General features: G+C 39.2%; 4 protein-coding genes and 1 long non-coding RNA gene across 8 annotated transcripts; 3 read left to right on the top strand and 2 right to left on the bottom strand.

The window, feature by feature from the left end:
• Positions 1–18,771: 18,771 nt before the first annotated feature.
• Positions 18,772–19,391, bottom strand: LOC107304907. Its single transcript, XR_001550956.1, has 2 exons — positions 19,289–19,391; positions 18,772–19,180 (listed from the first exon to the last, which is right to left on the bottom strand). It is a non-coding gene; the product is annotated as an uncharacterized LOC107304907 (long non-coding RNA).
• Positions 19,392–22,593: 3,202 nt separating this feature from the next.
• Positions 22,594–25,823, top strand: LOC102701665 (UPF0481 protein At3g47200-like). Its single transcript, XM_006644045.3, has 2 exons — positions 22,594–23,959; positions 25,134–25,823. Exons 1-2 carry the CDS (start codon positions 22,703–22,705, stop codon positions 25,395–25,397), a joined length of 1,521 nt encoding a protein of 506 aa, XP_006644108.2. The 5' UTR covers positions 22,594–22,702; the 3' UTR covers positions 25,398–25,823.
• An 8,868-nt stretch (positions 25,824–34,691) lies between these two features.
• Positions 34,692–38,839, top strand: LOC102701388 (pentatricopeptide repeat-containing protein At4g01990, mitochondrial-like). Its single transcript, XM_006644044.3, has 2 exons — positions 34,692–34,996; positions 37,228–38,839. Exons 1-2 carry the CDS (start codon positions 34,721–34,723, stop codon positions 38,473–38,475), a joined length of 1,524 nt encoding a protein of 507 aa, XP_006644107.1. The 5' UTR covers positions 34,692–34,720; the 3' UTR covers positions 38,476–38,839.
• A 7,884-nt stretch (positions 38,840–46,723) lies between these two features.
• Positions 46,724–51,177, top strand: LOC102701114 (pentatricopeptide repeat-containing protein At4g01990, mitochondrial-like). The gene is made up of 2 exons (XM_006644043.3): positions 46,724–47,100; positions 49,084–51,177. The coding sequence occupies exons 1-2, from the start codon at positions 46,774–46,776 to the stop codon at positions 50,323–50,325; spliced, it is 1,569 nt and encodes a 522-aa protein (XP_006644106.2). The 5' UTR covers positions 46,724–46,773; the 3' UTR covers positions 50,326–51,177.
• A 993-nt stretch (positions 51,178–52,170) lies between these two features.
• On the bottom strand, positions 52,171–56,728 carry LOC102700839 (rab9 effector protein with kelch motifs-like). 4 transcript variants are annotated; one of them, XM_015832744.2, is made up of 10 exons: positions 56,195–56,265; positions 55,148–55,950; positions 54,516–55,049; positions 53,972–54,037; positions 53,715–53,881; positions 53,498–53,645; positions 53,326–53,416; positions 52,900–53,249; positions 52,695–52,799; positions 52,171–52,598 (listed from the first exon to the last, which is right to left on the bottom strand). In XM_015832744.2, exons 2-10 carry the CDS (start codon positions 55,175–55,177, stop codon positions 52,314–52,316), a joined length of 1,776 nt encoding a protein of 591 aa, XP_015688230.1. In that variant the 5' UTR covers positions 55,178–55,950; positions 56,195–56,265; the 3' UTR covers positions 52,171–52,313. The 4 variants fall into 4 exon arrangements, with proteins under 4 accessions (XP_015688230.1, XP_015688231.1, XP_006644105.1 ...); XM_015832745.2 differs by having other exon boundaries at positions 55,148–55,945; positions 56,195–56,236; XM_006644042.3 differs by lacking the exon at positions 55,148–55,950 and having other exon boundaries at positions 56,195–56,728.
• Positions 56,729–72,089: the final 15,361 nt, after the last annotated feature.

Genomic DNA, 72,089 nt, shown 5'->3' with positions numbered 1-72,089 from the left:
GCGTGGTTGGACTATTGTGTGAGCTGGTGATTTTTTATCTTTTGTCTGAAGGTAGCTGGTGACATTTGGAGGTATGCAGATCTAGAAGGATGGAGTTGATCATCGCCTGAATTTAATATGGTTTTCTCCATGTGTTATGCTTACAGCAGCCCAATTTTATAGGCCAATAATTAGTTTTTAACCATAAAGTTATCAGCTACTACTGGAGATGTGATCTATCCCATGCCTAACTATAGACTTTGCCTTATATAGCTATAGGCTATAGAATTGTTTTTTAAGAGAATTATTGTTTGGCAGCACAGTTGCTGATCAAAGATTATTTGGACCCTCGCTGTTCTGATTCTGCTTATATTTATAAACCAAAATTTAAATCCTTGACCATAAATTTTGGGTTGATGTTAAGGTTCTTTATCTAAATTTATTTTTTAGTCTTTGTTTATATATCGCTAAGAAACTTTTATAAAAATTTTACTACCAAGGTCGTTTGGCTTTTTTTAAAAAAAACAGAAAGATGACCCCTTGATTTATTAGCAATTTAATGGTGTAAATAATGAAATTAACGGGTTGTAAACTTGAAAATCTATTCAAAAGATGATGACCCGTAAAAGACGAGAAAATTTTTTTAAAAATCTTAACAGAAGTTAGTACTAGTACAGAAAGAGGAAATTGCATGATTGCACTAGCAATGGATTAAATATTTGGGTTTTGTTGAGAATAGTATGGTCCACCTTGTTAAAAAAACAAATCAGTGTCATCACCACAAGTACGGGACAATGAGCAAAAGTTTTTGGTGGGTAGGTCACATCGAACGTTTGACCGGATGTTGGAAGGAGTTTTTGGACACGAATGAAAAAACGAATTTTAGAGATTAGCTAGAAACCACGAGACGAATTTTTTGAGCCTAATTAAGCCATCATTAGCACATGTTGGTTAATGTAACACTTATGGCTAATCATGGACTAATTAGGCTCTGAAGATTTGTCTCAAGATTTCTTATATAACTGTGCAATTAGTTTTTTGTTTTATCTATGTTTAATGCTCTATTTAAATATTCAAATATTTAATGTGATGTATTTGGGAAAAAATTTTGAGAACTAAACACCCTTATGAATGAAAAGGACCATCTGGTGATAGCATGCAGGCCGTACGTTTTGCTAAAAAAAATAATTGGTCTAACTCGGGAAATATATAGCGTACCCATCTCAAGTTCATGCTCAGCATATGCGCTGAGAAAAATGTAACGCAGTAAGAAGTTTAGCTCTAATTTATCTATAGCCAATTTAATAGCCAATTCATATAATAGTTATCTAAAAAACGTATAGTATTATATCTCATTTGTCATACACATATTTTGTCTTAGAGTGCATGTTGTAATCTGTAGCCCACTGCTCTTCTCTCTTTCCTTTTATCTTATTAAAATATATTTACGATCAGCTTATAGTCTGCTATTATACCTGCTGTAAGTGCGGTTAAAAAAAGCAAGAGGTTTATGAGCTGCTTAAACTTAGTTCGTCGTAGACTTCAACCAGAGTCATGATCGGTATGTTTAGAGCTCATGTTTAATTAAGCAGTTCGTATGCAACATCGCAGTAGGGTTCAAAAAGCTCCTATGAACGCAAGAGGTTTATAGCCACAAATCGGAATTCCCAATAAAAAAACCCTAAGCTTATTGGGTGGCGACAGAGCCCTTTGAGGAGGAGCTAGGCTAGCCGGTGGTAGTAGTTACAAATTGCGTGACAGGCTAATATTAGGGCTAAAAGTTCTATTATATATCTATACTCGTTTTAAAAAAAAATAGTGATAGCGCCAGTAAATCTATCACGTCATCTATCTATTATTTATATTGTGAATTCTACAAAATTAACTTTTGGAGCCTTTTTCGTATTAAAAAATGTTTAAATCTAATTGATAACCACATATAGAATAAAATGAAGGTGAATGTTGCCTGTAGCACTAGAATATTCACTGGCAATATTGTGAATACTCCCAATAGCAAACAAATATTTGCACCTTCCTCCTAGGTCCAGAACCTACTCTGAAAACACTATTTTTTCACTAATTATATGGAATTAGTCCTCTACCCTTAATAAAAGCTGGTGATGACTTAAAACATTCGATGCAACGCTGCAACGAATCCGATGGAGATAACATGTAACATCATTAACAGACTAGCTGACTGGTCAATGGTCTGTTTGGCTTATGCATATATCGGTAAATTTGTTATGTTTGATTTTCATTATTATATCCGCTCCAAAATATAACTACTACCTACACACATCGATAGTATACTAGAATAGCTACAACTAGCTATAATCTACCACAAATGTAGTACTTCCTCAGTTTCGAAACAAAAGTATTTTCAGGATTTAAATTTTACTAGCTAAATACATGGGTTGCAATAGGTTATATATATTAAAATAACAAAATTAAATATGGTTGAATATATATATATATATATATATATATATATATAGTTGAACAAGACCGCATAAGCATTATACTGCCTTAAAAAAATACAAAAACTCATCCGAGAAAACAAAAACAAAAATAACATGCTTAAAAATTTGAGTGTTGGTACAAAGAGCAACTAGAGCATTCATATATATTATGCTGATATAATAGCACACTTGATATATTGTGATGGTGCCACCACCACCAATGCTTAGAACAGACTATGTACGCTCCAAAATATAACTACTAGCTACACATGGATAGCATACTAGAATAGCCAGAAGTAATTATAATTTGTGGTCAATGTAATACTCCATCTATTCCAAAACATAAGTATTTTGATGATTTAAATTTTACTAGCTAAATGCACGTGTGCTGCAACTTGTTATTTAATTAAGTCTTGTTGAAAAAATATTTTTAGCTAGTTGAAAGCAAGATTGCATGTATATTGTACTCTTTGAAAATAAATTTCTATTAGTATGATTCGGTTCATGAAAATAAAATAAAGTATATAAAACTAATGGGAAAAAGAATCTTTTTCCTACAAGTTGTAAAAAACATATAAAAAATTGCATCTACTTAAACCATTTGGACTTCCATGCTTTCTATTCTTTTGCATTTTTATTCCTATAGTTTTTCTTAAGCAAATTGAGGCAAAACACGCCTCAGATAGCTATACTGAAGCTCGCTAGTAGTACAGCGAGACATGCAGAGAGATCCTTGACAGATACGAAAATTACAATGAAGTCCTACATCCTTATCTTTTTATTCCTGGTCATGCTTATAAACAAAATATTTGAATTTTTAACTTTTGATTTGGATTTAATTGTAGAGTTTTTTATTTTAGTTATTTTCAGCATTTATTTTAATATCACTAAAGCCATATATATAAATAATTTTATTCACAAATTATTTTTATTTGCAAATGCGTTGCTTCGCTTTTTCACTTCAAAAGTTTTTACCACCACACTGAAAATAAGGTGTGTTTAGTTGCCAAAATTTTTTGGCAAAAACATCATATCAAACGTTTGACCGGATGTTGGAACGAGTTTTCGGACACGAATGAAAAAACAAATTTCAGATTCCGGCCATAAACCGCGAGACGAATTTTTTGAGCCTAACTAATCCATCATTAGCACAAGTTGGTACTGTAACACTTATGGTTAATCATGTCCTAATTAGGCTTAAAAGAATTCATCTCAAGATTTTTTTCATAACTGTGTAATTAGTTTTTTTTATTCATCTATATTTAATACTATATTTAAATGTTCAAAAGTTTGATGTGATGTTTTTAGAAAAAAAAAATTTAACAAAACAACGCCTACGCAAAGAGAGACCCCAGAAAAACCCAAGAGGCCCTACACCTGCTTCCGTTTTCTGCTCCATCGTTCTCTACTCCTATGATGGGATGGGTAGCTGTAGAAGATGATGCCTTGCCGCAAACCCAAGAGGGGTCTCCCATGTTTGGATGTTGAAGCGAACAGAGAAACATCAGCCAAATTAACCTTGCAAATCCATGTGATCGGAGACTGGAACTGGCACCAGAGCTTGGGCAAAGACTTCGCAGGAGTTGATTGGCCACCGCAACCTCCTCTAGCCGAAACCAGAAGAAGGAATCCACATATATAGCAGATCTGTTATGCTCCCGCGTGCAGATGTCGGTGACGAATCTTAGCACCGCCATCCGGATGATAGATGATGTCGAACAAGTTCCAAACACATACGTACAAGGATGAGAATGTTTGAGACCGGGGTTTACCTTACAGCGGAGAGTTCCGAAGTAACCGTTCGGGTGGAGCACAATTATCACGGTTCTGGATAATTTTTCGCTGGTTGGAACAAAGAAACCAGACACCTACAATTCATTTGTTCTTCACAAGAAAAAGAAAATGAGCAAACAACAGGATTTACCCAATGACATGATGCACCGGACTGGTCCTCGGACCCCCATCTCTTCAGCGGTGGCTGAAGCCCACCCGAGACAGATATGTAAGGGGACCGGCAAGCCACACACGAGAGAGTTGTAGTCGCCTCTAGTTAGGGTAGGCATTAGGTCATCTTGGTTAATTTGGTTTCGGTCTTCGATCTTCAACCAAATTTCAGTTATTAAAACTCACTACCGATCGTTCTTGAGAAAAATAAGAACCGAACAATTCGGTTTCGATCATGACTGAAATTTAGCAACTGCTTCATATATGTAAAGAAACCTTAAAAAAATTAATACAAAAGTCATAAAAAGGCTAGCACGCCTAAGTAAAGACTCCTATTGGAAAATGAGTAGAGATGCATACAAATTAGAGTTTAATCATATTAAACTTGGTGGATCATAGGTTGTATCTGGACATTTATTTTAGTTTGGTCTTTTTGGGTTAACTGAGGAAACTAACCGAATAAATTTTAGTAATTCGCTACCTAGGACATAATTTTCTAGTATCGATCTTTTTGGTTTAGTCTTTTTTTTTTGCCCACCCCTATATTTAGTGTTGTCTTTTAGTCTTTCATATAAACATGGACTAATCCCCTACTAGTACACCCGTATTTTTTACAGGCATTCATATTACTACGTGTTTAAATTTGTCTAAACTCCCCTAACTATATTGAGATTACAGCCATATCTTAAGGTGGGTGATTGCAACTTTAATTGCCTCTAGAGTTTGTTAAGCTATTCGCTAGAAATTAAACTCTAGTAGTAGGGTCTCGTACTAAGGATCAGTTCGGAATGGACGAAAGAAACAAAAACACATTTTGTTTTCCGAAAGCATGTTTTCAAAATTACTAAATGGTACTTTTTGAAAAAAAAAAGAGTTATATCTAAAACTTGCTTTAAAACACGGTATTAATCTATTTTTTAGATTTACAATAGCTAGCATCTAATTTATCATTTACTAATAAGATATCTTATTGTGTGTGATTTTTTTTCTCATGTTTCGCTCCCTCTTAAACTCAGCATAAGCTAGCCAAAACTCTGATTTTCTGATGGTAGTTCTTCACCTGGTCCAAACTAAGGGGTTGTTTAGATGGGCTAAACTTTTTAGTCCCATATAACGTCAGATGTTTGGACACTAATTTAAAGTATTAAACATAGACTAATAAAAAAACTAATTTCATAAATGAGCGGTAATCCACGGGACAAATTTTTTAAGCCTAATTAATCCATAATTAGAGCATGTTTACTGTAGTATCACATAAGCTAATGGATTAATTAGGCTTATTAGATTCATCTTGCGAATTAATCTAAGATTATAAATGGATTTTATTAATAGCCTACGTTTACTATTTATAATAAACATCTGAGCATTCGATAAGACAGTAAACTAAAAATAAATCTCTGTTCCAAACCCCGTCTAAAGTGTGCAACACCGCGACGCGCCGCGCGGCGCACGTACGGGAGGAAGAGGAAGATGTGGGCAAAGCACTTGCACAGTGCATCGTCCCTGGACCTCCCAAACGGGGTGATGGGACCCCCGGCACACGACGTGACAGCGGGCCACGTGTCTGATCTTACCTGGCTTTGGCTGCTACACGGCTACACCGTTGAATTTTCGACGGGAGTAGCCTCGTCTGATACATACTCCCTCGGATCCTTTTAACCTCCTCTTTTATACTCCCTCTCATCTTTTCGGTTTAACGTGACTAGGGTAAAAATGGACCAAAACTCATGGTTTATTTTACAATTCTATTTAACTTTTTTAAAAAATTTAACTCAAAACTCTACATAATTTTATTTTCAACCTGTTTTGAGCCCAGCCATTAAATTTTATAAGCAAAATAGTTAAACTCATTACCACCCCTAAACGTAACTAACAAACGTTAAACATTTGCATGTAGAGAGAGCACGAAACAAAGTAGAAAAAACAGACATGGCATAGAATGAAGACATTTAGGGGCTGTTTGTATGACATACTTAATTTGCCTAAGTTTACCACAATATTTTAGCTAACTTGTCTAAGGTTTGGTTAATAAAAATAGAGTCACACTTTAGCTAGCATGTGACAAGTTTACTACACTTTTTTGTGTCATTAACATGTGGGTCTTATATATTAAAAATAGAATCTTGTCACAAGTGTGGCACAAACCAAACACCCATCTAATTTGGTCAAATTTGGCTAACTTGAGATGTAACAAGCTTAGGCAAGCTGTGGTAATCAACCAAACAACCTCTTAGAGCTCATTTGAAAAACATGATTGAAAAACCAAATAACAGAAAAAAATAATGAAAAAAATTTAAGATAGTAAGTCATGGAAAATATACATGAATGGTTGAACAAACAATAGAAAAACACAAAAGTCAGGACGAGAAAAATAGACTTAAAGAAAACTCAACAAAAGGTTTGAGATCTTGCTAACTTTCTTCCAAAACCTACCTACATTTCTTAGGAATTTTGTGGAATTTGGGAAACTCTTGTTCTTGGTTTCAAATGGTTATATATAAATAAATTATATAAGATTTGAATTCTACGGAATTTCTACTAGTACACAAATCCATTGATTCAAATGTGCCCTTGCAAATGTCATGATGTCTTATATGGTTTTAATACACCAGCATCAATGAATCGCTCGAACTTAGATATGAGTGTGCCTACGTGAGTGCGCTCGTGCTTTGTACATGCACAAGTGCCCCTATTGTGTCAAACCATCTTGAGCTCATTTCCTTGCCTCCCCCTCGTTGAGGCCAAAGCCTAATCCATGCTGTCACCTTATCTATCATGGTCGCCACCGAGCACCTCCACCAAGCTCCTTCCCCACCCACTCGTGCCACTGTGTTGAGCTCGTCACCTGATCTAACAACAAGGAGGGGACACTGGTAGAGAGGGCGGAGAGGGGGCCTCATCGGTGTGTGGGAGGGAGGAGAGGCCTCACTGTCATGAGAGCAAAGGGAATAGTGAATGATAGGAGGGAGAGGGTTGAGGGTTTTATATTGTTTTCTCCACTTTAGGATGTTTAGTGTAGAATTTAGAATTTGGATTTTCACATAGAATAAAATATACAAGGGTTGAAATATAAAGTGACAGAACTTGTCATAAAAAAAATAAAGCCACGTGCATCCTGGAAAAACCAAAAATTTGGAGATGTGTCATTAGCCTATGCAGCACCTCTCCGGCGTAAATGCGCTAAGAATGCTTCTCATCTTGAAACACATGTTTATTTTGTGGGATCGTGATTATTAACACAACTAAACACTATATACAATATTTATATTAAATATTGTGTCGCATAAAAAATATAGTACAGTCATCTATATTACTATAAAGAGAAGTAGTGATAGTGGTGAGTGGTGGTGAATCTGCCACATACCTCACCACCAACTCTTTATTTTTCTAAAACGAAAATAACCGAGACCTATATATCAAACCATTTTTATTAACTCTACTTTAATAACATACTCATGATAATTTTTAATAGCTTTTCGTTGTAACACATGAGTAATATGCTAGTAAAATTACTGCACAAAAGATCAATACCTTCATATTGTAGTTGTTCTTGAGTCTTCGACCCAACATCAACGGTCTCTTCAACTACTTCCTCTCCTCTAGAATCATCATCATTATGTCCATGGCTATGGTCAGTTAGACTTTGCCTATAGGAACACGTGCTCACACTTCTTCCATTTTTCTCAAAAAAGCTGCCCCTATCTACAAAATCAAAATTCCAATGAGAGAATAACCAATTACACTTATTGCTCCTCATTGGCTCATTTGTCAATCAAAAAATTTCATTACAAGTCTACAGTACCTTATACTTCTTGTCGATGACACTTTTTCTTTTATAGTGTTTAGACTCTAACATGATGGCCTTCCTCATTGTTGGCTGTTCTCATTCGTAGACTCCGTCGTTGAATGTTAACTAGAACCATGACAATAGCCATGTCATATCCAACCACAACACCGGTTCCTTCAACTTTGGGCTATCCCTCTATCTCTATAGCTAGTGACTAGTTGTGACATTCTGTTGCACATACATGGGCCACGGTGTAAAGGGTAAAGTTAAAAAAATTTGAGACGGGTCACTCTCCCCAATTTCGTTACAACCATTAGGCTACTTGGTGGCATGCGCCAAGCAGGATGCCAACCTTTTGAGGCTAGGGTTCTAGCTTAGCCCTAGTTGGCGCCGGTTGTTGGTGCTAAGTAGGATATCAGAGGTGTACTAGAGAGAGCAAAGTCACTGAACACCGCAATGGAAGTAAGTTCATCATAAAAAAGATCAGATAATTCGAATTGAGTATTAAAAAACCTTCATCATTTTATACCAATAGTCATGTATCTTTATGGGAAAAATGATTATACTCCATCCTTTAAAAAATAACATCGTTTTAGAATTATCAAAATCAACAATACGATAGAATTTTCAAAAACAAGAGTATATTATCATTAATTATGTGATGCTTCCTCTATCCTAAAGTCTCCATTTCTTGCTTTTATATTCAAATTAATACGGAGGAAAAAATATGTCCCACTAATATGAAAATAGTATCGGTAGGTAGATATGTAAGGGGTATGAGTAAGGGATTAATTCTTTTGCATCAATAGAAGAAAGTTAGCCAAGTATGATAGTGGAATTATATTTTGTTAGGGCAAATTTGGCTATATAATCTACATTCCAAATACTTCCACATTTAGACAGTAATTATAGTAAAAATCAAATTTTTGTTGACTTATCCTATGACGACATTCTTGTGTAATGAGAAATATTTTAGCTGCAGGCATGGTCACAGATACCAGGACAAGGAAGGACACAGCGAGGAACAGGAGCAGAGAAAGGCCAGGCAAGAGTCAGGAGTACAGTGCAATAGTGCACCAACCCGGCCATACCTGGAAGAAACGCCGTACCTGCTCCTGCTGCTGACGCTCTCTGCTGCATCCGCCGAGTTTTTTTTTTCTTCTTCCATACACACACGTGCGCCTCGCCTCTCAAATGCAGAAGCCTCTCATCTTTTTTCAACCAGAAAGCGATTAACCGGCCATCTAAAGTCGATGGACTGAATGATCTGAACCTGACGAGGATCAAGCGACGATGATGAGGCAGCAGGACCACAAACGGCCGGTCGGCTGGACCACAAACGGCTTCCTTGTTCGTGCCCCCGGTTGCCAACAACAAAGGCACAAACATCGTTGGGATCAAAGAAACACACAGCAAGGACATGCACGGTACAAGCTTATTGATGCAGTGGTCTTAGGAAAAAGAAATGTCATACGGAATAAAGACATACTTAGAATATTTCTCTTGTTGTGGTGTATAGTGCTTTAGGTAGATCCTACGTAATCCCTTCAGCTGTCCCCTCTCTCTTCGATACTCTTCTTCACTCTCCTCTCAAAGGCGGAGCTCAGTGGATCTGGCTGGAATTTGGCCTATGGCATCCACAAGCTCCGTCACATGGCGCCTCCCTCTCACTCCTTTCTAGGCCTACATGGCAGCTCCATCTAGCTAGACACCGGTGCCCTCTATCAGCTTCGCACAGCTTTATGGAGGCGTGGTCCACACACCGATGTGGCGAGCAACGTCATTCGACATGGTGGGTTAGAACAGCTGCCACGCCAGAACACTATGTATGTCCTAAGGCACACAACTGATCTTTTTTACAAGGGTTCATGAGTCAAGATCACTGACTTGGTAAAAAGGTAAAGGATATAAAAAAGGTAATGCATGGATTATTCATGTTTATCGTGTTTTAATCCCTATTTAGAGACAAGAAATCAAGTGTGTTATAAAGGAGAAGGAAAACTCAAGTGTTTTAGTCTCTATTTAGAGACAAGAAATCAAGTGTGTTACAGAGGAGAAGGAAAACTCAAGTTAACCAGTACCCCATCTGTTGAAAAAACTTTTTTATTCCTTACTTTTATTAAAACACTTATTTTTATAGTAATTATTATATTAGAGTATAAAAATAAGGAACAAATAAATTTGATCTTTTTTCTTTGTATCCTATCTAATCTTCAGCAAACAACTTATATCCGACCGACAGTATTGAAACAAATTTTAATAACGCCAGGCTTGAGAAAACGGTGGCAAAAGTGACAAAGTTTGGCAGCATAACCAAACACACATTCTTCCAGAGTTCCAGTACTCGAAGGATTCCGTGTGTTTTAAATTAGAGAAAAAACAAAGGCAAGATGGTCATCTTACAGTTCCGAGAAAGCATCTAATCAGTTTTTTTCTTTTAAGAATCTCATGTCCATCCGGCTCAACATAACATTATTTTTTATGCTTTTCACATATATCAATATAAAAACAAAAAAGAGTAGAATACCCTCAATTTATCAAATCACAATGCAATTGTACTCCTCTTTATCTACTTCCAATAAATTTATTTACTATTTTTGCAAACTCCAATATAATGATTTATTACCAATAAACTTATTTGGAAATAAATAAGATATACAAAAATAATTTTATTTTAGGACTGGTGCAATATTTTACCCAAGCACCCGGATCAGCTGCCATTATCCATTAGGCAATGCAAAACCGAGAGGACTTGACGAGCATGATGACCTGATAGAATAATAAAAGTGCCTAAGAGCATTCACTTATTTAAATTTGGTCATTCGTATCTTTATTTGAATTTAAATGATCATCTAAAATAATTTTAGTTTTTATATCTCTTTGTACTCCAACAGATCATCTATATATGACATCCTCCGTATCTTTTTGGAGGATAGAGAATATTCAAATATAGAGTTTCTCCCTCGTAATATAGATGTCATCTAAAAATAGAGTATACAATAGATGTTCTGTTCGAGTTCCATTTTTATTTTTTATTTTTTATTTTTAGGACGAAGAATGAGATAGATACAGTGCTATGGATGCCCTAACTAACCGATAACAGTAGGGGGAAAGGATTGCCGCATGGAGTTTATTGTAGCAAGGAGGAAAGCTGCGAGAAACTGTCTCATCTGATCAGTACAGCTGTACAGGAGTGCAAGGAGTGCTCTCTTGAAAGCAAGATTCCGTTATTTCCATATTATAGCCAGAAGAAGATTATTTTGGACATGCTTAATGACTTCTCGGTTTGGAGGAAAAACAAAATATTTGAATTCTTAAGAATTAATTCTTATGAAAGCCATTAGGTTTATTATAAGCAACAAAGAAATGTCAAAGAAAAATTTTCTTTCCAACAAGTTGTAAAGAGAAAATAAAAGTAGAGTGAAGTGCACCAGCGGTCCCTAAACTTGTGTGCATGTGTCATCTAGGTCCTTGAGCTCTCAAAAAGCATTTTTGGGTCCCCAAACTTGTCCGTCGTGTCATATAGGTCCAAACGGGCTCCGACCCGCTCCATTCGCTGCGTGGCATGCCACGGTGGCGCCTACATGGTGGTGTCACGTGGGTCCCACATGTCAGTATCTCTCTCTTCTCCTTATTCTTTTCTCTCCCTTCTCGTAGGCGCCACCGTGGCATGTCACGTCAGCGGATGGAGCGGGTTGAAGCCCGTTTGGACCTATATGACATCCCCAGACAAGTTTGGGGACCCAAAAATATATTTTGAGAGTTCAGGGACCTAGATGACACATGCACACAAGTTTAGGGACCGCTGGTGCACTTCGTATCTCATCTCTTCAAACTTGCATTTCCATTCCTCAACTTTTATTATTTTTATGGGTTAAAATTCCTACAAGCCAAATAGACCCTTAGACTGTGTCGGGGGAGTTAGAAACCCTCCCTAGGCATCACTCAAAATAAAGTGACAGATTAGCACGTGATTAATTATAGATAGCTAAAAAACTTTTTAATGGATTAATATGGTATTTAAAGCAACATTTTTGTTTTTTAAAATATATTGTTTTTCAGATAGCATGCGTACAGAAAACGAGAGAGGAAAAGCTATGAACATAGGCAACTGAACACACCCTGGAAGCTAAAAGGTATGTTTTATTTTAGATATTACATTACCAGCCATATATGGACATACCATTTAGGCTCTAGACTCCTAGTGATTACAATAGCCCATCTAAAGTCTCCCGGCCTTCCCCATTGTCCGCCTCAGGCTTCTTTTAGGGTCCACCTAGCTGGTTGCAGATGTAGCTTCACCTCTATCTTTTCGCTTCGGCTTATGGGGTTTATAATCTAAAGCTTAAATTTTTAATTTTAAATTTACAGTTGATTTTAAATGTTTTTTATTGAAGTTTATTTTCCAGACTTGATTTTTAAATCATTAAGAAAATTTATATAGAAATTTTATTTATTTATTATTTTTTATTTACAAATATACTTTTTGTTTTTTGAGTAAATAGCGTTGGTGGTACTCAAACTTGTTAGGTGAGTGTAATTTAGTACATAAACTCACAAAATGCTTATTACAATGTATGAACTTGCTTAGTGCGTGCGAACCAAGTCCAAAATAATATATTGTAACAAATCATGTTGAGTTAAATAAAATTGATTAGGATGTCACATGCACATAAGAAACCGTGAGGAATGTCAAATATCCTCTATGTATGCTTTGTATTTATTTTATTTACCATTGTTTTCTATCTAACATATACTCCCATTTATGTCTTATAAATCATTTATTTATATATAAAATTACTTACTCTATGTTTGATTGAGCATATGTGTATGTATATGACATTATCTTGACTTGCGAATCCACATGTAATCCTAATGATTGTCTAACTTAGTGAAATTAGACATTGTATGCTTTTTGGCTTTTGTTTGGAAACAAGTTTATGCACTGAAATAAATGATTTACAGGTTCATGTACTAAATTGCACCCACCTCACAAGTTCATGCATCGGTAACACAATTTACTCTTGTTTTTTTAATAAAAAAGCCATACCACCACCACCATCGTCTTTAGGTTCCCTTGCCATGTCCGGCTTTTCATGGCAAGATATCGCCCTGGTGCGTGGGTTCTCAGGACGCCAGCGGTGCCGTATTGCCAGCGGAGAGATCTTGCCTCGATTAGCCCAAGGTCTTCCAAGGGAATTTTTTTAGAAATATTATTATTTTAATGGAAAATCGTAAAATTGGAAGTCGTTCTTAAAAAATCACAAAATTAGCAGCCTGTCGAATTGCCGGAGATCGATAGGGTACATATCGAATGGCCAAAAGTCGACAGGGACTGTCGAACAATGGAAGTTAGACAGGGGTCAAGAGATGGCTGTTGAAGGGCCTAATCCGATCGATGTTTTGTAGTTCGATAGGGGAGGTTGGGTGGCCTATCGGCCTTGTGCTGTTCGATAAGCCACCAGTCTAACATTGTGTGTTCGAAAGGCCCCCTTTCGCACGTCAACATTTCGACATGCTGCTAATTTTGCTATTTTTCACGGACGGCCTCCAATTTTACGATTTTTTATTAAAATAATAATATTTCTCAAAAAAAATCCTTCCAAGGCGTCAAGGTGAATCAGCACATGTCAAGATGCGGCCACGATAGATGTATACATTTGGGTGATACATTTAGGAATATTAGGGAGCCTCAATAAATTTATAAAGATTAGGGATCAACATAAAAAAGATGAACATGTCTAAGGACTGCCGATATAACATGCTCTCTCCGTTTCACAATGTAAAACTTTTTAGTTTTGTTTATGTACATATATATGCTAATAAATCTAGACATATATATAAATTATACACATTCATCAATTGATGAATTTAGACAAGTTTTACAATACGAAACGATGATAGAAGATACTAATGAACATTGACAAATGTAACAAACATATACATTAATTTATAATTGAATTTAGCTGGAACCAGAAAGTACCTGTAAAACTAATTAAGCCCTCGTTTTTGGCTTTGTCTAACAATGACAAATAATATAATTGCAAATGAAAAATAATTTACGAATAACACTTTTATATATGTATTCTAAACCATCTAAAAATAAAGACTAAAAAATAAAATCTAAATTAAAGTTTAAAATTTAAAATTTTAACTTATAAGCACGAGAAAAAGAAGAGACTGTTAATTTAGCTTTGGGCTAGGTGCAAACACAATTGATTGGTCAAATAGCGGTGGGCATAGATTCGGGGATGTGAAAAGGATGGTCTAGTGGGATCATGATATGGAAGATCTGCTCCAATTATTAATCCTTGGGTGCATCACATGCATTGTCTTCAGCTGTTGCTGATCACTCTTGTTTATTCCTCTCGTAAAGTGTGAAGACTGGTGTACCGTTTTTTTTTCCTAACTACAATCATTAGGACAAAAAAACTCTTGCCTAAAGTAGAAAGAGAGAATACCAGGTACTAAGAGAAAGTATAACAGTAGATTATAAGTAAGTTATAAACATATTTTAAAGAGATAAGAGAGGAGAGAGAGCAGTGGACTACTAATTTATAGCTAGATGCAACATGAGTTTTAAGATGCAGTGTGTATGATATATGAGATCATATATTAATGCTTCGTAAGTAATTATTATATAAATTAGCTATTAGATTGACTATAGATAAATTAGAGCCAGTAGCTGGCTATACTATTGAACTTGCTCTAACCAACACTACAAACTCTACAAGCAAAGAAGGGAAGGCACTTGAAGGAAGCGAAGTTGGAAATAGTCTTGAAATTTGTGAATTTATACCAACAAGTGGACAGTAACATTGCACAATTTGCCAGGGATACCATGGTTTGCTTGGCAGCCCTTCAGGCTTCAGCTCATAGGTGACAGACGATTTTGCATTTTAGAACTAGTTTTATATGGTTTCTTGCTGCTTTCTATTTTTCAACCTAAGAGAATAGATATACAAGGCTTAGAGTTAAAAATCATACGACCGAGCTTTTGTAAAACTATAATTTTAAAGTGATGTATCACTAGACTTAGATTTTAGCATCAAATAAGAAATCATATATCTAGGGCATATTACTGTAAAACTACAAATTAAGTTATAAAATTAGAGAGAATTTATTATATACCACCGATTTTGTTCCAATTCTATAATTTGCCACTGACTTTATTCTATTTTATATTATGTCATCGACTTTTTACTTTAACCATTGTCGTCTTATTAGCTTCTGTTGGTACCGTACATTTTTTATAATGACTATCTATGGGACAACAATTTCTAAAATTTGGCCAAGAATTCTGAAATTTCAAAAAATAAACATCACATTGTATAACATCCAAAAATTTGGTGGAAAATATACAGTTTGATATTTCAGATTTTGTCCAAATAAAGTTTTCTACCCAAGGGTGTTTCGAACGTTAGAGAAAATATATAGTACTAACAGAGGCTAATTGGACAACGACGCCAAATTGTGAAAATTAAGTAAAAGTTGATGATATATTATGAAACTGAACGAAGTCCATGAAAATCATGGAAATGGATCAAAGTCAGTCGTCCACAACATATTTTCTCAAATAATTGTTACATGAGCACAAATTTTAGAGTTTAAATCCCTAGCATTACTATTATGTTGAAGCTTTCGTAATTAAACTACCGCTAAATCTATAATTTTATGATAATTTTTTGTACCACTCAATTGCTCTCTAATGTTATATTCTGCTTCGTTTCGACCTTGATGTGAGCAAAATCAATTGGAACCATACTCGATCGATCGCTGATTTCAGAGATCTTGTTTGATAGCCCCAGCCAGCAAGGGCTAAACCGATCCAAGCTACGCTATATTTCTGGGTAGGCTGCTTTTGTTGATTGCTACTTTACGCACGTAGGCTAATAGTTGCATGACCTGGGAATGGATTCGTCAATGCATACGGCAAAATTTATACTTTTGTTCGTAAAAAGGGGGGAGAAAAATATTATTTCCGTTCCAAAATAACTTTATTTTTAACTTATGCACAGTTTATCCCAAAATAATTTCACTCTTCTTTCCTTGCTATCTGCAAGGACCAATTTTACCGTCGTTTGAGTAGTTACCACTGAAATTTTGGTATATCACGGCAGAACGGTAAAAATGCTCATCCGCAAGGCTGCTAACCGTCGATCCGATCTCCTGGACCGATCGAGCACAGCGGCGAAGGGGCATCTGCAGCCGGTGACTGAGGATGAGCTTGATTTGATCTCGCTCGTGTCGTGGCCATGGATGCGATCAGCAGTGAAGCGCCACTTGGGGTGTTCATGACCTGCAGCAGCTGGCCGGGCCGATGGCACTGCGCGTGCTGATCTGGCCGCAGCACCGTCTGGCCGTCTGGGGAGGCCAAGGGGAGGCTGCGGCACCGTCTGGCTGCAGCACTGCACGAAGGCGGAGATGTCTTGGGGCTACGTCGAGTTTGCAACTGCTTATAAGTCAAAATTTGAATTTTGGAACTTAATTTTAAACTTGATTTTATGGTTTTTTTTATCATGGTTTCATTTACACATTTCGCTTTTGAATCACTATGGACACGTATATAAAAGTTTTACCTGTAAATTATTTTTCGTTTAAAAAACGCGTTTTCGCTTATTCCACCAAAAAGCGAAACAATGGGAGCCTTGGTAGCCTTTCCTGCTCCTCATCCGCGCTGCCGCCGTCCGCCCTGTAACAGTAGTGGTGATGGTCGGACATGGTAGCGGTCGGGCATTTCTATTCTTGGTCACGACTGATGTCAACGAATATGGTTATGGAGATATTTTAGGTGCGACATTGGTGATGCTTGTGGGTGGAAGCACATCTTCTTGACGACGATGTTGTCAAACCTTCTTTCCTAGCAGGTGAAAACATAGTGACGGTAACATCTAAAATATTACGATATTATTGAAGACATCTATGTTTGGAGGTAATTATGTTGTAGTACACAAGAGATTGGATTCAATGGTAATAATGATAACAAGATTGGATAGATAATTGATCTATAGTTCAGTTACTCTCATGGTTTATCTTCGGTTTTAGTTCGAAATAAGTCGCTTCGGATGATAGGAACATAATTTAATCACTTGAGGATCGGTCATTATTTTTATAGATCTATTTTTACTAGTTTGAGTAATACAAGGACTGCACTTATTTCTTCGTAGTTTTCTTGTTTGAATCAAGCTGTAATTTTGTAATTTGCAGTCATTTGTCCTACTGGCTCTATAATAATTGACCGTATTTTTTCGTAAAACAAAGGCCGGAACAAATGAATTCCATTATCCAGAAACCTCATCCCGCAAATTGATGTGTTTTATTCCTTTAATACCCCTTGCCAACCCATTATCACTATCTACCATACTACTTTACTATTAATGGATGGTACTTTAGTCTTCCCTACCCCGTTTTGAACACATTAAGATGCCGTTTGTTTCTAACTAAAACATAAGTCTCTTTTAGTCCTACTCTGTTTGTTTGGAGAGACTAAAATCTCATTAAATAACATAATCAATAGTACACACCGCACACATGTAGCTATATGCATAGAGTAGTAGTCCCTTTTAGCACCTCCTTTAGGGCCTTAGAGCAAGGATAATAATATAGCCAACAAGTTAGCTATAAGACTCCTTGTAGTCTTTTTATAGTCCATTCATATAATGGTTGGCTCTTCATCTTTAATGCAGGACCCACATGTCTCTCTTACATGGTGTCTTGGGTCTTGTGACTGAGCTGGCTATAAGCTTATAGTCAGCTTTCTCCTCTCTCTCCTCCCTTCTCTCTTTCACATCAGTATTTAGCTGGTTTATAGCCTGCTATTATACTTGCTCTTATGGACCTAGATAATTTTAATCCATTTTAATCCCCTGTTTAACATTTTAGGGGCTAAAAATAACTAAAGTAGAGGGATATAGTAGAGAGACTTATGGATAAATCCATCCAAACAAACAGCCCCGCCCCTAAGCTAAAAGTGATCTTATTTTTGACGGCGATATTACCATCTTCAGGTGCAAGCGAGTGTGCTGAGCTAGGCCGCAGTAGTGCAGAATGCTGCATCCATAAACGCTTTTGGTGGGCCAGTTACAAGAGGCCCAACTGCAGCCACTGCGGGCCTATCTCCACGCTCTCACTCTCAGGCCCAGCCCAGCCCAGCTCCACCGCCATCAGCAGATTAAAGAGGTTGAAGGTAAAATGGTTCTGTACTAAAAACATTGTTCAGAATGTTGTTGAGATATCGGCAGTATCCTGTTATTATGTTCAATACACTCAAGATTTTCATGAATCAGACAGAATTCGAGTCCGTTCGAATTTCTTCAGATTTGGTTGATCTTTTATCGGATGACTTCAAATTTCTGAAGAATTTAAAAAGAAAAACCCTGATTACAATATTAATGGCGCGTGAAGCAATTTTTTTAAGATCGAGAAGAGATGGCTTAGTGTTTTGAGAACGGTAATTGCAATCCAGCAAATTAAAGGTCTGGATGTACACAAGAAGGTGCTTGCAAACATCCAGCTGCACACATTTGCTGACATTAATCAGTGTAGCGAACTAGTTCACGAGCCACGGATACAATGATATGGAGTTCATGAGCACACATTCTGTTTATTTTCAGAAACAATTTATTATTCCCAAAATTTCAACCAGGCCTGCATGAACATTACAGAGCAGCAATCTCAAATCATTTTATTCTTACAGCACACATACATCCGGCATCCTCTAGGCAGGGCGCAGGCATGTTTGGGCAGAGAGAACCAATTAAACTGTATCCAAGCACTCTTCAGTATCAGTGTTCAGCTCAAGCCTGAACTGAATCATGAAATCACAAACCCCTAACTGTAGCATAGGCAGGCATCAGGGCAATCAAGCTCACTTCTTGGGCGCAGGTTTGGGCTTCTTGGGTTGCTTGTTCTTGTTCTTGCCTTGGTTAACGATGGGTGAAACAGGCTTCGGCCTATGAGTCACGACAGTACCCTTGTACCATGACGCCTTCACCACCCTCTCTGCAGGATCCTAACATAAAAATAAACACAAGTTTATTTTTATCATTGCTTAAACTAGAGATTATCACAGAGAAATCTTTATGTATGTCAGAGAGAAAAAGAGAGAGAGAGTTTGCACCATATTTCGCCTGTTGAGAGCTAGGTTGTTGGCTTGAGTTCTATGTTGATTTCTTGTGATCTGTATCTGCAATGGCCGCGTTTCTCCTACTGATATTATTAGGAGGATTATATATGGGAGGCTTAATGGCCGAACTGAGAACGGAAATGTGCTGAGATTCTCTTGGATCGATCGCCAGCATCTGATCCCTCATCAATTAGGATTGTGGAATACGTTGATTTGCAGAAACGAGAGCACATTATATATATTCTCCTGACAATTTCCGTCTGTAAGTAGATCGAATGTAATTCCTGTCTTGTAATTAGTCCATGACAATTGCATGCACGATCCCCACAAATTAAAGTTGTTCTTGGGTAACTTCAGGGAGACAAACGAATCAAATTATCGTTGATCACATGAGTGTGATACACATTACAGAAAGGTTCTGTTTCCATGAGTTAGTTTGGTTTTGCAGGCATAATTGCAGCAAAAAACTTGGAGATGAAGCCACACGTCTGTTTGCTTTGCCAGAAAACCATTCATACACGAAACAAAAAAAAAAGGATGGAGACAAGTATTGAAAAAAACGTAGCAATGATAAGAGCAGTGTCCCTCTGAAATGGCAAGCACCACAATGTGCACATCGATGAGTACCATGCCCTTCACTAAATTGGAATCTGAGGATATTGGAAGCATAACACATGTTTAGTTGGTTGATACCAACCTTTGCCTAATCACATCTTTTGTACTCCCTCCGTCCCAAATAAGCTCTTGCTCTGGGGTTCAAAATTTACCTCAAAATAACTGACTGCTTTAGAGTAATTGTTATCACATTAATCACTTCTTGTTTAAATTTCTTTTCACCTTAGCTTATTTCCAAGCGCTAATCACACTCCTACTTCCAACCATCCTTTATTTAAGTAATGTACATCTAGGTTGTTTGACTTACCTCGTAATTCACTTATAAAGAGACCATACACGAGCCAAACGAGCGGCTTACGAGACCGCTCAGGCTTAATCTCGTTTTAGAAACATACAAAACGTGCTGAGAAGAAAGCTTAGGCTTGGTTTGTTTAGCTTTCGAGCCGTAGAGAGACATACAATGCCGAGCCCGAGCTTTTTGTTCAATCATGGCTCTCTGTCTCGAGTCCTTTCTTTTCAATATGGCCGGGCAGCTTGGGCTGAATGTAGCGAGAGACATGCCCGGCCGGTTAGAAGGACATGCACGAGCACCGAGCCTAGCTACCTGGCAAATGGATCATCTGTCATTCCATGCTAATGGTAGAGGGTAAACAGTGCACTGACATGTGATCAGTCCTCCGTTTCGCAGCAGACGACTATAGATCAGTATGCTACAGTGATGTCCTCCGTTTCGCAGCAGACGACTATAGATCAGTATGCTACAGTGATATGCTATAGTATAAAACAGTAATTATATTATTATTTCTGAACTACAGTGTATATGTTATAGTTTTTTGCCATCCTCTCTCTACTTTTTTACTGTGCTAGCCTGCCATTGCAATGGCAGGTGATCCGAATCCAACTACCTGGGTTGATCCAATCTATGGATTGACGAAAAGATGACGGTTCACACAGGGAGCGCGCGACGTGAGGAGAAGAGGAAAACAAAATCTGCAATTTGCTGAAGAATCGTTTTCATAGATGCCTTGACAGTCGACGGTTTTCAGTCACGCACGCACGCACGCATACAGCACGGACACATACACATATATATGCTGTTATGCTAATGTGGCAGCTTTAATTTATGCGCCAAATAGTGACAGCGAAGAAGCGTCGCCCCCATGATTTATTAGTGAATTTGATGCCCTAATTGACATCGTTAATTTAGCTCGTTGGTTTCGTGGGTGGTTACCTGATAGGCCTCAATCTTTTGGCTTTTGTTCATATCTATACGTCAAAATTTAAAGTTTTTAACAAATCTAAAGTTGATTTTAGGATTTTTTTTATCATATTTTATTTTTTAACATCTGCTTTTACATAGTTAACATCATATATAAAATTTTATTTATAAACTCTTTTTAATTTGTAAATATATTATATGATTTTTTTAAAAAAGAAAAAGATAAACCATGTTACTTCGAGGCCGCCAGCTGCTTGCTGCTCTTGACCTACTGTGTACTGTCTTCCACTCACGTGCAAACCGTGCAGACATGAGGATGTTTTCGAAAAAAAAAGTTAAACAATATATTTGTAAATAAAAATAATTATGAATAAAAATTTTATATACGTATTCTTAGTGAGCTAAAAATTTAAGATTAAAAAATAAACTTTAGTGGAAAAGACATAAAATCTACTTTAAATTTAAAGTTGAAAATTTAAATTTTGGTTTATAAGTATAAGAAAAATGAAAAGACTGGGTTTACACTGTGCGTGTATCCTTGTATGTGCCCTGAATTGTTTATATTTATAGACTTATAATTTGATCCTTTAAGAAAACCGAACAATTGATTGAGAAAATAGACCCATAGCTCGGTGAAAGAAATGACGTCAAAGTTAAATATCTCGGCGCAAATAAGCTAGCGTCGAAACTCGTATATCAACATCAGTTGATTTTGGTGACAACCATATCATCTACAAACAACTTCTATCCCTCCTCCATCTCTCTCTATCTAAATCATGTACAATAATTGATTTGCCGTTAAAATTTGAACATGTCGATAAATCAATGTGTCATAATTCACTTGTTCTAAATTTCTGTTACTTATAAAAAGTTCAATCTGGATGAGGACTAAATGTTATTGATTTGGTGTAAACTAAGCATAAGAAGAAGAATAAGCGAAAAGAAGAATAATCAACTAAACCAGCCAATACATATAACTCTGAAAATGTACGCAATAGACTTTTTCACATACTTTTAATTATTTTTCTTATTATAAATATGCAACTATTGATTTTGTGTAGGTTAACTATTATGATAGGCACTTTAAGGATGGATTATATTTTTGTATCTTTATACAATTTTAAAATAAAATGAATGATCAAATGTATATCATAATATCAATGAGATCAAACATTAATTACCAGAATTAGTAATGTTGTTTCATTGGTTAGTACTACCTCCATATTTTTATTTGACACCGTTGATTTTTGAATTTACGTTTGATGATTTGTTAATTGCCTTATAAAAAACATGATTACTAACCATTTTGTTGGGATTTTATTTTATGATTAGAGATATTTTAAACATATTTATAATTTTGTATATTTTTAGAAAATAAATAAGATGTATGGTCATAGTGGTAAAACTTAATGGTATAAAATAAAAATACTGGTGAGCATCGCCCCTCAAGGAGAGAGATCTCTTCCATTTCGTTTCCCTTGTAGTTCTACTCTAGTACCCTCCCATGCACGTAGCAGCTATATATGCGGTTCTCCACACAGCTCGAGCACGCCGTGCCTTAGCTGAGCGCGGCAATGGAGGAGACCAGCCAGAGCCACGGCCATGGCCAAGCCGAAGCCGCCGACCTCGAGCAAGGCCTTACCGGGCACCTCCTCGAATACCACCAGCGGGAGGCGTGGGCGGACGAGGGCGGCCGGCAGCGGCCCCGCGTCGGGCGCGTGCCGCCGCACGTCCGCAGCGAGGACGGCGGCGAGGCGTACACCCCCAAGTACGTCTCCATCGGTCCGATCCACCACGCCAACGGCACGCTCCGCGAGCTCAGCCATGGCCTCAAGGTCGCGTACCTCCACGCGCTCATCGCGCGCCGCACGCCGGACCCCATCGACGACGTCGCCGTCCTCGCCGCGCTGATCGGCTACAAGGCCGGCGTGGCGGCGATGGAGGACAGGGCCCGCGCGTTCTACAAGGAGCACGTGGAGCTCGCCCCGGAGGCGTTCGTCGACATGCTGGTGCTCGACGGCTGCTTCATCCTCGAGCACATGCTCAACCTCGCCACCGGGTACGAGGACCCGCTGCTCCACCGCACCCACTGGGCGCCGTCGCAGCTGCACTCCGACCTCATCCGCTTCGAGAACCAGGTCCCCTTCTTCGTCCTCGCCGAGCTGCTGGCGCTGTCGCCGCTGTGCCGTGACCCGGACCTGGAGGCGTGCCGCATGGGGGAGCGGCGCGACTTCCTCCGCAGCATCGGCGTGCACTGCCTCCTCCGCAAGGACGACGAGGAGCTCAAGACCCTGCCCACGAGCGACGGCATCCACCACCTGCTCCACCTGTACAGCCTGTCGCTCACGGAGGCGCGGCTGAGGCGGCCGGCGGGGCACGCCGGGTGGGGCGCCTCCGCGTGGCGCGCGCTCTGGAAGCTCCCCATCGTGACGCTCACGCCCGTCGCCTACCTGCTGTGCTCCGGCGGCGCCGACGACGACAAGGATCAGGAGGAGGAGGAGGCGGCGGTGAAGCTGCCCAACATCCCGAGCGCGACGGACCTGCAGAGGGTGGGGATCAAGTTCAAGCGCGCGCCGCGGAAGCCCGACGGCGGGTTCCTGGACGTGCGGCTGGAGGACGGCGACACGCTGGTGATCCCCATGGTGAACATCGAGCAGTTCACGGCGCCGCAGCTGCAGAACCTGATCGCGCTCGAGCAGGCCACGCCGGAGCTCCCCGACGACTGCTCCTGCTACGCCTTCTTCATGGACAACCTCGTCGCCAACCCCGCCGACGTCGCACTGCTCGAGTCCGAGGGCATCCTCAAGAGCAACCTCGGCAGCCACAAGGCGGTACGTACAAATTAAACAGCCAGGTTTCACAAACTTGCAACGCTAAAAAAAATAAACTTGAAGCCAAAAAAGATCAAAATTATACTGGAACTTGAACGTTTCCTTAAATTTTCTAAAACAAAACAAATTCAAGAATTTTTTTTGTCTGACAGCACATCCTACGACGACACAAATTTTAGAAATTTCGAACCAAACTGTGAACCATGCCAAAAGGCAAGCTAGCTCATTTAAAAACTATTTGCAAGACACATGCACGAGGAGGACGAAGTGCATATATAAGAAGTGTTTTTATTTCTTGAACCTTTATTTTAATTTTAAACTAGATTTCATAATATCTTATTTTTATATTTAAACATTTTGGTTAGTTAGATCGACGTGGCTAAATAACGCTTCTATACTAACTCCTCTTGGTATGGTAGAGATATTTGGTCGCACCAATCTAGCCAGTCTAACTGGCTTGACCAAAGTCACGTCAATTTCTTATGACGTGGTATTGAAATTTGATCATGTTGGATGGAGTGACATGACTAAAAGATTGATGAAAATAAGATAAAATTAGTTTAAAAATTATAAAAGTTCATATGTTTTTTTCAAAAAAAATCTATATAAAGATCAACTACCTCCATGCATAATTAGGTTTTAAAAAATATTGGATACTGACAGAAGAGAAATTTCATCCGAACAAAATAACTTTTTAGCATTTTTGGATGAATTTGCATAGGTTTTACTAAATAAAAAAAATTAAAGCTCTCAGTCAAAATGTTGAACCCTCTTGCTCCGTTGACAATGAAGGAATCATGCAGAAAGCTGTGAGTGCATTCTAAACTCTTATCTAGGAGCTAGATGCTCTCTTATATATTGTATGTTTTCTAAATAATAATTAAAATATATAAAGATAGATTAATATTTAAACAAGCTATAACAAAAGTTAAAATATGACTTTAATTACAATCTGTAAAACAAATAACAACCCGTGAAAGTCATATTTAAACTTATATATTTATGGAGTGATATATCTTATACCAATCTATTTTACCAATTTATATATTTTAAACTTTTTAATAATTATTGAGATAACATACCTGAACTAGAAAATTTTCCTCAAGAGTATAAAATTGCTTTTCTGCTAGAGCTAATTTATGAACTGAAGCTCGGCAATGGCTGCTGCTTCCAGGTGGTGACCTACTTCAACAAGCTGTGCCAGGGGAACAAGCTGGAGGTGGAGGGCAACTACCTGCGGTCGGTGTTCGAGGCGCTGATGGAGCGCAACCGGAACCCCATGTACGCGTGGATCCGCACGCTGCGGAAGAAGTACTTCAGCTCGCCGTGGGGTATCATCGCCATGGTCGTCACCCTCTTCGTCTTCGCCTCCACCGTCCTGCAGACCTACATCTCCATTGTCCAGTACTACTTCACCAACAACGACACCGACTACTAGATCTCTCAGATTGATTGATTGATTGATTAGTTGCATATATATATGCGATCAGGATCGATCGATCAGCTGCCGCGTATGCATCGAGTGCATGTATACTTGTTTGAATGTTTGTGATCATCAGTTTGCTCTTCCTTCCTTCCTTCCAATTTCTCATGCATCATATGTATGTATCTGCAGCCTGCAGGCAGATGTATACTTCTTCTAGTGTCGGTTTGTGATCGAGTTGGTGGGTGCACTGTCGACGCTGCCAGTTCGGTACCAGCTACTGAAACGCGTGGGGGTTTGATGGCCGTCTGCGCGCATCGATTGCACAAAAGGGTTGAAATAAAATTTGGTGTGTACAAAAATACCAGGGCATTGGCTATACCGTTATTTTACTGATTTATAATCTTCTCGTTTGTCCAATTTAAGACCGTTCGGTTTTGAGACAGTAGTCCAGATATGATTCTAATTTAAACTAATGCACTATAAATCCACCTGTACATCAAAGCGGCCATCTCATCAATAGATGGACAAAAATGCTGGGCTCCTGTTGCTTGGCTCCGCTCAAAAATCAAACGAACTGGGCCCAAGGCTTCTCGTGGCTCGCTTCCAAAACAAGCCAAGCCTAAATTTGCTCGTATACATATAAGTCTCGTATTACCATGCTAAATACTTAAGAACACACGCATACATAGCCTCCTTCACCGTCATCCCAACCCTTTTCCGCTGTCATTGTCCACGGAAGATGACAGCATAATCTATACCAGGGATTTGGAATACATGTCTATACCCCCATGTCCTTCACTTTCATCGGACGTCGACAACCTATACCCATCTAAAGACCCCAACGACACCATCATTTTGCATCCCGCTTTTGTTGACGACGATGACATTAATATAATAAATGAGGACATATACAACTTTAGATATATGACCAGACCCCGTTGCGAGATGCTCAGTCGTCGACCACCAGTTTCAAGTGGCTTAAACATGGCTTCATTTTATATTGCACGCACACTCCTTTGGAGTTCACGATCATATGTTTTTTTTATGATTTCCGTTTACAAGCAAGAAGTAATTTTGTTTCAGTGTGTTAGGGTTTGCGGTATTTGTCAACCAAGGAACACTCCCGTCAGAACATGTGAGTTTTTTTTATGTAATCTTTTTTAAACCAATTTTTTTACTCGGGAGTTAGCTTGGTGAATGTTTTAAAGCATGGTGGGGTACACATTGTATTTATGAACATTTCTATGCTATCATTGTTTTGGTAAAAAAACAGTATATTGTAAAATGCACAACCTAAAGTACAGCTAGATATGTTTTTAGTAAAAAAAATATTTATCACAATTTCCTGTATTATAAATGTAACACATGTGGCTGAGACAACGAAATTATCCAAAATAATAACCATTAAAGTGTTTATAAAAACAACACCATATATCAAGCTAGATCAAAAAATATAACTTATTGAATTTATCAAACATTGTTCAAGATGACAAATTTACTTCCCATCGATCGGCATGGGCGTCCTCATCATCAGTATCACTGACCACAAAGTCCACATCATCATTGCCCATTGACTCCCATTCGTCCTCCAGGCATCCTCGCAATGGTGATCTATTGCCTCGATGATTCCTTGTTGTTCCTAAACCATTACACCTACCCGAGCAGCTCGTGTTTGTTCCCCCTACATGATCCACGTGGTCTGCCTCTCTTTCTATTATCTCTATTTGTAACCTTCTTAATCTTATCAAAATTTATAGGATTTTTAGGCCATGTGTTCGCGTAGTTACCATCCCTTCAACGCTAACGTGGCGCTACAGCGTGTCAGGTTAGGAACCTTTGACTCTGGTGGCTACATACAAATAAAAGAATTGTCAATTAAAACTGATCAAACGGAAAAAGGGTGCTAGCAGAGCAATGCCCACCCTTGGTACTCGATGTATGATTAATTGTTGTATATGTTGTTAATTTTTTTCAAGCACAAAGTGAGCTGCTTATACTACCAAGACAGTAAATGTTTAACTGATGATGATGTGGACACCTCATTGGTTGTGTGATCCAACTATACGTGAATTCCAGCAAATGTTTAACTAAGTACTAATGCTGATATTTACAAACACTGAGTGAATTGTTCAAACTACAAAGCCAGTCAGAATTTAATTGATATCTAGGTGGTGGCCTCATGTGTTTAACTCCAGTAAATGTGGTTGAACTCTAGTAAATATTTAGCTTACTACAGATGCTAATTTTGTACAAACACTAAGTAATTTGTTTTAAACCTACTGATCCAGTAAACTTTTAACTCATAGCACCTCATGAGATGCGATTGAACAAATGTTTGTAGTCCAGTAAAAATTTAACTAAATACACTACGTCCTATAAAGGAAAAAGAAAAAAAAGGTGCACACATCATCGCCTAATATGCCCTCATCGACCAACGTAGCACGCTGTTTCCTTTTTGGCTTCCTCTGTGTTGCTTGATCTTCCACCATTGATGAAGATGCTCCACCGTTGGGCACGGATTGAGGCAGCATGACCTCACACTCGATTTGTGAATTGGCAAACCAAATCCTCTTCACCCTAGCCAACATTTTTCCAGTAACCTCCATCAGCGTGCCTCTAGATTACCAAAGAGAATCATTAGCGAATAACCCTAGTTTGTGGTCAGAATGAGATGAGAAAACAAAAGCAAACAACCATAAGAATAAAAAGAGAAAGATAGCATTGAGTGGCAAAGGATATCGAGAGTTACCTGCTGGCCATCTTTGTGGGAGAAGAATCGCCAGAAAGCAACTGTGGTGGCACTAGCGATCCCCAAAACTGACTCCATGATAAGCGGGGGTGGTGCTCGCTATTGACGGATAAGAAAATGAAATACCTGGAAAAGGTGTGTGCAGCAATAACTATGTTGGTTATGATGTGTCTGTACCCTAAAGATTCGCTGCCATGAATTCTGTAACTGCCATAAAACAAGCGGCACGAATTTAATATCCCACCTCTGAGATTGAGTTAAAAAATAACTCACTCAAATAGGCACATGGTATACCCAAAATGCATTATGCCTTATACATTATGAGTTAAAAACTAACTAGCTTCAAATTTAGCATAGTGTTGCGTGGTGGGTGATAGAGTTAAAAAAATAACTCACTATACCCAATCGCATTGTGTCATATCCAGTATAACTTAAAAAATAACTGGCTCCGAAGGTAGCATAGTGTCGTGTGTTGAGTCAAGAATAACTCAAAAGTGACTGCACACTAATTGTTGTTTAGTTAAAAATTAACTCATGTTCACTGGCTTGTATTGATGCTTTAGTAAGTTAAAATTTGTCTGAAAAGAATCAAAACTTAACTCATTTCATTCGGGACACCACGCGAGTAATTCAAATAGTTAAAAATTTAACTACATCTTGTATAAGCAGGGTGGTTGCTCTATTGGTGGGTGGTGTGGGGTCTGGTTTGGTTGTGGTGTGTCATGCGCTATGTATTACATAGCGCTCATACTATTATAAAAGGCAGTTATGATTTTGCCACTAAATTTCGTCCATCCGTCCGAGTGAGCTAACACGTGCGTCAAGCCTTTGTCATGCTTGAGTGGGCCTTTGATCCGCCCAAGTGGACCGATGGGCAGTGGCCGCGCGCGCCAAGGGGATCGTCCGCGCCTCCGAACTAGGGATGGCAATTCGGGTACAGGGACCGGGTACCCGGTGGGTACCCGACCCGATGGGGACAGGTACGGGTACAATTTTTTACCTGCGGGTAGTACCCGTACCCAACCCGAATCGACGCGGGTATGGGTACAGGTATTTTTCCGAATATTTTTTATTTTTAAAACATTTATAATAAATAATTTTATTACTAAACCTCCGAGGAAAATATTTCCACCGTATGAACCTTTTTGGCCACGCCACCAATATTGGCGTAGCAAAACAGCTTGCCACGCCATTATTGGTAGCATGGCAACATTGTCTTGCCACTCCACTGACATTGGCGTGGCAAGACTGCACGCCATGCCACGTCGACTAGGCTACGTGGCAGCGTTGTCTTGTCACGCCACCAACATTGGCGTGGCTAAAAGGTTCAGTTTTGGAAAAATTTTGTCCGGTGGTTTAGTAATAAAATTACTTGCTAAAAAGGTTTATTTAATAAAAAAATTTCTATTTTTCCCCACCCGCGGGTAACACGTCAGGTACCCGAACGTAGTCCACATATTGAATTTTGTCTAAAAACGTATTATGTTATTAATGTAATAATATTTGTGATGTACTCTCTTTTAGCTAAAAGCTTTGATATGACCTATGTATTATGAGTAATATGTTGTATTTGTTGAACTTTTCATATGTGATGCAATATTGTATTATAAACCGTATATATAGTTTATTGTATATGTTGGAATGATTATTTTGATGTGCTTTTGACATGTGAAATGGTAGACCCGACGGGTACCCGATATCCGCCTGGTACCCGACGGGTACGGGTATAGGTAGAGAATTCTACCCGTAGTCTTCAAGTTGGCAGGCAGGTAATTGCTCTACCCGCACCAAACCCGACCCATTGACATCCCTACTCCGACAATGCACATCAGGCCTTTGTCAGGCTCGAGTGGGCCTTTGGTCCGCCTAAGTGGACCGTTGGGCCGCGGCCGCATGCGTCAAGGGGGTCGTCCGCGCCTCCGCATGCATCCTTCCTCTTCAGGTCGTCCGCGTCGCCCACGCGTCCGCCTAAGGGCTTGTTCAGGAAGGCCTGGAATGGCCCGGAACGGCCTCTGTTCCGTCTAGAACAAAGTGGTCCGTTTCTAAATCTGGCCTGGCCCACAAACATCGTTCTTTTCGGCCTGCCGGATTGGAAATGGGCCCGTTTTGGCCTCGTTGCCCCTGTTTCTAGCTCGGATCAGATCCACACCTCCGACCTTCTGGCTCCAATCCACGCGAGGCGGCGGCGTGCAGCTAGCGACGCGAGGAGACGGCGCGGCCGGTGACGTGAGGCGGCCAGCGACGCGAGGAGACGGCGAGGCTGCTCACCGACGTCGACGGCGACGGCAACCTCTTCCCATCCGACGTCCTTCTTGCCGGTAACTTCTCCTCTGTCTTCCCATCCAGCGCTCGGGTTTACGTCGGCGCTAGGATTCTTGGTGGAGGAGCTCCGGGAGCACTAGGGTTTACGTTCGGCGGCCCGGCTGCCACCGCCTTCTGCGCCGGCACGGCTAGCGCCAGGCACCGCGTCGCCACCATCAAGAACCTTGTCGCCATCGCCATCGCACTCAGCTCACTGCTCTGTTCACTAGTGTGAAGTAGTTAGCTAGCTTGCTAGGCAGATCAATGGCAACGAGATGCCGTTATTTATATACCAAGATCAAGCCGCATTTGGAACTGTCATAGTGTCATGCAGGGGAGGTTAGGGTTCGTGTTGACCAAATGATGATTCCACTGACGAGATGGTAGTGGCGAGGAGCATAGATCAGGGAAGGAATCACTATCGCCATATTTTAGCTTAAAATCCAATTTGGCAGTACTGTATTCGAGATTGTTTTCTCCAATTCTCCTCCTCGGTACAGCAGAGTGATCAAGGTGCAGATCATGAATGCCAGATCAAAAACTCGAGTTTTGAACTCGAGATCATCAGATGTATCGCACATGGGTTGCCTCTTGCCCCTCATCCAGATGCAGCAGCAGCTCATGGAATTCCATCGCTCGGACATGAAAGTCTGTGTGGTTTTCCTGATGATTATTCAATATGCAGTTTTTTTTTTTCTTTTAGCGAGCAAGAAATTGGAAGACTGTGACATGCATTATTGAATTGAAGTGCTCGGTTTTATATAGAGTAATGCTGTGTTCTGTAGATGCATGGAAGTTCTCGGTTTTATACAGGACGAGCTGAGGTGTTACAGCGGAAGTGAGTAATTAGGTCAATTGAATTGAATGGGTTTAACTGGGATGAATTGAATGGGTTTAAGCGAGATGAATTCTTCTGTAGTTTAGTGAGGCATGACATTTTTGCACTTCTTTTGGTTTATATAACGCTTCATGTCTCCTATATCCAATACAATTAAAATACATACTAGCTATAAATGAACAGAAAACTTATGATATGTTGAATGGCTTGTGATATGTTGAATTTTTCTGTACAGCAATTTTTCTTTTTTAATTAACTTGTGATATGTTGAATGGCTTCATTCCAGCTCAAACCAAATGCACTTTCTTGATGAGGTAGATTAACAAAAGGAATGGATTCAATCCATAGGTGGTTTCAATCCATAGTGAAATCATCTGGATCTATTTAAACCCTGGCCAGAAACTGTTCCAGCCTGGATTGAAACTTAGCTAACCGAATGAGGCCTAAGTGGGCCGAAGCGTGAGCGTGCCAAGAAGCTTCTCGACAGGCTGGAGCGCAGCAAGCGGCGGAGCCTCTTAAGTAGGAGAATATGGCATATCTAGCATCAATAAGTTAGCATCAATAAGTTGTGGTTTCGCATATATACCATCGCATAGATGTGCTTCGTTAAAATAGCACAGCAAACAGAGGGTACCAAACTGCAATGCCATTTTCATCTATTTCAAAATTTGATAATTGTTTTTGTGCTTTGTCAGTTCTTTTGGGACTGAATTGCCCCCGAGTTCACGTTTACTGGAGGAGAGATAGAACGGAGCGTTGGCTCTTCACTTGGAAGGAGCTAGGTTAGCTCGACGGTGGCGGCGTCGGCTCCACGCGTACTCCCCGCCCCTCGTCGGCGTCGTGCGCCCATCGCCGCCGGCAGTTGCTTTCCCTCTCCGCGCCTCCCCGCCCGCCGTGGCCCCAAAATATCCAGAAGCAAATATCAGCAGCCGGTTCACAAACTTCTCCAGCAAATTGAAATGGAATGACAATGATCAATATCCAGACATACAGCAAATAGCAGCAGCCGATTCATCCAAAGTACATCAAATAGCAGGCATCATCCATCAAATAGCAGCAGCCGAAAGGCATCATCCAGCAGCACGCCCCAAAATATCAGAAAATGGCAGCAGCCAGCATCACCCTGAAAATTGCACAGATGCATTATATAATGGCAGCAGCACACATGCATCAGCCAACCTCACATGCATCCAGAAAATTGCACACATGCATCATCCAGCCTCAATTTTGTGACCAACAAGCAGTCAGAAGCAAATATGTATTATATATATGGCTGCAAACAGTACCGTCAAAAGACAGCCGGGGTGGCGGCCGCCGGCGGGGAGGGGAGGGCGCGGGTGGCGCCCGCCGGGTCGGCCATGCGGCGGCGGCACGCGGATGCTGCTTCTAACCCTAGCTTTTTTCTTCAAACACAACCGTCTCTTTGTTCTTTCTCCTCTTTCTCCCATTGCAATTGATGCGAAGGGTAAATCTGTCCCAAAAAGCCTGACAAATCAATAAAACATTTCACAAATTTCATAATATGCGAAATTGGCATTCTAGCATGTTACCCTCTGTTATCTGTGATATTTCAAAGAAGCTCATCTGAACGATGATATTTTTATGAAACCATCACTTGTTTGTGCTAGATATACAATTTTCTCCTTCGGTAGGGAATAGCAGCTGTAACTACAAATCTTCCCACTTGCTACACGTACGTTACTCTTGACAATTTCATTTTTTTTAACTGTTTCACATGTATAAAGATCGCATCTTGTTTTCACGGTCTATGGAACGGGTGTTGTGCAGTGCAAAAACTCATCTTGACTGAATATAGCGAGATGTATCGAGGTGTAATATATTCTGAGTAGTGGATGCATAGGGAAGTCAATTATACACTCGCTACTAAAACAAAGATATGAATTTGGTCCACTAATGTCCTGACAACTAATTCATCCCATTGATAAATTTGGTCTACTTATTTGATATCAGAGATTTTGGCCCAAGAATAAATTGGGCTGGCCAGTGAATTGGCTCTCTTCATTACTGAGTTTGTGTCACCAGTGAATTTGGTCCACTAATATCCTCACAGACAATTCATCCCACTGTTAAATTTGATCTACTTATTTGACATCAGAGATTCCGGTCCAAGAATAAGTTGGGCTAGGCAGTGAATTTGGCCCACTTCATTCTCGTTAATAAATTAGGCCCACTTATTTCCTGTCTAGTAGAGTTTATTCGAGCTGTTATTCCATTGATCGGAAATGATATATAGATAAGGTGCACGCACGGAACGGGTAGCAATGGAAGTGACCGACGCCGCCGCATTGCTCCACCGCCATCGCCGTCCCTGCCGTCGGTGGCCAGCTCATTGTGTAAGCCGATGCCGACGAACCAGCTCCGCCACCGGCGTCGGAGAGGAAGAACAGATAGGGAGAAGAGCAGAGAGACCAAACAGAGAGGAAATTCTTATTTCATTCTTGTTGGCCTGAAACAGCAGGGTTCACTCCCCTTTTAACACACATCACATGGGAAGGGACTACATATCAGTCTCTCTTTTTCCCTTGACCTCACAATACGTTTTCATAGTCTCAGAAAATCTAAAAAAGACCATTGACAAACGTCTAAGTCTAAGAAATGTCATTGATGAATGCGAGTTATAAGAAATGCTATTATACAAACGAATTTGTCTGAGAAATAGTATTGTCGTTAGGTTTTCATCTTTTTTTTGCTGTTAAATACACTATTCATACTATAGAACTTAACAGAAAAAGTTGACGGAACCCTAACGGCGATGGCATTTCTTAGACAAATTTGTTTGATAACATCTTATAGAACTCACACTTGTCAATGACATTTCTTAAAATTAAGTGTTTGTCAATGGTATTTATTAGATTTTCTCTTTAGTTTTCGCTCGCTTGTTACTTGCGCATTCTGCCTCCTTTGTTCCTTTATTATCTTCTGTCACCCTACTAGGCGTGACATAATAATCTCATATAGCTGGCTTCTATATGATATGAGAAAGAAGTTATAAAAGCCAACAAATTTTAGATACTCGCTCCGATTTGTTTAATCGATGTCATTGATTTTTGAATTTACGTTTGAATTCTATAATTTTTTTAATAAGACGAAATGTCAAACGTAGATCCAAAAGTCAACGATGTCAATTAAAAAATAGATGAAGTATATTTTTTTAACTTTAAGTGATATAAAATAATAATTAGTCAATAACGTGGTTTCACAAAACTTTAGGACCATAATTTTATGGTTATGTGCTATATACCAAAATCCTTATGCCTTAAAACTTGATTCATAATATGTATACTATGGTTTTATGAAATTTACTAGTACTTTTAAAAAAAAATGAAAGGAGGACGGATCCTGAACTTTGCTAATAGACGGAAACGGCCCAATAAAAATCCAAAACCCTCGAGAAAAAGAAAGTGCTGCTAGACTACACCGCGAGCGATGCTGCGCGCGGCGGCGGCGGCGGCGCGCCGGCGTGTCTCGTCGGAACCCGGAAGACTCTTGCACGCGGTCCCGGACCAGCGAGAGCTGCAGGGGGCGTTGTGGCCGCTCTACGCGAGGCTGTCGGCGCAGTTGGCAGCCACGGCGGGGTCGTCGGGGACCGTGGCGGAGGAGCTCGGCCGGTGGCTCCGCGAGAGGCGCCCGCTCTCGGAGGAGCAGCTCCTCTTCTGCGTGCACAGGTTCCGCAAGTTCAAGCAAAACAGGCACGCCCTCGAGGTGAGCAGCCCAGAAACCCCAAACCCCCAGTCCCCCGTGAAAGCGGCTTAACTTTGGATGATTTGACGGGGCCAAATGTCGTCAGCATGCTTAGGAATTGTAATGATAAGGTTTCGATTCGATTGAAACTCCAATTTTCACATGATATGGGCATTTCAATTTCAGGAGTTTTTTATGTGGGCGATGAATACTTAAACTGCAAATATTAGATTGATACATGTATTTTAGGGCAACTCCATTGTAATATGATATCATTTGCAAGGGCCTCAGGGTACTACTCCCACCGTTTCACAATGTAAGACTTTCTAGTCTTGCCTAGATTCATATGGATGCTAATAAATCTAGACATATATATAAATTATATACATTCATTAATTTATGAATTTAGGTAAGGCTAGAAAAGTCTTATAATATGAAATATGAAACGGAGGTAGTAGTAATTAGTACTAGTATGATGTGTTTTCCCTCTCTTCTTTTTTCAGTTTTTGTTAAGGAGGATCAAAGGCCAGAAACTATTTTTGTTGTTTACTAATATTTAGCAATTGTGACTGAACTAAATATCTATTTCTGGTTTTCCGAAAACAGTCAGACGGAATTAAGCTCTTACAGCTGTTTAATGTATTTTAGAAGAGAGCAGAACTCAGAAAGTCCTTTCATGTTTAAGCTAGTCTAGTCTGAAACTATTACAAACTCTTCATGCTTTCTCTTATTTGCCTTGTATCTTATTGTTTGTTGTTGGTCATTTGTGAAAAGAGAGTTGAACTGTTTCTGCAAAATGGGCAAGCAGATGAGTATTGTCCAACTCGCACATGCATGCTGTGCTTCCTTTCGGTAGTCACCTTGTCAGCTTGTGCAACCAAATGATCAGTCTCTTGGCTAGACCCAAATTGCTCAGAGATGCAAGATAAACGAGAGTATTGTAGTCTGTAGTGCTAGTCATGTACTGTCTACTATCTTTATCCTTAACCTCTTTATGTATTAGCCCATCCGGTACATTAGCTCTATGCCAGATCTTTTTCTCATATAGCTGACATATTATCAAGCTTATATCCTGAAAAGGACTACAAGAGCAATGCAACAGTTTCCTCCTAAACCTAACACAAGTCTCTTGACAACCACATTGTTTAGTAGGTGATTTCTCCACATTGGGGGTATAATTATAATGACTGGAAAGGGGCATCATATTTTTTCTGTTTTCTGATTTGGTGTATATTCCGTGGAGTATTTGCTATGTGACTATGTGAGCAGAAACACGACACATTCATGGTTCAAAGTGATTTGATCTTAAATGTTTAGCTTCTTAAACATCTGTTCTCATACTTCATGTGAATAAGATCTTGCATTTGCTCTTTAGTCTTTGCTTGGATGCATGCATTTGATTTTTGAATTCTGAATCAACATTGCATTCGTTGAGTTTAAATTAATCTTAACTTGAGTTACTGAATTAGTTCTAGTTGCTACGACTCTCCTTCATTTTACTAACTTACATTATATGTTTGATACATATTTCGATTTATCATATGCCAAGGCATCACTCTTGATCTTACTAACACCTTCCATGAAAATAGAAGAAAAACTGTCATTATCATCCTTATCTATACTAATTTACATGCTGATGAATATGTTCAATCTCTAACCTCTTGTTTAATCCACACAACTGTCATAACAAAGATTTTATATAATTATATCATTGCATATCTTTTACATAATTTAGCATATTCTTCCTTAAAACAGAGTGCCTTTAATTGGCTGAGCATACTTCATTATAGAAATGTGGCAACACTGTCAAACAAACAATAATCTTATTGCTTGCATTTCCATTCTTCTACACTGAGTGGTTGACCTAAATTAGAAAAACATGTTAAATTTGGTGTGACATTGGTTCCTTTGTGCTTATTACATGTCAACTTTTTGCTGTAACCACATAAATATGTTCCTGTTAGTTCAGTTATAGCTTTGTAATTGTATGTCCAAAATAATAATTGATGTCAAGTTGTATGATTTACCTTCTGTAATCTGAATCTTTTGTACCATTGTGATCACAGAAGACATGAATATTCTGTTTTTCCAAACTGTTTCCTTTCCTCAAGGGTTCTATAGCATTAGAGGCATTGAACATTTGGGTTGGGATTTTCTTTGATTTTTTATAATAAGAAGAACCACCTTGGGGAAATAGGGGAAAGGCATTTTTCATTCGACATGTGATGACTGACCATTTATTTTGTTCACAGTTGATGGACTGGATGGAAGCTCGTGGAGTGAACTTGCAGCTCAAGCATCATGCTTTGCGGCTTGATCTTGTTAGCAAAGTGAATGGTATACATGCTGCACAAGAATACTTCTGGAGCCTTCCAGATGTTTTCAGGTCAGTGAAAACATATTGCACTCTGCTTAACTGCTATGCTGAGCATGGGATGGCAGACAAAGGCCTTGAACTCTTTGAAAATATGAAAGCAATGAATATGGTTTCTGATATACTAGTATACAACAATTTGATGTGCTTATTCCTGAAGACGGGCCAACCAGAGAAAATCCCCACTACATTTGTAAAACTGCAAGAAAGTGGTATGGAAGCAAATAACTTTTCATACTTTGTGCTAACAGAAAGCTACATTATGATGAATGACATAGAGTCAGCTGAGAAGGTCCTGAAAGAATTGCAGAAGATGAATTCTGTTCCTTGGTCTTTGTATACTACAATCGCCAATGGTTATATTAAGCTGCAGCAGTATGACAAAGCAGAATTGGCCCTAAAGAAAGCTGAGGAAGTTCTTGACAAACATGATGCTGTCTCTTGGCATTTTCTTCTATCCCTCTATGCCCGTTCTGGCAACTTGTCTGAGGTCAAGAGAATCTGGGAGAATTTGAAGTCTGCATTCAAGAAATGCACAAATAGAAGCTACCTGGTGATGCTTAAAGCTCTGAAAAGGTTGGACGATTTTGACTCCATGCAGCAAATCTTTCAGGAATGGGAATCAAGTCAGGAGCAGTATGACATGAACATACCAAATGTTATCATTCAAGCTTATCTTGATAAGGGCATGACAGACAAAGCTGAGGCTATGCGTCAGACATCCATGTCTCAGGGTCATTCCAATTACGGAACATTTTTCATATTCGCAGAATTCTATTTGGAGAAATCTAAAATCAATGAAGCATTGCAGGTCTGGAGAGATGCAAAGAATATGCTGAAGGGGCAAAATTGGGTGCCATCAAAGCTTGTTAGCAGATTTCTGAAGCACTTTGAGGATTCAAAGGATGCAGACGGGATGGAGGCGTTCTGTGAATGCCTGAGAAAGCTCGATTGGCTTGATGCAGAAGCTTATGAAGCCTTGATCCGGACCTATATATCTGCAGGTAGAACAAATCCATCCATCGTTCAGCGCATCGAAGATGACAGGGTTGATATTCGGCCTGAAATGGTTGAATTGCTTAGAGCTGTCTCCACTGAAGGAGGAAAGGAAGGAGTTCAGAGTTGAGAATAAGGACATGTTTCAAATTTTGCCATTTGCTTCATGTTGTTAAGGCAACAAAATGGGCAAAAAGGACACGTTTGAATCAGGGTTACTTTCAACCTAGTCAAGGATTATTACCAGAATTGTCAGATTTAGTAATTAGCCTGATAGGTCACCTAAGTTATTAATTAAGAATTAATGATGTTCAATATTAGTTTAGACTTGTTATTGTTTATTTCAATCTTGACTGCCTTGGTTTAGTTCGATCTTCTAAGTTTGGGAAAGATGATCATCGACCTGATTAATATTACACATACTTGGTTTTTAAGCTAATAATTTATGTTTGTACATAATTCAATAAACAGTCTTATTGACCTATGCTCAATGATATAACGATTAACAAATCCAATGGTCGTTGGTCTTAATCTTGAACTGTCTTGGTAAAGTCCGATCTTCTAATATTGTTTCCAATAATTTATATGGAATATTGATTGTTATACTTTATCTAAGATGATAAGATATGTTCCCAAAAATCCTACAAAGCTGATCTATACAATCAACTATGCCCTAAAGCGTTATCGGCTAATAGGCCGATTAGCCGCTTTAGGTTTAACTTTGTTTCCTATGTTTTTATCTGGTCAGTTGTAAGGTCGAACTAATTGACATGCCTATTTTTAGCTAAGTTCTAAGAATTTAGCTTCTGCACTGAAGCGACACAGAGACTTTCGGGCATTTGTATGTGACACGTTAAAACTCCAGTTTTAGCGTTAACAATGATTGATAGAAAAATAAATTGGGGACTAATGGGCTTTGATGAGCTAATGTAGGTTAAATCCCTAATATGAAAAGGAGTATGCTTGTGACCTCCACAAAAAGGAGAAAAAGGCTAAAGGTCTCAAGATAGTTTAATTTCATTTTGCATTTTGAATTTAAGTCTCAGGATAGTCGTACTATTAAGGGCCTGTTTGGTAGGATCCTGATTCAGGGATCCAGTGTTTTTTATTTTGATTCTCCATGAATCAGATTTCCTATAGAATCAGAATCAGTTCGATTAGACTTTTGGCTAGAAACAATAATCTTAGATTCTAATATGAATTTTTTAGATAATTTGTCAATACTACCCCTGCATAATAAGAGAGTTTTTGAATATATTTCTTCATGTCGTCTAATGTAAACTCCAGTAATTATTATAAGTAGACATTATTGTGCATGTATTTTTTACAATTAACTTGTGGAAAAAAAACATAAGGTAGGGGAATTGCATAGGAGAGGATATGATCAGTTTTTTAAAGGAAAAAGTGTAACGAAAGATTTGCAAATAGAAAATAATTCCACTACTGTTGAATATCATAGTAAAAGCAACTAATCTTCCATTATTTCTCCTCTTAAAATATATCCCATCCTTAAATTAAAAAGAAAGAAGACATCTCATCAAAAGCACCATAGGTAACAAAAAGAATAGTTTGAAAACAGATAGATTTGATTCTACATTGTACTATGCAAACAAGATCCTGATAGCAATGTTTGGAGCTAGTACTACCAAATGATGCTACTGCTCTGCTTGTTCTTTTTTTTTTTAAGATAAATGAAGTTTTTATTAATCTCAGATTATTATATCAAAGGTAATACAATCACTCGAAGATCACTTCCGGCCTCTGCATAACTAAGATGCACACCACCAAAATTAGACATAAGCGTAACCAAGTAATAAAAAAGAGCAACTCCTAGCTAAGAAGAAATCCTCAATCTAGATTGCCACCCATAGTTCAGGGTAAAAACTCCATGACCACTAGCTCTAACTGTTGAGACACTATAAGCAATGTATTTCGTGATTCAGGCTTCTGGAGGATAGCCCATGTACGAAGTCAATGAATAATCCTGAAATTAACTTGTAAAGGAGAAGAAATTATCTTTTTGTCAAATACTATCTCATTTCTGCATAACCATAATGACTCATTTCTGCACAACCATAATGACTAACAGGTTGACGCAACCCCTAACAAGATAACTGAATTTATATCCTTCGTAAAACCACACACAGTAAAAGACAAAAATGAAATACGAGAAAAAAACGAAAGCGATGAACTTTTCCCTGCCTAAAAAGACAGTAAAAGAACCTGGCAACACACAGTATCGTCTCTTTGCATCACACCATGAACAAAAGCATCAAGATGAAATCAAGAACAATTTCATGTTTCTACATAACCCAGATGAAAATATTCGAATCATATACCAATACCTGCATGGAAAAGTCCTAATCTGATATACCCAGTAATCATATGTTCAATGCACAACCAAATAGAAAAATCTTGTTTCCAACTAGTGCTATGTCCATTAATCATATGTTCAATACACATGCAAACACAAATGGGAGAAATCTGTATTCACAATAGTGGGCTTGCAACGCGGCAGCGACGGCGACACTCTGTCTTCTGTACAGATGCAGCAGCGAGACGCCTTGTGTCAGCGAGACTACGCCGCGCAGAAGCCTGGCCGGCGGCGAACCGCTAGAGTTGTCGGCGGCGGGCCGAAGAGATGGCGCCGGCGACGCCGCGCGGGAGGGACGGGGCCGACTGCGCCGCGCGGGATGAATGGGGGCAACGGCACCATGGGGGAGGGACGGGGGCCGACGACACTTGGGAGAGACGTCGCCGGCGGGACGGGAGAGATGGCTCCGGCGGCGGGACGGAGAGGACGGTGGCGGCACTCCACCCTAACCCTAGAACGAGAACGCAAACAGATGTTGAGGGAAGGTGAAGTGCTGATCGAAGGGGGTATAGCAGTTGCATGTTGGGTAATTTTTTAATAAAACATAAGGAAAATTTGGGGGAATTTATGACTTTGTCGTTTTGATCCCAAACTCAACAGTTTAGGGTACGTTTGGCACTGCTCTGCTCTAGTTTTTTCTGCTCTGCTCCACTAGCTTCACCCAGGAGCAGCTCTGCTGAGAAGTTTGTGGATAGAGACATGGTTCGACGGTTCTAGTGACACATGAAATAGGGTGGTCATGGAGGTTAAGGCAAGTACACGAGGAACTTATCTAATTGATATATGGAGAATGGAATACATGATATGTTTATATTCTACAATTATATTATTACTTATTTGATTCCACGTACAATTGTTTATTATTTCGTGTTATTATTTTGAATATATGTCATCATGTTTTCAAGTTTATAACTAAGTCCATGATTGTATTTACATTTTATGATTTTGGTTCTTTTCTTGTCAAATAATTCAAGTGTCATGCTTAGTGATGAAGTGTTGTTTGGTTCTTCATTCATGATCCTTGAGTAGCATTGGTCATGCTTACTCAGCTTACCGGTAATGCTAAAAAGATGTCCATATTTGCTCGGTAGAAGAAATACTATTTAATGAAATCTAGTGTTTTTGTGTTCATGAGTCATGACTGCCCAAGATTGGAACTACAATTTAAAGACATCTTGTGTTTTCTTTCTAAATAAATACAAAGTTTTCCTATGGGTTCTTCATTTTCTAATTATTGTGTGTCTATTTAGTTCCATATTGTATTTAACATAAAGTTTTCCTATGTGTCTTCATTAGCTAATTATCGTGTGTATATCTATTTAGTTCCATATTGTATTTGTTAAGTATTTATACTCAACCTTGAGCTTTATTTGCCTTCTTGGTACAATCAAATATTAACATGTATGCGCAGGAAGTAGCACCCCTCTACCTTACACTTTGGCACCTATTTAAATCATGTTCCTTAGTATCATAATATGGGGTTTCTATACTACAATATCCTATTTTGAAACATGATGATTCCTCCAAGGTACCAAACATGATATTTCATCAGTATAAGATCTGATACCGCACTGGTACTGGTTGATACCAGGTTGCTAGCATTGAAAAAATGTCACATCCCCAACAACATGCGTGGCACACTGTATTTTAGCATTTTCGTTTTTCTTCTCGTGTGTTGGATTTGCCACATATTATGATCATATGATCAATTTGAGTATTGCTATTTTCCTAGTGCCTTAGCCCTCTTGGGGACATCACATCAAATCATTCATGCTTATACAAATTAACGTTCCAACTATCCTACACTAGCGTGCACATCCATAGACATCCAAGACACAACCTCAGCGTAGGGGGCAGCAGCAAGAACACATGATTGTGATTATGTAGCGCGTATATGGCTGTCTCATCAGTGCGGAGGTGACATCAGTAATCGAGAGGACCACATTGCCGCAATAGTGATTTAAGTTAATATTGTTCCTAGTAAATGCACGGTACTCCGACGCATAGCATTTCCGTTCATAATATTAGTCATAATTATAGTGGGTAGACTAGCTGATGTTGTTTTAACCCATGCGTGGTAATCTATGTGGTTTGTAATTCTTTATGAATATCATGTTCACAGAGATTTGCACATTGTTTTATTAAAACCCTTTTCTCGTGGATATCTATAAACACAATAAGAACTTTGTCAAAATTGTTTTAGTAATTTTAGCGATGAGTAATTTTAGGTGTAGTGTGTAGCATTTTAGGTATGTGGATACATGTGGTATTATAGTTTGAATGATTGATGGCAAACCAAACGTGGGATGGGTGATCTTTGATGAGTTAACCACGGTTTAGCTCCTAAGTGCATCCCCAACAATCTCTCTAAAATAAACTCTCCAAACATCGATATAGTTAGCTATCCATTTGATTTAGCAAGTCAAAGTCATTGCTTGCTCCAGCAGTCTCTCTATCTACTATCTTCATTACAAGTCTATGACAAATAAGACCCATATATCAGTCTCTACTAGCCTTCTTCCTCCTCTTCCACCACATTTCTCGCCATACATGCATGTACACAACTGCCGCCATTTCCAAAACACCGTACGACGAGGCAGGGATGGGCGAAGGCCAGTGGCGGGGTAAAGTCGGCGTGCGGGACAGGAGGCCGACGGCGGTGAGGCGGAGTGGATGTACAAAGGGACAGGCTTCGGCGGCGGTGGCGAGCGGAGGGACGGACGGCGGCGGGGCGGAGTGAGCGGATCTAGACAGTGGCGGCGCCAGACTTCGATGGCCGGATCTAGAGAGCAGCGGTAGCGGTGGGGTGGCTGGAGGGCGGCGGCGACAGGGTGGTCGGATGAGACCTGGCGACTAGGAGGGGAGGAGGGGTGGGAGAGGTGAGCGTGTGCCCCACACGTGGGACCCACATATGACAAGTCTGGTTTGGCTGGCCAACTTTGACAAGTGGGAGGATTAGTTTGGCCAGCCGGTTGGCAAGTCTGTTGGACTGCATGTTTTCGTTAAAATTGCCAAATTATAACTTGAAGAGCCAAATAACCAGCATGTTGGAGATGCTCTAAGAAGAGGTTGCCTATGTTTGATGACTCCTATAAAGAAAGAAAAAAAAGGCTTAAGGGCTCAAGGTAGATAAATTCGTTTGAATTTTTATTTTAAGTCCTAGGGAAGTCATACTATTAAGAGGGGTTCTACATAGCTTGATGTTTGTGTCTAAGTGCTTAAAAGATATCCTTGATATTTAGATACGTGAAAAAAAATTGCCGTACTCAAAGGTAAAATGGTCTGTACCATTGAGTAGTGATCAGAAGATCTGGTCAAGACGAGCGAAAGTTTTGACTAGCCTCCTTTGTCTGGCCAAGAAGCCTGATCGGAATTTATCATGATGGTCATCAGAAGTTCCGATCGAGGCTCTCTATCTAGGCCGTGGAGGCTCTCTATCTAGCTTAGAAAAATATGAAACCAATTTGTTAGACCTTAGAATGATTTTCTTATTAAATTTCTAAGATCTAATGTATTTTAGGGCCTTTATAAGTTAGTAAAGTATTAGAGTTATCTCTTATATAGAAAGTACCATATATTTTTTAAAAAAATTGGAATTATATTAATTGTGTGGTTCGAACAGGTCTAAGTTTATCCAATTTGGTTAGGCTCCATTTTCTATAACTATTACAAGTTTTGCTAGTGTTATGCTATTTACTTTACTATACAAAACTAGAAAAATACTTCACCAAGGTACAAGTATAATATTCTTAATGTGGAAGATTTAAGTATGCATATATTCCTACGGGTTCATTGAAGTTGGAGTTGTATAAAAGTAGCTATAGTGTATTTCCATTCTATACAAGTTTTTAGTGTATTCTCTCTATAATTGTTACCAGGTTTCACTTCACTGTATTAAAGAGAACTTTTTTTTGGAGTTTAACAATTTATATTCTTATATTTGAAACTAAATGGATTTTAGATTATATATATATATATATATATTGAATATAGTAGTTATACTTTATAGTATATACAGTAAATTCTATTTTTTTGGAGAATTTTTTCTATGTGATGATACCTAACCAGATTAAAGGTTGAATTTTTTGTGAACTCAACAAAATTGGTTGGTCGATTTTTAGTGTTAGGAATAACTTGTTACAGATTTTACAAGCTATCACCATTATCTTTCTATATTAAATTTATTTCCTAAGGCATATTTATTGGTTACATTTATAAATATATCGTGCTAATACTCAGGAAAATAGTGCAAGGTTTTGAGAGTTCAATAAATTTTGGAGGTAGAATGTTATCTCTATAGATTTTACAAGTTAACATGTATTTTATATATACATTGAACCATTTATGTATAACAAAATTATTAGGATTTTGTTTTAAACAGAGAAATCCACTTTGTAATTTACAGAAATATTCTACTTAGTTTTGTGGATCCAATAAATTAGTTTCACAATTTTAAGAGTTGTATTATCTTTTCTATGCACTTTACTATTTAGTTTTTAACCTATTTAATCAGTTAACAAAAAACATCTTAATCTATTTTTTCTTCCTCTTATAGGTGGGTCCCACTAGTCAGCGAGAGAGTACAGGGAAGCACTGGGGGACAATGTGCGTGTGGCAGGCAAACTTAGAGCAAACCCAACCGATCATCTATCATATTATCCATCTTGAAAATAGATGATACAAGAGAAAATGAAAGTTCTAGCATGTCATCTATCATATCATAAAAAAAAGAGCTTGGAGGAGAAACATTAAATATGAACAATAATAACATGAGAAAAGATAACGGTAAAATATTAATAAAATATATATGAATGATGTAATATGGATGTTATGTTGGATTGATAACTGATATGAATAGATAATCTAGTTTGGATGAACATCCAAATACCAATATAGATAATAAATTTTGGATGGGCCGTTGAAAATGCTATTAACGGCAGTGTCGGCAACGAACGGCAGTCTAGTTGGCTTAGCGAACAAAATACAAAAGGCAGAGGTCAAAATAAAACTGATTTTTGGTAACTCACGGTAAAATTCTAGTTTTCTCATAAAATTATTTTGCGAAATATTTTGCCAAAGAGCATTAAAGTAACTAGCAATATATATGTGCTAACTCTATGGACCAATTTAATAATATAAATAAGTATTATAGATTATTTTAATGCAATCATATATAAAACAAACATTCGAATTTGTTTGTATATAAAGTATTTGTGAATTTTATTATTTATTAAACAAACTCTGACAAAATAGCACTAAACCACCGTTTAACGGTGACTTATAGTTTTGTATAATTAATTTATAGGTTGGAGCATATTGTAATAAATAATGAGGTTTGAAGTTTGAACTGTAATTGCATAACTTGTTAGAAATATTGCAGCAACAATTTGATAATCTAATTTCAGAATCATTCTAATATCAAGTTCATATGTTACGAGAATAATTTGTCATCGGATTTAAAAAATAATGAATGAAGTGTGTAGGATGAGTAAAAGTAATTCCTACGTAGGGTAGGGTACATGCTTTGATAAAATAGTTGCAATTTTGTGGAATTTATTTTTTAAAACATTGAGGCCTTGTTTAGTTTGCAAAATCTTTTATAAAAACATCACATCGAGTTTTTGACACACATTTGAAGTATTAATCGTAGTCTAATTACAAAATAAATTTTAGATTCCGCCTCAAAACCGCAAGACGAATCTTTTAAGTTTAGTTAATCTGTCATTAGCACATATTGGTTACTGCAGCACTTATGGCTAATCATATCCTAATTAGGCTTAAAAGATTAGTCTTACGATTTCTTGTACAATTATATAATTAGTTTTATATTCATGTATATTTAATACTTTATTTTTTATTTAGGTATCAAAGATTTGATGTGATGTGATGTTTTTAAGAAAAATTTTTAGCAGTTACACAGACCCGAACTAAAATTGTGAATATGGGCCTAGTTTACGACGAAATTGTTGCGACCCGGCGCCCACGACACGTCGCCGCCGATTTTCCGGTCTCTTCTCTCACGCACTCGAAAAACCCCCACAAAACCCTAAACCCATGGCGCCGCCCACCGCCCCAACGGCCGGCGCTCGCCTCGTCCTCCGCCGTCTCCTCTCCACGGCCCCCGCCGCCTCCGAGGCGGCGGCGGCGGCCGTGGCTCCGGCGGCCGAGAAGGCCGTTGCGAAGGGCGCCGAGGCCGCGGCGGGGGAGAAGGACGCGCGGTCGCTGTACCGGCGGCTGTCGGCGCTCGGCGGCGCGGGGAAAGGGAGCGTGTCGCGGGTGCTCAACAAGTGGGTGCGCGAAGGGCGGGGGGCGCGTGCCGAGGATCTCGCCAAGTACGTCAAGGAGCTCCGCAAGTACAAGCGCCACGCCCACGCCCTCGAGGTATATGAAACCGTGAATCGCTTCGCTTGGCCATGGGAGGGACGAACAGGGTTGTGCGCGATTCTTCTTGGGTAGTGGTTTTTGCGCCTCCATATGCTCGGGAAAGATGCCATTTTGCAGCAGCGGGTAGCCATCGAAACGATGTGCACCTGGCAACGCAGTCGAGCTGTTAAACGATTTGGCACCGGTTTGTGCTGGTGCTGGGTTGGGATTGCAGGAGAGCCTGACTTATTGTGTGATATCACACTTGGCTTAGGCAGCGACGAGCACGGGGACTAAGTAAATTGAACTCTTTTGATAGTTCTGGGTTATCTGGTGTCTAAGTTTTAGAGTTTAATGCTGACCTTGACTCCTTGAGAACCAGGCCTTTTAAAAGAGTTCAAGGGTCCAATGGATTTTTCCCCATAATAATGCTAATCCGGTTAGTTCAGTTTTGCTTAATCTAGATTAGTCTATTTTCATAAATAGAGACTTTACTTATCTTAGTTTTAACTTTAATAGTTCTACCTGCTAGATTGATTGCTTTCTTTGTATCAGGCACTCCTTATCCAAAATGCGTGAATTATTTTACTGGTCTTAAATTTGGAAGCTTATAGTAGTTTACTTCTGGATTTTTTTTGTGCTAGGCTCAATTCACTCGGAATACTTGCTGTTCATAGTTTCCAATGGTATGAAACAAGATATTTTGGGAAGTTCAGTACTACTAATCTTTTTTGACCTTGAGGATAACCGAGCATATAGTTGTAACAACATGCTATTATATATATTTCACTCTCTACATGACAGGAAGCAAGCCCATTCACCTCCTTAACATGCTGAACAACATCTACCATGTCAAAAGCGGACAGGCTTTCATGCAGAAGAGTGCGCCACATCATCTAAATAAAGTTAGTCCATGAATTTGCAGGGGAAGAAGCCCACTCCATCCTGACCTTGAATGCCTTAAAGATCCCTAGAACCCAAAATATATGGATAGTGCATTCCAGCCCCTCGCCTTCAATTCTGGCCTTCGCATTGCTACTACACTAACAATGCAATCACTCTCTCTCTCTCTCTCTCTCTCCAGCAGCAACTCACCTCTCCACGCCAAATTCTAGTATTCTAAACAAATGCTGCTACCTCCTTGCACCATTCCTTTGCACCATTCCCTCCCTCGAGTTCCTTCCATCACCTCACATCTATGCACCACTCCATCCCCTTCCTTACCAGGCATCATTGCCATTGCACCAGCACCAGCACCAGCACCTTCTCACCTCCCTTGGCCACTTCCCTCCTCACTCAGAGAATGAACGAAACCCGTGGGTACCCGATCTGATGGGCATGGGTATGGGTGCAATTTTTTGCCCGTGGGCGTACCTGCTCGCAACCCGACTAACTAATGGGTAGTAGTCGGGTTTTAATTTTTACCCTTGGGTAACCCGCGCCCGACCCGAATATATATATAGGATGGTCAATAGACTTTTTTTTGACCCAATTGGCCATATAAAAAACCATATATATATCATTGTGATACTTTGGTTGGTTTGTAGTTCACTATTTTTAATTGTGATACTATGGTTTTGATATCATTGTTCTTTTTATTTATAATTTTGAGTTCACTATTTCTTTTACTATTCTTTTATGGATATTGGATAAGAAATTAATGATGTGTTTATTTCAAAATACCCACTGGGTACCCAGAGGGTACCCGGACACCCGTCAGGCATGGGTATGGGCATAATATATTTTGCCCGCTAAGCTATTCGGGTACGGGTTGGGTATGCATGGACGGGTATCGGGTCGGGCATTTTCCTGCTCTGCCCATACCCGACCCGGCCCATTGTCATCCCTATATATGCTCGGTTATCCTCAAGGTCAGAAAAGATTAGTAGTACTGAACTTCCCAAAGTATCTTGTTTCATACCATTTTGTATGCACTTCTATTGTTGTTTGGATTTTGTTTATTATGCTTATGCAACAGCTTTTCTTGATTGTTTTTGGCAGTTGATGGATTGGATGGTTAATACGAAGGGTATGAACATGTCATACACTAATCATGCCATACGTTTGGATCTCATTTATAAAGTGCATGGCATTGAGGCAGCAGAAAAATACTTTGCTGACCTCCCTGATCCAGCCAAGAACCATCGAACTTATGGTGCACTTTTGAACTGTTATTGCTCTGCCAAAATGGAAGAGAAAGCAATGGACGTCTATCGCAAGATGGATGAACTTGGCATCTCATCCAGTACTCTTCCCATCAACAACCTGATGTCTCTTTATGTGAAGCTAGGCCAGCATAAGAAGGTTACTAGCCTGTTTGAAGAGATGAAAGTGAAGAATGTTAAACCGGATAACCTCACATGCTGCATTCTGATGAGTAGCTATGCAGCATTGAACAAGATAGATTCTGTTGGAGAGGTTCTAAAAGAAATAGAAGAAAAAGAAGTGACTTTGGGGTGGTCTGCATATAGCACACTCGCTTCCATCTATGTAAATGCTGGTATGGTTAAAGAAGCAGAATCTGCTCTGAAGAAACTGGAGGGGCTTGTTCATGTTAATGATGGCAGGCAGCCTTTTGATTTCCTTATGAGCCTATATGCATCAGCAGGCAATCTTGGTGAGGTCAACAGAGTATGGAACTTGATAAAGACTACTTTCCAGAAGGTGACTAACACCAGCTACCTTGGCATGCTTCAAGCTCTTTATAAACTTGATGATGTTGATCGCATGAAGCAGATTTATGAGGATTGGGAATCTAATTATCAAAATTATGACATAAGGCTGACAAATATGATGACCCGAGCACATTTAAGAAATGGCATGGCCAAGGAAGCTGAATTATTGTGGGAGAAGGTCAAGGAAAAAGGTGCAGATGTTGATTCCAAAACATGTGAGTTGTTTCTGGAGCATTACATGACGAAAGGGGACATGACCTCTGCTTTGAACTGGGTTGAGAATATGACCAAACTTCCGGAAAAAAAAAGGATGCTAGATCAGGAGAAGATAAGCAAGTTCTTTAAGTATTTTGAAGAACACAAGGATGTGGAAGGTGCCGAAAGGTTTTGCAACTGCCTGAGGCAGGTAGGATCCATTGACAGCAAGGCATATGAATTCCTCCTGCGGACCTATGTGGCAGCTGGTAAGACGAGTCGTTCAATTCGCCAAAGGATCAAAGAGGATAAGATTGAGATATGCTATGACATTGGGAAATTACTCAAGAGGATTGGCGACAAGGGACGCTGAAATATTTATCGGCAGTCATATAGTTTGTGTCAGCGATTCCTTCTGATCCTCCCTGAGCAGCACAAAGCAGATTTGTTCAAGAGTGAACTGTTCTTCCTTCTTCCTCCATTCCATGTAGAGGATACTTCATGGGTAGGGATGCTGTTCCAGCCTTTGGTGCTTTTTCAAGAAGCATGCTAGGGTAAAGGCTTTCTCTTCAAGTGCAACGTGTAGTCTTTTCTGAGGAGGCTTTTGCCAACACTTCTTTTCTGCTTTACTTTCTGAACGAAATGGCTGTTTCAGACATACAGTACTGAAGCAAGAATCCTACTACAGAATCGAGAATCGTTGCTGTTCCCATCTCTTGTAGTCAGTGTGCTATCAGTTTGATGCCCTGACAATGATATGTGCTTGCTGGTCTGAGGTGAGATGTGGATAGGTCTTTGTGAACAGGGAAGCCATTCGGACAGGAAGTAATTGCTTGCAGAATTGGGAGACAAGGCGTCAACAAAAACACCTTCCATAGGCTTCTGTCGTGTCATACCGTGCAAGAGTAAGGGATCGAAGACGTTAGATCAAATTTGAGGTGAATTTATTTGGCCATAAAATTCGGGCGATTAACTTTATAAATTACATTAAGGTGAGGTGCAAATGATATAGGATGTTTGATAGTATCATACGAGTGCGTAGTATAATTGTAGTTGTCTTCTTAACCAAACTAGTTTTGAATCAGTATGTTCGTTTATGTTGTCTATTTGTCATGCGATACCATATGCTGGAAAATCAACATTACATAACGTGTTATAGCTATGTCGGGGTTTCACTATTGATGCTATTGGTTTGAACATGATGCACATTAACAGGCGTACAAAAATTTGAATGCCTGGCCATACATTAATAAGGGTGGGTAATAAGCCAACTCAGCTCAAAAAGTCTACCTTTGCTCAGCTTGTGAGATAGTAGTACCTTGTTTGGCTCTTTAACAAACTATATCTTATTTAAATCATATCTATAATCTCAAATTTATTATTTTATCATATTTTAATATATTGACAGACACTAACTAATTAAAAAACTCACTAAATAAATATAGATAGTTTGGATGCAATTATAAGACCTAGAACTAGTTAAGAAAAATTAATGATTTTTTATATAACAAGCTAAACAAGCAGCTCACGAGCTAGCTCGTTAAGTTTACAAGCTAAACCCAGTTCAATTCGACTATTTAAGATTACAAGTTCAAGTCAATACGAGTCAAGCTCCATATGAGCTGATCCCAGCCACGTGAACTCGAGCCTTTTGCCTACCCTACCTGCGTATCTTTTAGTCAATTTGCCAAGCTTCTGGAGGTAATAAGAACGGAAAATAACAATATCATCTACCAGTGAATGTGAGAGTGGACAATGAGAATCCTGCTATCTACTATCTACGCATGCTTGATGTGGACAATGAGAATCCTGCTACAACATCAGTGCAACCTACAGTAACCAATTGATTATCTCTACATAATCTTGATCTTGATCTCTTTTTTTTATTTCTTATCAACTTGTTTTCTCCCTTGTAGTATCTTTTTTTGGATCAGAAATAGATTGATCAATCAATCCTTCCAACTAGTACTGATGGCAAGCTCTTCTCAACTGTAGTGCGGCAAGCCACTCTATGATGGTTACAGTAGCTCAACCACAGTTTCAGCGTGAAACAGACGTGAGAGAAACTGAAGCAAAAATTGTTGGGTTCTTCCATCAGAAAAGAACATGTTTGAGAGTCTCATGAAGGCAATCGACTACATATAATGACAGTAACTGATCACAGCAAAAACTAGTGGCCTCACACTAAACACTATATCCATTATCTAACAGGCAGTAAGAAGAAAACTGGGCATGATCAATAACAATTACACAAGGTTACTGGTCTTATTTTTGTCAACCAGAATGTCTATTTTACAGAGACGATTAACAGATTAACATCAGGGCCAGGATCACAGATGTTAAAGAAGTAAAAGGTGGAGGTCACTTGCCAGCTCCAGGCCCTCCCAGCGTGAGCACAACATCGTGCAGGTCACTGCTGCCCCTCTCCGGCTCAGACTTGATGATCTTCGCCGTTGCCGCTGCCGGGAATGCTTGCCGGGCATGGTGGCTGCAATCCGGCAGCACGAAGCCTGTCGCCTGTGGCACCGGCCGGGCATGAACTGGGATGGCGTGAGCGAGCACCGGGCGCTGGTGCTGCGGTGGAATGGCCGAGCTCGTCAGTATCGGGTGGTGCATCGTTGGTCTGGGAGCCGTCACTCCAGGTCCCTGAGATGATAGTAAAGGTGAAGAACATCATGAAAAATTTTTGAGTATGGACAATGTGTGTCTTCCGCAGTTAGCTTTCATGTGCGAATCACTTACGGGAGCAAAAAGGACGCCTCTGAAGAGCTGTCCATTGACGACAGCGGTCATGAGATACCCGGAGTCGAAAGCTCCATCAATAGTCCCGTGAACCTCAGCACCGATCTGCAGATAATCAAATCATCAAGAGACTCAAATCATCAAGAGACACGAGCAGTATGCCATGAAATAAGTGGAAGAAGAGCGGTGTGGAAGAGTGGCATACAAGGGGTGGAGTAGGCGGACGGTGGTGTGGCTTGGGTTCAGCTGCTAGGAACTGCACTTCGTGCCGCTGCTGCGGAGCAATGGTGCGGAGGAACTGGTCCGTCTTCAGAGTCCTTGGCGACACGCCTCCGGTAGCCCTCAGAGTGCCATTGGTGTTGAGACGAACGAAAGGTTGCAGTGCTGAGATTGATCCGTTGGGAGATGACGAAAGTTTCTGAGATCCATTCTGCTCCTGATCAGATTGAGATGGTGAGGAGTGCTGAGAAAGTGACAGTGAGTGTTCCTCCTGCTCCAACTCGGTCTCTTTTGGTCGAGCATCGCTCGTTCTCCTCCTTTTCACATGTCCATTCTCTGAAAGGGATGCAAAACATTAGGAGTTTAACTAACACTGAGAACTAAATTATAATTTTTAAAGAAATTTACTTACCTAGACCACGCAAGAATGGATTTCTTTGTTCGCTTTCTGCTTCCCGAGGTCTTGGACCAAGTTCTCCATTGCTCATGTTTGGATCCCTTTGCTGTAATATCCAATGCATCATGTTAAGTTTCACGGAAGAAATTAACATCAAACCTACTCATAAGAAAGCTAAGGTACTCACATTTTCCGCTCTCAAGAATTTTCGCCTCTCCTGGCTCCAGTGGTTACTTAGAACTTTGCACATCGAGATGTTGTAACGGCCATTTGGATGCTCAGAACCCAACTGAAGAATGAGCAGCTCATTCAGGGGCCGTTCATCTTCACCGCATCTGTGAATTTTCAAGGTATGTCAAATTGCTCCCAGATCGGATAGTGTTCATTTGTTTCCACAAACTTACCCTCCATAAATTGCAATATCGGTATTCAGGATGACCGCGCTATGAGAAAATCTTCCCTGTGGCTGCTGCCCACATATCTCAAGCTGTGTCCATGACCGGTTCGCAACATCAAGAATCCAGGCATCGCTGTAGTATTGCTTATCACCAACTCCTCCAATAACATAGACCTACATGACGCGCATTGCTTAGAAAGCGGCACAAACGATTTTCTTTTCCTCACAAAAGTAAACTCCATTGTTCCAATAATTGGTGCTCACCTTAGATCCAACACCTACAGCTGCGTGGCCAGCTCGAACACCAGGTGAGGCCCCTTTTACTGCAAACTGAAAATCAGCAACAAAATCAGACAAGAGCAAATCTCACTGCGAATTTCTCATCCAAGTTGGTGTAAGCAAATTACAGTATTTTCAGTCTAATTACTAGTAATGGCTAGTCATCGACAGTCAGGGAAGTGTTTGTTCAGCACTGACAGGTTAGTTAGATACTATATCTCAATTACTATGCTTTTTTACACCATGGAGATCATTACTGTTAGTGTTAGAGCCAGACCAATCAAATTACCGACAAATCGTACACGCTGAAAAATCATGTCACAGTCGTACAGAGGGAGGCAAAAGAAGTCAGCATCAGAAATCAATAGGCTCCTGAAATTTTGCATAGTGGCATCTAATCCTGGTAGTAGCAAGCAGGCAAGCGGGCAGGACAGTGTGGAGACCGAAAGCAACGTGGCGATCAGCACCGGAAACATCAGCATCTGCCACAGCTACCGGCAACACACGTGACGGGGACGTGACGCCTTACCCTTGACCACGCCATGGCGTCCATGTCCAGCACGTCCACCTCGCCGTGGTATCGGTCGCCGCAGTCGCCGCCGTAGACGAACAGCCTGCCGCCGACGGCGACGGCGCCGTGGCTGTCCCTCGGCGCCGGCGCGTCGCCCTTCACCTCCGGCGAGGACCACGTCATGGTGGGCACGTCGAGGACGTGCACGTCGTTGAGGTAGTTGCCTTCCCCTTCGCCGCTGCCGCCGAACACCACCAGGCGGTCGCCGGACGACGACGCCAGCGTCACCGTGTGGCTCTCGCGCGGCGACGGCGGCGTCCCCTTGCACGCCGGCTTGCTCCACTCCTTGGTGCGGAGGTCGAGCACGTGGAGGTCGTTCACCTTCTTGGACCCGTTGGTGCCGCCGAACACCATCATCCGGTGGCCGACCAGCGCCGCGCCGTGGCTGTCGCGCGTCCCCGGCCGCGTCCCCGTCGTCGCCAGCGAGCTCCACACCATCGTCTCCAGGTTCAGCGTCAGCACGTCGCTGAAATGCAGCCCGCCGCAGCATCCCTGCTCCATTCACAGCAAAAACAAAAAAATCAGTTGCATTTCATCACAGCAAAAAACAGTTTTTTGCAGCGTAATTGCAGGTTAAACTGTACTGCTACCAAACTGGACCAGACAGAAATCAGTTGCATTTCATCACAGCAAAAAAAAAAGTTTTTCCCAGCGTAATTGCAGGTTAAACTGTACTATATAGGTTGCATTCTATGTCACAGTAAAGCACTCAAAGAACTGTTTTTTTCTAGCATAATTGCAGGTTAAACTGTACTGGTACTACTAAACTTGTGCTAATTATGAGCATTAAAAGAACTATCTTTCGGTCGGTGAATCACAGCATATCAAGAGGCAAGAAAGGGAGTGGTCCAAAAGCCAGGGGAAAGAGAAAGAACAGCAGCAAAAAGGTCCTCTTGTTTCTTTTTCGTTTGTTTGTTTCTTTGCAGTACATTTGCCCACTAACCTCCACCGGTCTATTGAATGAGTTCAGGCGTCACTACAATGAATTTCTGAAGAACTCTTGTTCCAACTTCCAAAGAAATGGTTTCAGTGCTACAATAATAAAAGGGTTTTCGTTCTTCTTCTGTAGGAGATTATCTGAGGTGATAAAAGAGACAAGTAACATATACTCCTATGCTGTTTGCGGGTGATGACAAACTGACAGTAATCTATCAAAAGGTAAAGCTACTTTCTTTTACTACAACTTTTGATCCAGGAGGAATATTACAGCAAGGACTGACTTCTCACGGTGTTCACTTTAGATGAAAGCTGCTAAACATTTTGATACATCATTCACAGGGGGGGTCGAGCTGCAACAGGACAAAACCCAAACTCCAGAAGATTAACACCCCAAAAAAGATGCCTCTTTTCTCCTCAAAAGAATTCACAACCTCTTCATCACGTTCACTCTAATCTAACACACAAAAGAAAATCATCAACATGCTTCCAATTGCAGATGCAGAGAGCTAACTACTCCTTTCCACTATGAAGGTTCAATCTTTAGACCAAGTAACAGCTAGCAACATGCAAATTGAAGATGAGGAAGGAAAATGGAGCAGAAACTAGCAGAAGAGATGTGATCAAGCACACCAGAATTGCCAAAAGCCATTTTTATCAGGAAGAGTTGGGATGATGATGATGATGATGGACACACATACCCCAAAGACGTAGACGACGCCCTCGAAGAAGCAAGCGGAGTGCCCCCATCTCTCCGGAGGGTTGAAGCCGACCACCTTTGGATACAGCCACATTGCCTTCCTCCTCCTCTCCATCTCCCAAGCTCTACCCCTCTCTCTCTCTCTCTCTCTTCTTGTCTGCTAGGACTATCTATCTCCTTCCTACAGCTCTGAATGAAGGAAGGAGAAGATGACTGCGACGACGACGACGATGACAGGGGCTGAGAGCGAGAGAGAGATATGTACAGAGAGGCGATGAGAAAAGGAGGAGAACCGTGTAACAGGTAGTCACACCAAGAGGTCCCTGTTGCTGATGAGATTTGCCACAAAGGAAGGGGGGGCTCAGCTAGTGAGGCATCACACATCAATCCATCACTCACTGTCACTCACACTCATATCACTCACTCACTCACTCACTCACTGCTACTGCTGCTACGAGATGGACAGGAAAAGATAGGGGCCTCTCAATTCATGTCCTAGGTTTGCTCCTCCTCCAACTCCACCTCCACCACCACCACCCACTGTGACAACCAACACGGCACAGCGATCCACTGCTGTGCTGCTAGTAGCCTCCAGTGGCCATGCAGAACTTGCAAAGCCGTCCCGTCTGTGTGACCGTGTGGGTAGGAGTACTGCTGTACTGCCGTGTGACCGTGTGGGTGGCGGTAGGAGTAGCAGCATCTACTCCATGGAGGGAGATGTGCATGGGGAAATGTGTGCATAGGAATGTGTGAGGGTGTGGCGTATGAGGAGAGAGGAGCGAGTATCTTGGTGAGTGCACATAGTATATATTATTCTATATATATATTTATAAATAGGAGAGGTTGTTTAAAGCGAGCTTAATAATATATATATATAGAAAACAAGCTGGCTATAAATTTTTTATAGTTTTCTCTTAGCTCACGTAGTGAGTTTTTATCATTAATGCAGGACTCATATGTCACTCAAATAAACTTTTTTGGTTCCAGTGTCCGAACTGGCTACAAGCTTAGAGCAAATATAATAGCAGGCTATAAGCTGTCTATATGCTTATGTGGAGGAGAGAAATGATGAGAAATAGTGTAAGCAGGCTGTTAGCTTATAGCCAGCTTGGGCACAGGAACCAAGAAACTCTGTGAGAGTGACATGTGGGTCCTACATTAATGATGAAGAGCTAACTACTATATGGGTGGGCTAAGAAAAGACTATAAAAAGTCTTATAGCCAGCTTGTTGGCTACATTATTAGTTTTGCTCTAAAGCCCACTTACATTCTCTCTCATCTCCTTTCTCCTTCACATAAGCATTTAGCAAACTTATAGTCTGCTATTATACTTGCTCTTAGGGGGTGTGTTTTTCCCCGACTTTTTTTTTCCATGTCATATAGACTATTAATAAAACTCACTCCATACTCTTAACTATTTTACGAGATAAATCTATTGAGCCTAATTAAACCATGATCAGTGAATGTGATGTTACAGTAAATATTTGCTAATCGTGGATTCATTAGGCTTAAAAAATTTGTCCAAGGAGTCATTATTTATGTAATTAGTTTTATATCAGTCTATATTTAATACTTCTAATTAACGTCCAAACATTCGATGTGACAAGGAACTTTAAAAAGTCACTAGATCCAAACAACCACTTAATAAATTTAGGCATCCTTTGAATCATATGAATAAAAAGTAAAAGAACAGAAATAGAAAAAACATATGATTCTGACAAGAATAAAACAGAGAATTGCAAAACAAATAAAAATGTAGGAATGGACGTTTGATTGAACCACAGAAAAAAACAAATTTGAGGAGACTGGAGAGATAAAGATTCAAAAGGATTTTTTCCCATGAGTTTCTACGACTTATTAAATTTCCTCCGAAGCTTATATGGGAAGAGGCATTCCATATAAATTTCATACGGTTCATACTTTTGATTCAAACGGCTTTGTAAGAAAAATTTATATAGGAATAAAATCCTCTAAGATTCCTATAAATTTCCTTTGAATCAAAGGAGGCCTTAGACTCTAATTTTTTTTATATTTATAGATGGAGGAAATACTAAATACTAAATACACATAATCGTTATACTTACACTGGAGTACTAATATTTTTAGGGAGAGAAAAGATTCTGGACAACTGATTTACGTTTGAGAAAAAAAGATGAAGAATTTTCCTAACGATTATTTCTGTTTGATTTGTAGGAACAAGATACAGAAGAAAGCAAAAAATTTCTTTCCTAGTTGCCGAGAGAAAGAAAGGAAATTTTGCATCCACCAAAACATCTTAAAATAATGTGTATAAATTAATGTGTGCATGTATTTACATCGATTTCTCCCGAATCAGCCCTACTAATCTAAAAACATAGTACGTTTCCTCAGTCTCTGGGCTTATCTTTTAAATTATGTAGCCGCTAATTCTTGAAATTTAACTTTAAAAATAGGAAAATTGTAAGGATGACATTATAATTTTATAAAATTAAAGATATATCATGTCAATGACTCATGCGGGTCCTACGTATGATGGAGATATCAATGACATATATTTAACTTTATAAAATTATAATGACATGTTCGTAAATTTAAAAAAAATAGAGGCGTTTAAAAGAGCTAAATTTTTTTTAAAAAAAAACTGCAGCTGCCGGAATATATACTGTAGTAGTAGTCCACAAAACCAAGGTGACCGAAACCCAGTGCAGGGTTGGGTTTGGGAGAGACGGGGGATTTGGGAGGATTTGTCCAACCGAAAATGATGGGGAGGTGTGTGGGGGCGTCTGGTCATTGGGGTGCGTGGGATGTGATGGGGAGGTGTGTCATGGGGTTCGGTGGTGGTCTATGGGTGTGGTGCAGATTCTCAAGGTGGACGGGATTGCTGGCTGCTCGGTGCTGGTGGTACTACTAGCAGCATTCCTCTCTCTCTCTCTCTCTCTCTCTCTCTCTCTCTCTCTCTCTGGAGAACTCTTCACTCTCACATGTGCTTTGCTTGCTTGCCTCACATGTGCTTGCTTTGCTTCCGGTGCTTCTCACTCACTCACCACCTCGTGGTAAACCAACTTGTGTCCAGTGTCAACTCGATGGTGATGGAATTTTGGAGCACACCATGAAAATGGGGTGCAGGAAAGATATAGGTGCTTGAAATATATTTATTAAAAAACGGTAATATAATCTAAATATATTATAGATAATAATTTAGACCATATTTTTAAAAAGGAGAGATAAATTTTAATCGGTGAATTTATTTTCAACGATATCCATTCTAGTTTAATTTTGGATTTTGGATTTTTCAAGTATGTCCTTTTAATATTTAAGATATGTTTTGTATAATTCTTTTCTATATAAACGTTTCTCATCTATTTTTTCTAAAACAATATTTTTACTTATACGGAGTAGTAGTTAATTTGGTTGTTTGTACCCTTAAATAGTTATTATAAAATTAGATAATTCTTTTAATCTCAGTTGTCTTTAGACAACCCTGTAGTCATAAAAAGATTTGTTGTTCTCTGCTGCCTCCTTCCTAAAATATGATCATTTTTATCTATTTTAGTTTTTTTAAAATAAATTTATCTCTAAACTATCATGACATTAGAGTTTGTTAAAGTAGTAAACAAATACACTAGAAATGATAAAGTAGGAGATATTTGTATTAAGATTTGATAAAGTGGATAGTATTTTAGTGTTTTTTCTTTTATATTGCATGTATGAGATGGGTGAAAGAAAAAACTTTTCGTGACGAGGAAGTACCATTTTAAGGCTCATTTGGCACGTGAGATCCAACTTCCTTCCTCCCAAAAAAACTCCTCCATATTCATAGCCTATTTTTTTTTTATCTTATACAAGCAAAATGTTTGTGCTTTACTATGAAAATATATTAAAAATATATCATAGGTTTTTTTATTAACTATGCAAATATCATTTCTTTGAACAAAAACAGAATTATTCTGTAGTATCATAAAAAAACAGAGGATAATTTATAAGAGAACTAGAAAGCAATGGAGTCTAACCACCATTACATTTAAAATAGTACAGAGTATAGATTATAAATCAATAAATTTTCATCCTTTTAATACATCTTATCTACACTTCCACAATAATATTTCTACAGCAACGAAAGTATTTCGGTCTTTTCCCCTTACCATTAAGTAATTTGGCGTATTTTCTTATTAAAAAAGTGTTTCGCCATGTTTTTTTGACTCTTCATCTTTTAGATTCTTTATTGACACGCTTTGGTAGGATATAATAATCTTTTGTGAGAAAAATGTATATAAAAAAGTTCTTTATTTAGCATTTATAGAACTATATATTAACTTTTTTTGTAGTAATTCAATATTTGTACCCTCAACTACAGTAATAAATTACTAGATGGCCTAAACCTGCATGTCTTTTAAACGGGGCTTTTGGGATGAAGGATTAAAAGCAATATATGAATGGTTGGATTGTGCTATTTGGTTTAAACAAAAACAGTAGAGGAGTTTGGAGAGAGAGGAAGTTGAAAACAATTTGTGAATTAAGGTAATCAGAATTTCATAGGATTTTAGAAGGGTCATGTGTTCCAAAGTTTGTGTAGGAAAATATTCTATAGAATTGAAATCCTCCAAAATCTATGTAGAAATCCTTATTACGAGGGCTTCTTTGGAACAAGAGATTTTTTTATGGATTTTTATGAGAATTTCCTACATACTGGTACTTTGGTTTGAAAGATTTGGCTAGAAAATTTCCTTAGGACCAAACATAATCTCAAACCTTACGATTTTGATTTCTCCTTTCAAATCTACTCTACCTATGTTTTTTTCTCCATGATTTGTATGAGTTCTCAATGGAGTATCCAACAACACATTCGACTGTTTTCACTATTTTTAATTCATGTATGATTGCATATGCCAATGACCCAGCGCTCGTGACGACTTACCGCTGGAGTTCTAGCCAGTATTATGTCAAGTAAGTCATCGGTTTATTTATTAAACTTGTTGATCTTCATGTTTTCTATAGTTATATCATGCTTGACTACATATTGTCTTGTTAGGTCCGATCTATATATGTTTAGTTCAATTTGGCTATAGGAACTTGTCCGATCGGCCAAGATTAATAAATAGATTGGTGGATTACGCTAGCCTGATATCTGATTACTTGTATATTACAATATTTTATTGATCTCATGCATGATTACATTTAGATCTGAACTGTCTTGGCTAGGTCAGATCTTCTAGGTCTAGCGCGAGCATGTATACGTTTGGTTATTATTGTTTTGTACTAGTAATTGCTATATTAGTCCAGTTAACCTTGAATTCAATGCTTAGTCTCTTATTGGCTGCTGACTGTGTGTGCAATAAGCACCAGATAGGTACAATCGGCCGGTTAATCTTAAGACTATCTCGGTTAGGTCTGATCCTAATTGGTTGATTGAGCTATATGATGCTTATCCTGCTCCTGATTCAGACGATTGGGCATATTTATGTCCTCTATTACAAAATTATTGTTAATCCCACCGTCTGGCTCATCGGCTAGGGTCCTAAAACAGTATCGGCTATCCGGCCGACAGCGATATCAGGTTTAACTGTTTTTTCATGTTATATCTTGTTAGTTACAGGATCAAACTGACTGGCACGCCCAACAATCTAAGAATTAGGTCCTACACTGGAGTGGTCTTAAAGTAACTCTCAGACCTTCGTGTGTGACACGTTGATGTTATTTTCAGCGTCAACAAGCGCGGGGTATCCTCTAGTAATAAGTATAAGTGAAACGAGGATCCAATGTACTGCTAGGTAGCAAATGTTGGCACTGTCTCCGCAAGAGCAAGTTCAATAGAAGAGCTAGCCGCTAGCTCTAAAACTTTTTCATGTCACTATGAGTTAAGAGTTAACATAGAGTTAAATTATACTATAATAGTTGCATACAAATATATATTAAATTATTAATGTATGCTTCACCTTTCATACATATAAATTAACTTGAAACCCGTGTTATAGCTGACTATAAATCTATAAATCTATAGTTCGTTCTTATTCTCTCTCCTCCACGTAAGCATAAATTTGACGTGTCAATTTTAAGCTCACATATATCACTTATTGTATTTCTCTGAGGTCCTGTTCGCTAGTACTACAGTATGCAAATTAACACTTCTGAAGCATCACGTCCCATTTTCTTTTTCAAGATAATGTCCTAGTAGAGCATCCTGTCCCTGCACAAACCAACACCAATCCCCGTCGCACTTGTTGCTTAATTAGCTTGGCTCCAAAGCCACCGCTCCTCTCAGTACTGGCCACAAACCGAAAGATTAAATTCCTCGCCTGGACGGGTAGATCGAAGCCGGGGAGCGTTAGGACGCTGATGGCGACAAGAGAAAATAAAGGCTCGCAGCACACATGGCTACTAGTGTGCCTGCCTGCCCGGCCGGCCGGGCGAAGCTGTGAGGTTGATGGATTGAGAGATCTCAGCCTCGCTCCTTCCTCCTTCCAAGCTGGAGTGGGCAGCCAGCTGCTTGCCCCCAAGTCAATGCGAGACAACAGGTGTGCTCGTGATACGTTGGCATCACATCTGCTCGGGGAGATCGAGATGGAGACCCGGCCCCAAACCATGAGCCCTCCGTTTGCCATTTGGAAGGAAAGAAATTATAAAGAAATTCTTTTTTGTTAGTACCTTATTTACAAAATATAGGTGTTTTTAAGATGCTTATAGAGTTACAGTAGTCCAAGGTTGAAAGGAAAATATTGTGCTGCTCTCCAATAAATGAAAAATTGATGGAGATGGAATTATAGACGGGAAAAAATAAAATTAATTTTATATGAAAAGTGTTTAATGGGACTAGTAGTGTTATGAATATATAACGTCAAAAGTATTTATATTTTAGGGCCATATTCAAATTTTACAAGTGCTTACATTTTAAAAACGAATGAGACACATAGGAAACACGCACACTAATTCAAATACATGTGAATACATTAATTCTAGAGTGTTATAAAAATTATCTGTTCTAAACAAACCCTTTAGATGCCGATAGACCCGGCTAGAAATATTGAGAACTATCGGTACCCAAGATAAAAATTCAAATAAAGATGTATTCGAATTTTAATTCGGAACCATGTTGACCATAAATATCAATTCGGGCACCGACCCACAAAAGAAAAAAAAATGTTCAAAAGCAGGCCGATTATATCACAGTCCGGTATTTTTTTGTAAAACCGGTATTTTACACTTGGTGCGCCGAAGTGTGGCCGGGGGAATCACGTTTTCGACGTCGCTTCCAAACGAAAGGTCCAGTTCTTGCGGGATGTATAAACACTCGATCATCGAAAGCAACCTGTCTCTAGATCTCCTTCGGTTTGGTTTGGTTCGCGTGAGTAGATCAGTGGCTGGCTGGCGGTAGTACGTAGCGGTGCCTAGTCTCTATCCCTGTCACCCTCATCTGAAAAGAGCCGGCGAGAATTAAAGACGCTCACTGGTGTTTACTGTGGAGCTAACAGCTTATTAGTATCATGTGACTGATGAAGAACATGTTAACATGTATGCGCTTATGACATGAAGTCATTGACAGTGACTGCATCAGTCCACTGACAGTGGGCGGGTCAACTCAAATGGGAGTTTTGGATAGGATCTTCGATCGGCAACAACTCGATCCTTTGTCCGCCAATGCCTTCACGCACCAACACTCCGAAATAATTGCACGGCCTCTTTTATAAGCTAAAATTTAAATTTTCAATCTAAAATCTAGAGTTGATTTTAGGGTTTTCTCATCTAGTTTATTTTTTTAGCATTTACTTTTAGATTGCTAAGAATATATATAAAAAAGTTTTATTCATAAATTATTTTTCATTTGCAAATACCTTGTTTGGTAATATTAAAAATGGTTTGGTAATATACAGTATGGTAGATTGGTAGTACATCAAACATCTATCAATTTATTTCCTTGTTATTAACAATGTTTTCAGGTGAAATTTTGTATTGTACACCATATGGAGTACTCCACTTGAGTGGATCTATTTTTCGTGACCATATATTTATGTACCCGCTCAAAGATATCTTTGGAGCAAAGAACCTTGGACATTCTCCCGTTATTTTGCATATGACGATGATTTATGTTTTAGAGAAAATCTAAGCAATGCCATTGATAAGCATTGAATCCTAAGAAATATCATCAACAAGTACAAGTTCCATAAAATACCATTGTACGAGCGACTCTATCCAGAAATATCATCATCGTTAGATTTCCGTCAATCCCACCCTGTTAACTTGATCAAAATACCAAAAATACCCTTAAGCTTCATTTGTAACAATTAATTTGGGGGCCGCAATCAATGGCTATCCGAATGGTTCTACGGTTCCACGATGAAAGAGGTCAAGTTCTGGTTCTCGTTTATGCAATTCAAAGGGGTAAAATTATTATTTTAGCTGTAACTAACGAAGGACTGTACCGGAAACCTAACGGTCACGGTATTTTATATAACTCACACTTATCGATGATATTTTCTAAAATTGGGTACTTGTCAATGGTATTTCTTGGGTTACTATGTTTTAAGTTATGTTGTAAGTGTGCAGACGTGCTGATTCTGCATAGAACATATATATAATATGGAATTTTTTAAGGTACTCCAAGTTTTAATTGGACCATTCATTAGCTATTGTTCCAATGGTTAATATTTGTCTTACCCCTATTGGAGGTAAGACCTCATAATTAGGAAATATAATAATGGTTTGCACCATTAAAGTGTGTGTCAATATGGTAACAGTAACATGATATTACATACCATTTTTTTTACAATTGTTTGAACTATGTCTCATAATTATACAAAATATGCTCAACCAATTTCTAACCTATTTAAAAACTAACGTAAAATCCTTGAGTGAAAATTCAATTTTTAATATTAAACACCAATTTCCAAATGCTATTACCATTTTTCAATTTAAACACACATTCCAAATGTTCACAGAATCAAGATATTTAAATTATATTTATTTGAGTATCACTTATTATAAATTTTGAGGAAAGATCGCATCTTGCAAACTTCAATTTAATCGATATGCAAAGTCATCTTCTGAATACGTGCATGCAAAGTCATCAATGATAAGCTTTGTGTAAAATAGGTAGTTTTCCCCTAATTTCTGCCATGTATGACTTAATTGTGGATGTGTGTTCCGTGAGAAAATGTGATGTGTGTTACTTTTTTCCATTCAAGCTATTTATTTATTAATTAAGACATGCAAACATCCCTAAAATTTACAAATATAGAATTAACTATCAATGGTGGAGATTGATTTGAAACTCTTACCTTCATAGAGGTAAGGTGGAGCACCTTAAAATGGCTCGTATAATATATTGCTGAAAATTTAATACTATTCCAAGCTAAATACTCACTTTATCCATAAATACAGGGGATCCTACTGTTCACCATCTATTCACAAATATAAATAATTTTAGTTACTACTTATCACATCAATAAACTCATATTTAATGTTCTTTCTATTTTACGTTCAATCACCTTTGTACCCACAACCACCGCTTATTTAATTAGAGACATTATAGTCTTTTATCTCCCATCGTATCCCAACAGTGTTGGAAACCTCCTTATATTTGTAGATGGAGAGGGAGTATATATGTCATTTATTGTAAAATATATTTCGTGATATATTTTAGGATTCTGCTAACCATCATTCAACTATATATTTTGCAAAAACAATCAAAATTCTAACATTTAGATTCATGCTCCAATCTTCTTTGGTGAGTTTTTTACTTCGACCATTGTGTAGCACTGTCTTGAGCATCATATTAGATTATGGCTGAGATTATAGGCTATGGAAGAGGGTATTAGGGCACATACAAAAGGCTCTAATTGTTGTCTCTATCCCTACATGCTCGCTTACGTGGAAGAGAGACGATAGGAGAGAGAATTGGTTGTTTTGCATGGAATCAGTAAAACATTGGCTCTTGGCGTATAAAACGAGGAGACAACCATAAAATCTGCTTTATACGTGTACTTATTCTAATTAGAGACGATGACCAGATGAAATACAAACGAGGAATTAATTAGTCTAGAGTCAACTTGAGAGATTGTCCTTTGTACGAGAAGTTTTTGCTACTGCCGTGACGTGTTACCATTGAATTGAACATGCCCCTAGGGTGAGGGAAGTGGGTGGTTCCTAGATTTAGAGGGAGAGGGGCAGAGGCGTTGTGGCGAGACTTCATCAAAGCCATAGGTTGGAATCAGGTGGTTAGAGCAAGTTCAATAGTATAGCCAATTACTGGCTTCAATTTATCTATAGTTAATTTAATAGTCAATTCATACAATAGTTATCTGCAAAATATATACTACCATGTCCCAGCTGTCATACATACACTGTGTCTTGTAGCCTATGCTGCAGCTGGCTATAAATTAGTAGTCCACCTCTTTTTTCTTTTCTCTATTATCTATTTAAAATATACTTATAGCTTGATATTGTACATGATCTTCGATGGTGCTAGACACCCGAGATGAGCCAGCTTGGCATGGAGCTAGCTCTAAGAGACTACGATGAGATTTGTGTGAGAAGTAAATCAATGTGAGGAATGAGTGAGACATTCAAAACATAGGAATAGGATGGACTCTTAAGCCTCTTATGTTTTACTTGTGCATTACGATCTACAAGATTACAAATAAACTACGATAAAAGATCTTAAAATCGATTTTAAATTTAAGAATAAAAACTTACTTTTTTTTGCTTATAAGCATAAATAAAAACAAAATGATGCGGTATAAGAGTAGCTATGAAAGTACAGTGCACGCATTGCAAATATACAAATAAAATATTGTTTTCTAGTAGTAGTTTGTAGGAATCAATTTCATACGAGGTAAATTGAGAACCAATCCATAGTTACTTGCGCCCTTAATTGCCGGGGTTTCCCTTTTAGGTGCCCTTCCTTGGCCTCCAAGACAGTTGATTGGCTGTTGCTGTCCTTTTCATCACGCTCGCTCCGAAAGCGAAACAACGAAGGGCAGTGTACCTATCATGAAAGGGGCAACTCACTTGCTAGTGTCGTCCGTCGTTCAGTTGCTTCATTATCATTTGTGCTACGATATATTTCCATTGTCCTTTTCCTCGTTCGGGTCACGTCCCTCTTGATTGAAAAGATTAATTTGATGGGGGTGGAGCTATTGATGAACAAGAATGATTTTTTATTAGGTTGGTGCGTCGAATGCAATCTCCATTTGAGGAGACAAACAAGATATGTCCAATTCGACTGAGCTATAATCACTAGCTAAATGATCCTCCTAGCTACTAGCTAGCACAGTTCCATGGCTAACAAACCATGCTCTTTCTAAAAATATGTTTACTAAAAGAAAAAAACTAATTGTGACGTCACAACGGACCAAGGATGACGCCAGGGAGAGACAGAGCAAAAGACGATTTTCCCTTTTTTTTTTTGTCTCATTTCTTGTGGGTGCACCTCCCCTACATATTTATTTATTTTTTTGCTCCATGGTCCTTGGGATTTGGGATTGAGAGCAGGAAGGTCCCAACCCTCCAAACCTCGTCACCTCCATCTAGGCCAGGGCACCGGGTTTTTCTCCATCTTGTTTATTATGACCTTGTTTAGTTTTTAAAAAGTTTCTCAAAAACATAGCATCGAATCTCTGGACATCTAAATAAAGCATTAAATATAAATAAGTCAAAAAACTAATTGCACAGTTATATAAGAAATTACGAGACAGATTTTTAAGACTAATTAGTACATAATTAGCCATAAGTGCTACAGTAACCAATATGTGCTAATGATGGATTAATTAGACTCAAAAGATTCGTCTCGCGATTTCCAGACGGAATCTGAAATTTGTTTTGTAATTAGACTACGTTTAATACTTCAAATGTGTCAAAAACTTGATGTAATGTTTTTGCAAACTAAGGGGCTGTCCATCGAATGTTTGGACCGTTACTATAAATAGTAAACGTAGACTATTAATTAACCCATCCATAATCTTGGACTAATTCGCGAGACGAATCTATTGAGCCTAATTAATCCATGATTAGTCAATATGATGCTACAGTAAACATGTTCTAATTATGGATTAATTAATCTTAAAAATTTCGTCCCGCGGATTAGCACTCATTTATTAAATTAGTTTTTTTATTAATCTATATTTAATACTTCAAATTAGTGTCCAAACATCCAATATGATATAAGGCTAAATTTTTAGCTCCATCTAAACAACCCCTATATTTATTATGCACTGGATTCAGACTCCAGAGGCAGTTTGTGTTCTCAAGGAGCGGCCTCGGAATTGCGAATGCAACACATAAACCAACGACACACACTACACTAGTCCTCAACCTGCATATTCAATGGGCGAGCAAAAGCTTGCCTCCAGTCCAGCTCGCTCCAGGCCTTGTGTTTTGGGAAGCACTTGCTTGCTTCCGCTGCTTCCACCCGCTCTGCTTCGCTTTGCGGTCTCTCTGCCTCGGGGAGAAGCGGTGACGAGCACGGGTTGGTGTTTATCAAATTCTCGTACGCTTCTTTTTTTTATTGTTTTGTCTTTTCGATATATTGCCAAATAAAAATAATTTATGAATAAAATATTTATATATGTCTTTCTATTATCTAAAAGCTAAGTGTGAGAAATAAAATATGATAAAAAACTTAAAATCAGCTTTAAATTAAAAATTAAATTTTGATCTACCAATATAATTATAAGCGAAAAGATAAAAGAAGTCCCTTTCTGGATGGATCAGAATCGGGCATCAGCTTGAGTTGGTTGATTGATTGACCCTGGGGAGGGAAGAGGGGTCCAACAAAGGTTGTTACCAACAAAATAATTAGGCCTTGTTCCGTCAGGCTTTAAATGATTCCCTTCCCTCTCCTGGTGGTGTTGTGGTGTCAACCGGGGAGAACAGCTTGAGCCTGGAAAGGAGGCAAACAAAAAAAAAGGGATCAAGTTCTGCGGTTGGATCAAATCGGTGGCTTTTGTGGAGTGCTTTTAGTGGGATTATCCGTTAAGAAATGGAGACGCTGACAGGGAGCCCAGGTATGAGGTGGGCCGGTTCTTGTCTGCCTTTTTTATCTTACTTTGTCTTCTCTCTCTCTGTTTTTTTTTTTTTTTTGTTCTTTCTCTCTTCTTGCTTTGCATGATAATATCCAACGTTTGAATGGTTTCATATACTACTCTAAAAACATCATAAATCCATACTCCCTCTATCCTAAAACTATTTCATCTATCTTCTATCTCACACATGCCAATATACTATCAAAATACTAAAATATTATTCACCCTTCTAATTTCCAATGTATTTATTCCTCACTTTCTCTAACCCCAACAAATTTATCTTCTACTTTCTCAAACTATAATGCAATGATTACTTTAAAAGTCTTTTAGGGTTATTATTGGCATTGAAAAATCCAAACGACATATTTTTGAAAATAATTTATAAATATATATAGCGATATAAAAACAAAGGCTAAAAAATAAACTATGATTAAAAAACCAAAATCATATGCGAAAAGACAATGCCCATTTTAGGATAAAAGTAAGATAAAAAATTTTGTAGGACGAATTGATTATTCTCTTTCCATCTCCGCACATCCCAATGTCCACCCGCACATGGCGCGAGACCAAAAAAAAAACTGAATGGGTAAAATGCGTCTAGCCCATCCCTAGTTATGCAATACAACTTATTTGTCTTAATATGGATCTATTCCAATGTATTGCCATGTTTTGCCGATTATCCAACGCTGAAGGTGGTCTTATCAATAGGTTCTAAAGTCAACATTTTCTCTCAATGTTTTAGGAGTTGTTTAGATTTGGCTAAACTTTTTAACTCTACGTCAAATCGGATGTTTGGACATTAATTTAAAGTATTACACATAGACTAATAAAAGAATTTATTTCATAAATGAGTTATAATCCGTGAGACGAATATTTTAAGCCTAATTAATTCATAATTAGAGCATGTTTACTGTAGTCACATAGGCTAATCATAGCTTAATTGGTCTCAATAAATTCGTCTCGCGAATTAGTCCAAGATTATAGATGTGTTTTATTAATAATTTACTTTTACTATTTATAATAAGCGTTCAAACATTCGATGTGATAAGGGACTAAAAATAAGTCACTTGTCCAAACACCACCTTAGAGCATCCCCAACAGCTTATCTAAATTTAGTCATCTATATCTTCATTTGGATGATCATCTAAAACACTTTCATCTTTCATATCTCTTTGTACTCCAGCAGATTATCTATATATGGCATCCTCCATATCTATTTGGAGTATTGGAGAGAGAACATCTAAATATAGAGTTCCTCTCCTAATATGGATAACATCCAAAAATAAATGACGGGATAGATGTTCTGCTGAAGCTCAATTTTTACTCTTCATCTTTTATTTCTAGGATAGAGGATGGAATAGATAAGCTATTGGAGATGCTCTTGTTACCTCTTCTGTATCCATAGATGAGTCTCATCACGTTAATCAAAAGATATCCGCACTACGGTTATAGTACATCTCATATTCGCCCGTCTTTTCCTAGCGTCACATTGCTTCTTCTCAGCTGATTCAGCAGTTCTATTAGCGAGCAAAGTGTCACGATTGCAAAGCTATTAAGAATTGAGGGGCAAACAATGGAACCTCTGTATCTGACCGATGATGTAGACCATGGTGGCTACTAACACGGTTAATAAGAAATAATCACGATAGTACATAAGAATCGAGGCATGTCACATAAAAAATATAAAATGTTGAAAACTATATTTTTATAATCATTTTTTAGTCATAGCATACCATTTAGTTCAAGTATATGTACTCCTATTATAAAAAAAGTGGTGGTGGTAAATCTACATCCACCCTATAACCAACTCTCTATTTTATAAAGAAAAAGAATATTATAAGATCTACATGTTAGTCAAGTCTATCGACTCTTACCGTGTTTTGAAAACAAAATGAATATGACATCAATAAGTCCGCATATATATAACAATTAAGATATGGTATATATAAATAATAAAAATATGTTAGTGATGATTTTTGTTTAATAGGAGCCAAGATGATGTAAATAGGTGATATGTGATAATATAAGAGATTTTGGCTATATATATATATATATGTATAGTCAAAATTAATTACATTTTGATATGAAGGTTGTATACTGGAGTAGTAGATTATTTATTCCTCTCCTCATCAATGACAATTTGATGATACTACCCTGGGTCAATCCTTGATCTTTTTTGGTTTGCTAGGGGCAAGCCGGAACTTTGGTCAGATCTCGTGTACAGTAATCACAAAGCCCAATAAACTACTCCTACTCCACTGGATAGTACTATGGTCGTACTACAGCCGGGAGTACAGTAATCACAAATCAGTACGGTTCACAAAACCTAGGTAGAGAGCGGGAGTGACAAGACGACCTCGTGAGGAGCACCGATGGAAGTACGTGATGGCTACGGCGGAGCACCTCCCCACGCCACTCGATGCAAATTTATGCTCGGAATCCGAACCCCCAGCGTCGTCCGCCACCACTCCCCATAGGCTAGCCACGGTACTTGCAGTAGTAGTATTATACTAGTACTCCGGTGACGGAGCCAGCCAACAACGCGTCGTCACGGCCTCGCGCGCGCATGCCCACGGCGCTCGCTGCCGCATCGTCGATAGGGTCGGGGCAAACAGACAACGGCCCAGTGCGCGCGCCGACGACCTTGGGCCGCGGTTCGCCCCGCGCGCGGTGCAAAGTGTGAGCCAGCCAGCTGCGCCACGGGCCGAGGCGCGGCGGCGGCGACGGCGCGAGATCGGGTGGGGGCAGGGTAGCTAGCGAGCGTGTGGTGGTGCGGTGCCGGTGCGCAGGGTAGCGGCCACGCGCGCGGGTCAGAATCCGTTTGGGAGGGCTCTGAAATCTAGATTTTAGCTCTAAACTCTAACCGTAGTAAGAGCTGCTTATGTGAAAGCCGAAAAAGCCGAA

Source organism: Oryza brachyantha, chromosome 1 (genome assembly GCF_000231095.2).
Source record: "Oryza brachyantha chromosome 1, ObraRS2, whole genome shotgun sequence".
NCBI classification, from domain to species: domain Eukaryota; kingdom Viridiplantae; phylum Streptophyta; class Magnoliopsida; order Poales; family Poaceae; genus Oryza; species Oryza brachyantha.
Note: the sequence above shows the minus strand (reverse complement) of the source record. Positions and strands in the feature narration are given on the sequence as shown.

Excerpts from the sequence above, each read along its gene's own strand:
- LOC102701388 (XM_006644044.3), top strand. The coding sequence starts at position 34,721 with ATGCTGCGCGCGGCGGCGGCGGCGGCGCGCCGGCGTGTCTCGTCGGAA. Across the intron at positions 34,997-37,227 it reads AAAACAGGCACGCCCTCGAG|TTGATGGACTGGATGGAAGC; the intron begins GTGAGCAGCCCA and ends TTTTGTTCACAG.
- LOC102700839 (XM_006644042.3), bottom strand. The coding sequence starts at position 56,308 with ATGGAGAGGAGGAGGAAGGCAATGTGGCTGTATCCAAAGGTGGTCGGC. Across the intron at positions 53,646-53,714 it reads GATATTGCAATTTATGGAGG|ATGCGGTGAAGATGAACGGC; the intron begins GTAAGTTTGTGG and ends GAAAATTCACAG. Across the intron at positions 53,250-53,325 it reads TCCATTCTTGCGTGGTCTAG|AGAATGGACATGTGAAAAGG; the intron begins GTAAGTAAATTT and ends CATCCCTTTCAG.
- LOC102701114 (XM_006644043.3), top strand. The coding sequence starts at position 46,774 with ATGGCGCCGCCCACCGCCCCAACGGCCGGCGCTCGCCTCGTCCTCCGC. Across the intron at positions 47,101-49,083 it reads GCCACGCCCACGCCCTCGAG|TTGATGGATTGGATGGTTAA; the intron begins GTATATGAAACC and ends TGTTTTTGGCAG.
- LOC102701665 (XM_006644045.3), top strand. The coding sequence starts at position 22,703 with ATGGAGGAGACCAGCCAGAGCCACGGCCATGGCCAAGCCGAAGCCGCC. Across the intron at positions 23,960-25,133 it reads ACCTCGGCAGCCACAAGGCG|GTGGTGACCTACTTCAACAA; the intron begins GTACGTACAAAT and ends TGCTGCTTCCAG.